Genomic DNA, 60,948 nt, shown 5'->3' on the forward strand with positions numbered 1-60,948 from the left:
AAAAATCAATTTGAGTTTATTCGTTCCACACTCAATATCTTAAAGTCTAAAGAAGTTCAGACTCTAGGATAAAAGTCTAATGATATTCAAACTCAGAAGATGAAGATTAACGACTATAAGTTATTTTCATTTTTAGAAATTTATCTGTCGGATAAAATCTCGAAAAGGTACGATTATCTATTAATTTGTAATTGATTGATCTCGAAAAGGCACGATCATCTCCCAGTTTTCATAATTATTGCAATCATTCCTTTTCAAAAAATGGGTTATTTTTTAAAAGACAGTTATCCATTTTTCAAAAATGCAGTTATTTTTTAAAAGGCATTTTCTATTTTTTTCCTTTTTACGTCATTCTGTATGCCTCTTTTTGACTGCTTTATATACTGATCGTCTTCCTCAAAACCCTAAAAGCACAGACCTTCATTTTTACTTTTACTCTCTAATTTAATCTTTCAAGTTCTCACTTTTTTTGCGAATCGATTTTGGAATCTCTCAAAAACTGTGAGAATGGCATCCTAGAGAAAGTCTTCAAGGATTGTGAACAGGGGACCACAGCAAATGCGTGAGGGTCCTACACATTTTGACCTCACCAAGGAAGAAGAACCTCCGAGACAAGAGCATAGCCCACAACATTCTCAACAGCATCAATCTCCTCAAGCTAGACCTCAAGGTAGTGTTCGTAAATCGGAGGAAGAAATCATTGAAGACGTAGAACCCTTTCTTTGATGCGAATAGATTTTCGTTTAATATTCGAGATCATGACTATGTTGTTGACATGGACACATTGGCAGATGTGATTGGAGTGGAACGAGGGGCTTTCCAATCGATTAGTGTGTCTGTTGGTCGTGCGATAGTAGAACTTGTTCGAGATGGAATGGCTAAAGGAAGAATTTCGTACTTGAGGATGAATGCCTCTAACATTTTGCTTCACACGATTGTAATCAATTGCCTCAAACCCAAGTCAACCTCAAAGACAAATGTCTCCAACTCAGAAGCAAAGTTGATATATGCCATCAACGCTGGAAAGAAATTCTCTCTACCTCACACAATCATGTTTCACATGTACAAAATGATGGCGAAAGACAAAAGGCAACTTCCTTACTCAGGGCTTGTTACAAAGCTTTTCAGACATTTCAACATTCAGCCTCCCAGGATTTTATGTGTTCGATCATGTGATCAAATGGTAGTGGGACTGAAAATGGTTTCCAAAATGCGTTTGAAAGAGCTAGACAAAGCTTTGGAGCGATTGAAAGAGAAAACCCCTGTTAAGTCACACCAAAGTTCTTCAGTGGCAAAGCGGAAAGGAAAGGAGCCCATGACAGCTCTGTCCAAGAAAAGAAGAGCACTCGTTCTGGAGGATGAAGAGGATGAGGACAATGTTACCATTTTTGCTCTTGCACTGAGAAATCTTCAAAGTGTTGTTCCAGAGACCAAAGAGAGAGAGGATCAAGACAGAGATGAAGAAAAGGAAAAGAGTGGAGAGAGAGAATCAATGCAAAAAGAAGCAGAGGAAGAAAGAATTGCAGAAGAAGAAGAAGAAGGCAGAGGTGAACAGGCAAAAACAGAGCATGAAGCGTACTTCTCACCTCCTGAGAGCATTGAAACAAGGGGAGTTGCTGAGAAAAGAGGTCATCTTCAACTGTTGTTACTAATGAAGGTGTTAGTCGCTCATCTACAGATCTAGAAGACATCTATGCTTCTCAATTTCTAGAGGAAGGTCATGAGGTTTCATCGCCAAATCTGAGTGATCACGCTAGCTTGCCATTATCTGCAAATACTCCTACTGATCATGCAGAAGCCAGTACTCAGACTGAAAATTCAGGAGACCTTCGCAGAATTCTTGATGTTCTTATGGAGATGCGAGGACAGATTTATGCCCTAGGATGCGAAGTTCAGAACTTGCAGAATGCAGGTCAAGCCTCTTTAGTTTCCTTGCATGATCAAGTTACGCCCTTGCTCTTCAAGTTCAAGCAAATGCCAAGGGTGAAGATGTGGCTCAACTAAAGGAGGATTTGAATAAGCCGGAAGGAATTGTCCAGTTAATGGGAGATTTCCAGCTCATTCATGTTCCTAGGCAACCATGATTCCATTATCTTTTTATCTAATTATTTTTTAGAGATATCCATGTCTGCTTGAGTTCTGTTTTGCAGGTAAAAAATATTCAAATTTGCAAGAAAGTTTTATCAACATCTTAAAGGGGAAGATTGTTGGAGAAAACTTCCTTGTGTGTTTTGAAGCTAACAAAACGTTTCCATCAGTCTAGTCTGAAGACTTGTAGACTCTTTAGTCAAAGTCTAAAGATCACCAAATCGCCAGACTCAAGATTCAGAGTATATCCTCATTGGCAGTTTCTAGACCGTCGAAGAAGACTTATCCAAAACTGAGTATCTTATTAAAAATTTGATTCTATCGACTGAAGAAGATCTCTTGGCTGGAGATAGTATCTTGGAATCTGTTATTCGTTTTGATTTCAATTCGGGTAATTTAGATCCATTGATTGATGAAGCATACTTGGAAGGTTCTACTTATGGAAACCTAGATCATGATTGTATGGGCAAAGAGGATTGGTGGGCTATCGTCATATTCCTTAAATAACTCGAAATCTTCCTAATTGATTCTGTCCAACGGGTAGATTGGAAAAACTCCTTTGGTAAGTGCCAACGGGTATAAAGACATGGAGGAGTATATAAGGAAGTCGTTCTAGTTATTCGAGTGTGTGCGCGATAAAATAATTCTAAAGTCTGAAGCTATTTGTTCTTTGTCAAATTCAATTGTTGAGCTAAAACTTGTACTCAAAAAAGCGTTTATATTTCTGTGAGACCTTGAGGAAGTGTAGCAGAGTCTCTATACTATGGAATTAAGGAAGAGCTATACTGTAACAACTATTTTGATTTTTAGTGAAATCCAGCCGGTGAGCTGTCAGTGCGGAAGAGTGGACGTAGGCTTGGATCAAGCCGAACCACTATAAATCTTGTGTTTCTATTCTCTTCCCTAAGCTCTTTACTTTGATCGTAACAATATTTGTTTGTTATAGTCTAATTTCCTTTTCATAATCTATTACCAAATAGAGTCGGTTCAAAAGTAAAATTATAATCTTTTTACTCTGCAAAATTTGTTTTCGCCCCTATTCACCCCCTCTAGGTGCTCGTACTAGCTTTCACAATATCAAAACTGGAGCGATCCCTTTCATGAATGTGTATCCAACCTCATCAGTCAAATTTCACATGTCGTGGTCTAAATGTCATGTGCCACTCATAATTAGACTTGTAGGTAAGAAAGGGTGTTGAAACATGAGGGGGTAGCCCTTCCACAGTGTATCACTGAAGAACAATCAAGAGAAGTTGCACTAACTCCTCACATGCTAGCCACTATGAAGAGATTGTTTGAAGAGCTATATCATGAGGCACATGTCGATGTAATCAAGCCGATCATCATCAATGCTATGTGTGATGTTTTCTCAAGGCTAGGATCATCTGATTGGCCACCATTAGCTAATCTAGTTGTAATAGAGTATGTTCATAATCCCTCTTGATTTGTTGGGGCCAATAATATTCATCAAAGTAGCCAACCCTTCATGAGAATTATGCAAAGGTCCGTTCTTCTAATCAAAGTCACAATAATGAGAATAATCAAGGAAATATTAGTCAAAATAATCCAATTGGTGATGATAATTTAACAAATCAAATTGGTCAATAGGTTGTTTAATTGCCAAATGTTGAAGATGTAAGGCCAATTTCCACCCACTGTGAATGTTCCATGTCAATTAATGTTGATAATCTAGCGAGACTAACATCACTACCTAGAAGACAAAATGGCCAACCAAATCCACGTTTGTCGAAAAAGTTCAACAATGATTAAGGTTAGACAAGGGTGTTATCATTACATGTTTGCAAGTAACACAATTAGCAACTCTTATCTTATTCGACCTAATTTGGACCCAACTTGGTTCCAAATTTTACCATAGTAAAAAAACCAATCAATTAAAAGGAAATTAAGAGTGCGTTTGTTTTGCGGAATATGAATGATTTGGACAGCATTTTTCCATAAGTAATTGCTTATATTGCTCGAAATAATTAGTTAACTAAAAATATGTTTATTATCAATAAAAATTTATGTCGAAATTTTTTAATGATAACAATTTTCATTGATTCATTTTTCTAAGCAATACAAGTAACCATTTTTAGGAAAATATTTTCCAAATTATTCATTTTTTGCGAAACAAATGGAGCCAAAATATGAAAATGAATTAGCAAATAAGTAATTACTCAAAAAAGCGATAAGTACGTTAGGAGTGCCATAATTTTCGTATAATACTCACTTGAGTATTATAACTTATTTTTCATTCACTTGAGTCCACAAATTTTTTTTTTAAAAAAATCGATCACTTAAGTGTCATTTGTGATTTGCCTCATCGAAAAAGCTTATGTGACATTAATTTATTATACATCATTTGACGTGACATGTTGTAAAGGTGAAGTTTGCACTTGAGAAGGCAAACGGTGTTGTTGAAGTTCCAATAATTTCATAAATGATCGTTTCGATGTCACAATTTTTTATAAATGAACACTAAGGTTCATCAACTTTTTTAAAAGTGACCACTTAAGTGATAGGAAGATATAGAGTTTGAAAATGACATCATTTGAGGAAGAGAAAGAGTTTGAAAACAGTGTCATCTATTTGGGGAAGATTTTAAAGAAACAACAATAAATGACACCGTTTGTTATATTCTTGCCATGATGGACAAAAATTTCCACGTTTGACTTTAGTATAATTTTAAAAATTTCACGTCGGAATGGAAAATTATAAAAAAAAATTCATGCAAGACGATTTGCCCTTGCCGAAAATGACATTCAAGTAATCGATTTTATATCAATGTGGCATTCAAACTAGTGAAAAAAGTTATAGCACTTCTAGTATACTTATTCCACTAAACAATTGTCAAATTTTCAAGCTATTAGGACAAATCTGCTGTTATTTCCTATAGTATTAGAAATTTTGGTCTGATTTCTCCAAAGCGGCCATACCTAGAAAGATACATCAAAAGGGAAAATGCACGTGGAAAAACAAGCGCACCCTCGAGCATTAGATATATAGAGTCCCATATAGTATCTTTTTAACCCCCTTCAAGTGCTAATATTCCATCAACAAGTTTTAGTGACTTTCCTCGTTTAGCTCTCACATATTTGAAACCGTTATTGTTATCACCCGACTCCTTCTTCTGGTGGTGGTCACTTAAAATACTCACCCTGGAGAAATGATCAACGCAAAATGAATTGTTCGTTATATATATACTAATTGCAAGCATTAAAAAAGGAAAAAAAGAAAAAGAAAAAAGAAGGTGACAATCAATGGATTTATTTTTGAAACTTTTTCCTTGGCCACAGCACCAATTGATTGTCATATACTAGTCTGGTGTTGTGTGCCGGCCATATATGTTACATCCTCTAAAATTCCATCAAGACCCAATCCAATCGAACTTTAATTTCTTAAACTCATTTTCATCTAGCCTTTTTAAATGTTTAAACAACCCATATACAAGTTGATTGTAAGAATATGAGTCAAAGAACGGGTTTCTGACCGGTTCCGACACCTCTAGCTTTGAAGCACGACGTTTGCATTCATCCAAATTAAGCATGGTGTGTTGAGGACAACTGTTTTGAAACCAAATAAAAAAAGAAGAAGAAGATAAATTGGAATGCTCAAAGAATATCGTGAGTAAAAATTTGCATTGAAAGCAACTAAACACTTTTTCCATGACGGTTTCCACAACAACCCCTATATAAAGGATGGTTAGCATACAAAGAGACTTGCAATAAACTTCGCAATGGCTTTTCATGTTCTGTGCCCAAGCTTCCTTCCTTCCCTCCTTTATCCTTTGACACATTCGCTCCTACTCCTCCTCTGCCTCCATCTCCTTTGGCGCTCAATTCATGACATGCGCTTTGAAGATTGAAGATCAAGAGACTGCGAGACGTTCGACGAATTGGCAACTTAGCATTTTGGTGTGACATTCTGAAATTCAGTTCTGATTTTGATTGGATAAGTTGTGCTTTTCATCGACGCGACTATAGTGTTTTTCTTTAAGATGGCCACTCATGAGATAACTGGCTTATCAAGTAAAGCCGTTAAGGAATATAAACGCAATAGACTTGATAATTCGACCAAGAATCGACTGCTCTACCATGCTAGACTACAAGGATCATTACGGTATAGTTAAAAATCAATTAGAGATTAGAGATAGGTTGATTCGACTGAGATATGTGACTAAACGTGGGTGATTCCACTAAATTGTGAAATTCTCGTCGATCGGCACTAGATTGATTTTTCTGTCATTTTGGTACCCAGTGTCCGTATTTGAAACTTCGAGATTTTTACGACCACTGAGAGTCACTAATGTGCCGAAGGGATTCATTGTGGCTCGAAAAAAATCGACCACGGGTCAATTGCACCAAAAATTTCTAAAAGCTATCCGGTAGGTTAGGTCACGTGTGACATCCCGAATTTCAGGTTCTGATTTTAATTAGATAAGTTGGGCATTTCATAGACACGACTATAGTATTTTTCTCTGAGATGGCCACTCAAGAGATAACCGATCTATCGGGTGAAGCCATTAAGAGATTTTAATGCAATAAACTTGAGAATTCTACCAGAAATCAATCACTTGACCGTGCTAGTCTACAAGGGTCATTATAGCATTGTCAAAATTGATCAGAGACCAAAGATAGATTGATTCAACTAAGACGTGTGATCAAAGTGTGGGTGATTTCACCTAATTACAAAATTCTTATCGATCGGCACTAAACCAATTTTCTGTTGTTTTGGGTACCCTGTGTCCATATTTAAAACCTCAAGATTTTCACAATCACCAAGAGTCGGCAATATGTTGAAGAGGTACGTGTGGCTCGAAGAAAATCGACCACGGGTCAATTGCAACAAAAATTTCTAAAAGCTACCCGGTAGGTTAAGTCACGCTAAAACAGCATTTGATTGAAATTAATCACGAATTTGAATTCGATTTCGGAAATTGAAAGTCTTGTCATGTCATGAGTCATTCTAGGAACGTCGACTCATCCTTTGAAGATTTTTTCAGAGATTTCGGGATTTTTATGAAAAATCGATTTGGATGTTGCGGAAAAATAGCAGAAATTCAGACGGGTCAAATTAAAGGAAATTTGGACTTCCAAGCCGAGCCTTTGAGTGTCAAGGACTTGTAGAAATTGTTCGGGATTTTTCTTCACTGAAATTGGACCTCAATTTGGGGAATTTCTTGAAGAAATTGGAGCCAAAATTTAAGGAAATTCGGAGTTGGATTTTGGGGCAGCAAAATTGGCTTCAATTTAGTTAATTGGTGGGAAATTATTGTTAAAAAGTATTAGGGGGACATATAGGATAGTATTGAAGACCTTTGGGAGACAAACATTTAATTAGATGGATGAGTGTCATTGACTTTGGCCCCTCTCTTCCCCCCCCCCCACTGTCCGCCTTGCTTCGTTTGCATTTTCCTTCGAAACTTCATCCCCTCAATTTCTCTCTCTCACCGTTGTTTCTCTCTTTCTCGCCTACCGCTCCATCATCATCCTCCTTCGTCCATCTCGCTACCACATATGTTTGGTCAATCTCCAGCAGCATCCACCGAGGTTAATTTGCTCATCTCCTTCCACCCAATTCAGCCAGCGAGTAAGCCGCGCGTCTCCACCAAACGCCAGCCCTGCTCCACTTTAGTTTGCCCTGCCGAGTCAACAAAACCAATGAGTTCTCTCCCCTTGTTGACTCCATAAACCACATGGCCCACTAGCAGAAGCCCTCGCCCAGCATCGACGATCGAGCAGCTTCCCACAAACCGAAGCCCCACGTTGATGCCAGCTTCTTCGGCCCCTTCACTGCTTCTGTTGTTCGAGCTACCTTTGGCGGCCATGTGTGGGTCAACAACCCACTGAAGCATCCCGAACGTTGACTCATCTAGCTGCCAAGGAAGCCCAAAGCCCAGCGTCCCCTTTTTGCTACTTCTTTCTTCGCTCGCATCAACAGGCTTGCAGTTTCTCTTTTTGTTGCTCGGCCCAACTTCTTCAACGCAAGACCAGCAAGCCTAGTCCAGCAATCTCCAGTCCAACAAGCCCAGGTTTTGGCCCAGTTTAGCAAAGCCCAGTAGCCCGCATTTTGAAGTCGCTTCAACCATCTTCGACCCACAGCCCATCTTCAGCAATTTCGTGGCCCAATTCCACCGAGTGTAGAAGCCCAGCCGTGAGTTTTTAGGACAATAGCCCAAGGATTCAGCGGTTCAGCCCATCTTGGGCCCGCAAAGCAAGCCCAACCCAGCTGCAGCCCAAGCCCAAGATCAAGCCCAACATTTGCTATGGGCTTGCAAGGCTTTTGGGCTCGGTCCAAGTGCCCGTCAATGTCGCCGAAAATCCGGATTTCGGCTGCCGTTGTCGCGGTGAACCAGTCTTCGCTTTAAACCGATGAGTTGAACTCACTAATCCTTGCTTAGTCGGTTAATTACGTTAGGGGTTGATTAGATTAATTAAGCATGGTTTAGGTGGATAAATTAGATTATATTAGTTAATTTAATTATCTGCCAATACATGTTAGGTGGTTAGTTAGTGACATTAGCGAGTAGACTCGTGCTAGTATTTAATTAACGAACTTTGGAACTTTTCCGGATCCGTTTCGGCGTTCAATTAGGCATTACAAGCCTAAGTTAGATTTATTGCATTTATTTAATATTTTTCATAATTATTTAAATAATTATTTATTTTCCAAAAATTAGGTTAGGATAGCCGACAACCAGAATTTCGTGTCGATTGTCGTGGTGCTATCTGTTTATTTAATTGAGTACTCGATGGTGGAATTTTTGTATGATTGATGAATAAGGGGAAATTATCCCAAAAATGGAAATTATGTTGTTATTTGATGGGAAAATAACCATGTGAGATCGTAAGTTGGATCAAGAAAGCCACCGAAGTATGGCTGGGCCAGTTAGGCCATGATTTACCACCGAATTGAAATCAATTGTGCCCTATTCGGGCCGTGATCCACCACTTGTTAGAGGTCATGCCAATGAGGCCATGATTTACCACCTAATAGAAGTTGTGCTCGTTGAGCCATGATTTACCATCTCATGGAAGTTGTGCCCATCGGGCCATGATTAACCTAGTTACACTAGAAAACCGCCGTATCTAGAATAAGATGTGCCCGTGAGTGGCCGGGATTAGTAGTTGGTTTGAGTATTAAATGTGCCAACCAAGAGATGGTTGTGATGACATGTAATTGACTGTGTTGATTGATCGATGTTTTCAATCTGAGTTCTGAATTGACGTGATGACGTGATTAATTGGAATTATGAATTGAACTAACTTGCAGGAAGGAACTGAGGCCAAGGTAAGCCCTCTGACTCGTGGTTGTGCTTAGGCAGCCCTTATAGCATATTTTCTTCCTAATCGAGTCTTAGGGGGTAGAACTCACTGAGACATTGTCTCACTAGTTATTGTATAACTATTTTCAGGTCCTTAGATGGTGTTGGTGAAGGACCGGAAGCCCTAAAGTTAGGGAAGGTGAAGACCGAAGAATCGGCAAACATGTCTGACTAGTGGATCATAGGACAATTCCCTTTTTGTTGTGCCGATGTTTTGTAAACAGCCTGATGTTGTAAATAAACATGTTTGTTTATAAGAGGTTTGTTTTAGTTTGAAAATTTGGAGCCTTGCTTTTCTATCACATATTGTTGTTGTATGGGGATTTTTAATTGCTTCCGCATGTGCATTCAAAAGAAAGGGTTGGCGATGCATCCTGAGACGTCGCTACTTAATCAACCAGAGAGGGATGGGCACGTGCTCGAGAATCGAGGCGTGACATCCCCGTTTAGTGGTATCCAGAGCAAAGTTTGTGTCTGGAGTGATAAGGTGCGATGAGTCATGGGATAGTTAGTAGGAATGACTTTTACTTTATGCCGGTGCATGTCTATGATAGTTGATTGGTAGAATTATTTGGTTGGTGTGGATCACTCAAATTCTAATATGGTATTGGAATTAGAAAACATGTTGCTATAAAGATCTTGTAGTATGAGTGATCGGGAGCTAAGGACTCCTAGTAAGAGGGCAGTAGTCTCTGTGACTCGGGGTAGAACACCGACAATGATCGATGCCCAAGGTTGTTATGGAAAAATGTAGGCTCAAGCCGGTGCAAGTGTAAGAGTACCGCTGTAAGTAGGTACTGAGAGTGTTATAGCACCGAGTGATCCTAGGTTCGATAGGATCATTTAGGTGCTAGTGCTCTTTGGGAACTGGTTGAGCCAGCAAGCTCAGTATCGAGCCGCCGTTGTTGCCACCTTTGCTAGGGTCCAGCTTGGAATTGTGATCAGGCAACAGACTTCAATATTTGAGTCAAGATTCAGTTCATGCGGAAATGGAAATCGGTTAGGAAAAGGACCAACATCGAGAGAAGAGTATTTAATTCTGTCCAATAGGAAGGGTGGGGTAATCAAGTCAGTATCGAGACAAAGTGGGACATGTTGTTCTCATGGAAGATGATATGGGTTAGTCTCGTGTCTTCCGAGGACAAGAATTTGAGGCAAGTGTCGCCAGCACGAACACTGGTTAATGGATTGTCTGCATAGGCCGATGGAACCTCGACAACAATTACTGTTGTCACCGTCAATGGGACAGATAAGAAGAAGTGTGCCATGGAACACACCGTGGAGTTTTTGGAATAGGCCTCCGGTACCTGAAAGAGTGTATGCTATCACCTGACAGAAAATAGAAAACTCACCAAATGGGTGCTAAAAATATAAAATGAACCATGGGTCAATCCAGTATCCCGATGTGGCTAGAATGTGCTGTCATAGTGACCTACACGGCCATCGGGTCAAGGACAGTTAGTGAAAGTCCAGGGGAGAATAAATGTCGTTACTACAATTAGGACGCCACCAGAATGGTAAAAGAGACAGGAATGGAACCAACCCTGCACCAATCAGAGGAGGAATGTTCTTGAAGAAATTTTATCAGAGTAGCACAGTAGAGCTTTGGACTAAGTTTCATTAACCTCCTAAGTAAGGTTTAGTAAGTAAACTCACTGATTTAACGAGCCAATGAGTTCACGGCGACGGTGACACGAAGGCGAGCAAGACTTGAGCCTACAGCGACACCCGAAGAGGTCTAGAAAGGGCTGTAAGTGGTTCACAAAGCTCACAGCCCAACTATGAGTTTTGGTACTACCTTAGGCTTGAAGAAGCTGGTCGAGTAACTAGGACGATACAGAAATGGCACGGTGGGGCCAAGCGGGGTTGCTGGCGGCTCGGGGACACGACGGCGGCTTAGATGGGCAGCGGAGGTGGCTTGACGAGCTGGACGGAGGGTTCTAGATGGTAAGGGATGCGCGAGACTAGAGTCGCACAGGCAAAGGCAAGCCAATGTTTGGGTGGGCGTGCGATTGCTCGAGCGATGCTTGGATGGGTGTGAGGCGATCCAGCGGCGGCTGGCTCAGTTGCTACTGGTCTTGGTTGGTTTTTGGACTCTAAAACAGCAACAATTGAGCACCAAGGGAGCAAGGAATAAGAAGATAGACTGTTGTAGCTGGTAGAGGGAACAAAAGCCACAAAAGTCCACTAAAACATCTTAGGAACTCAAGTGCCATGCCCCACTAGCCTTCAACCCTATCCCACAGTTGTTTCCCCCTCCCAAGCTTCCCCAACAAGCCACCAAAGAGGTCCAAATGTTGTAGTCCCCCAAGGCATACGAATTTCACCAATTTCCAACTTCAATTCCATTCAATTTCATTCCAATTGGCCTCAAATTGATGGCCAAATTGCCAAGGAGAAAGCCCACACCACTTTCCATAATTTTCCTCACCAATTGATCCACCTTGAAGGCCAAAAGTGCACCCAAAAATGGCCATCCAAATTTCCCGATCCAAAATTATCCAATTTTGAGTTTTCACCAAAAATCCGGGCATGCCAAAAATTCTTTGAATGATGAGTCGACGTTCCTAAAATAAATTGTGACATGACAGAACTTTCAATTTCTGAAATCGGGTTCAATTCGTGATTAATTTCAAATGAACGTGATTTTAGCGTGACCAAATCTACTAGGTAACTTTTAGGAATTTTTAGCACATTTGACCCGTGGTCGATTATTTTCGATCCACATTGTGCATCTTCGACTCATAGGCAACTCTCGGTTGCGTGAAAATCTCAAAATTTTAAATACGGGCATAAGGTACAAAAACTACAGAAAAATCAGTTTAGTGTCATTCGACGTGAATTTTGCAATTAAATGGAATCACCCACACTTTAATTATATGTCTCTATCGAATCGACCTATCTCTAGTCTCTAATCGATTTTAACAATGCCATATTAACCCTTGCAGATTAGCACGATCGAGTAGTCATTTTCTGATCGAATTCTCAAGTCTGTTGCGTTTAGATTCCTTAACAGCTTTACCTGATAGATTAGTTATCTTGTGAGTGATCAGCTCATAGAAAAAGACTGTAGGCGCATCAATGAAAAGCCCAATTCATTTCATAGAAAATAGGGTTGAAAATCAAGCTATCACATATCATATCTGCATGTTTGTTAATTTTGCAGGATCTCTAAAGAAGATTCCACCTATTTAAGGTAGATCAATTTCAAAAATGCAAAACTTTCAAAAAGTGACAATCTTCTTTAGAATTTAGAAGTGACCATATCCCTTAGAACGCTGAAAGAGTCAATTAGAACTCTAGAAGTGAACTCATGCTGAACAAAGCCTATTTTATCCACAAATTTTATTCAACCTTGTTTCCAAAAGTCTCCCCAGTAGGATCAAGGGACCATGTCTTTAAAAAAAAAAAATGGTACATTTTCATTCCCTAGGGAGTTGAATTTAACCAAAGTGTGTTTTGGAAAACCCAAAAAGGATTGTTAAATATATCAAGTGATAGTGTCTAAAATGATGAGAGGTAACCTCTTTACCAAACACGTCCCTATACACTATCTGAGAGAATTAAGTCAAATGAATTATGTCCTTGGCATAGAGTTCATTCACAGTTAATACATGATTTGAGAAGATAAATGCATTTTCTTTCTCATCCCCAGACACTACCGATATCCCTTGCAAGCCACTTTGAGCCAAATATGGAGCATTTCTAAAATAACATTGTCAAGAACAATACTATATTGGGGGCAAAATAGGAGGTCTTGGTTAAAAATTATGGAGCAAAAGAACAAGAAAAATTTTATTGCTTTCACTTGCATCAATTTTCTTGTGCTAGTTTCAGGTGATTTCTTATCAAAGCTCAAAGCATCCTGAAGTGACGAAGAGCATTATGTTCACTACCTTAAACACAATTACCCTTTGCTTAGTTAATTTGAGCCTTATGCAATTCCTTCATGATCTCAGGTGGTGATTATCTCCCCACACTAGGGCAAGGCATGTGATTTACCAACAAAATTGAGAATGTTTGTCATGTTTTTAAATACCACTCGAGAGTCATAATACTTAAAGGAGAGTGAAAACTATGGGGCATTAAAAAGCAATGTGACTTGTACAAGTAAAGTCAATGCCCATGGAAAAATGCAAAGAAAAGCAGAATTAATAGTCATGCAAAAGAACATTTGGAAAAACGAAAAAAAAAAAAAAAAAAAAAAGCTTTGCAAGAGTGAAACTCTCGTATCTCAAGACAAATAGTCAAAAAGACTCTCGAGATAGATTAGATTTCAAAAGTCAAACTTCTGAAAAGTTGTGTGATGGTGATGATGCCAAGATAATCACTCACTTTTAACCCCTTGATATTTGAAAATTTTTCAAGCTTTTGTACACCTCACTTGAATCAATATTACAACCCTTATCCAAAATCTCTTTAGATTGGGATGGTTCGAGTTGAAATGAGGATTTCACATATGAGCTACTGTTGGAAAGAGTGGAAGCAATACTATATTATCTTATCTTCAAGGTTCTTGACTTGTAAACTTGATTAAGATATTAATCAAATATTCAGTCCTTGACCTCAAAGTGCGTACCCTTTGTGTAAGCCCATGACCATCATTACGGTCCTTTCAAAAGACTTTTTGATCAATGAATTGTATTCACTGCGAACGTTTTTAAAAGCCTTAGACATAGGTTGAGTGAAACCTCTCTAGTGAGATTTAAGCATTTTTCTTACATCAATGATTGAGAATAAAAACCCTTTTTGAGAACCGGTGTGAAAGACCTCTTTTGATTAGAATATTCCCACTTGGTATATTTGATTTAACCCTTAGGTAGTTAATCCAATCTCATTTTGTTAAAATCCTCTCTGAATGGATTTAACAATCGGTTTTGCTTACCAAGATTACTTAAATTGTTTCGCAAGATTGGGTCTCAAGTAATCTCGAAACCCCTTTTGGAAATGTGCTCTCTAGTGAACCAATTTTTGGTAATCATAAACCATACCCTTGTTTTCGATTTTTAGTCATCCAAAACCATAACCCTTGCTTTTGGTTTTTGGTTACCCTAAACCATACCCCTTGTTTTAGGTTCCTGGTCAACCTTAGATCTTGTCTCTTAAGTTCCTAGTCAACCTTAAATCTCATCCCTTAGGTTCTAGGTTATCCTTAAATCTTGTTTTTTAAGTTCTAGGTTGTCTTTAAACCTTGTCTTTTAGGTTCTAGGTTATCCATAAACATTGTCTTTAAGTTCTAGGTTATCCTTAAACATTGTCTTTAGTTTCTAAATTATCCATAAACCTTTTCTTTAGGTTATAAGTTATTCATTAACCTTGTCTTTAGGTTTTAGATTATCCTCATAAACCTTGACTTAGGGTTCTAGGTGATCCTTAAACCTTGTAATTAGGTTGGTGGTTATCCTTAAACCATTTATTTTTCCTTAATAACCTCATTTCCTTCATTCCATTTTTTGTGAGAGAGACAAAGTGAGAAAACCCCAACAAGAATTTAGATACCCCAAGGAGCAAAGGTAAGTGTCGGGTACATCCCCAACCAAATATTGTATCTTTTGTCATTTTTTATTCCCAAAGTGGAGTGGACTAAAAATTACAGGTATCAATTTTATCTTTGGTTGGCACTTCTTCGAACTTCCACTCAAAGAAGGGTAGATATTGACACCTGATTTTTAGTCGACACGTTATTAAAAGATAAAAATCGAGATTTGGATTTCCAATCACGATGGAGCCCCATTTCTCGCCCAAAAGTGTCGCTTTTTATTTCTTTCTTTTGCATTGATTTTAAGTAATTTCCAATTCATTTTCAAGAAAAATCCGAAAAGTTAAACGGTCGACTTTCGAGTTGACTTTTTAATCAACTCTTTTATCAAAAGTCAACCCGGGGTCAAAATTTGACTTTTTACTCAAAAAGTTCCATTTAGCCTTAATTTCACTTTTGTCGAATCAATTTCTCAGAATTTCAAAGATTTAACTTAAAAATTAACATTTTAAGAAAAGTCAACTAAATGGTTGACTTTTAGTCAAATCTTTAACAAAAAATGGAAAAATAAGATAAAAATGCACAAAAATATTTTTTTTAATGTCAATTTGATTTTTGTGTCGAAAATTTCACGAAATTCGATTAAGAACCTTGAGTTCTGAATTTTTAGTCATAATTAAATGCAGTTCATTCTTTGACATTTGGTTTAAGGATTATCTAAAATCAGTGTGTGCCCAAAATTTCGTGATTTACTGAGTCAAAATGCAAATTTCTATTTTGAGCCCTAATTGGGAGACCAAAATTGATCATTCATGACTTGTGAACGGAATAGTATTTCCCACTCATTTCCTTAAGATAAGTCCAAATTCGAACTTGATTTTGAGAAATTTACACAAGAATTTATTAATTTGAAGAATTTTATCCTCCCAAGTATAAGAAAATCAAGCAATTAAGCTTCAATTGTAAAAATTCGAATTAACCCATTCATGGTTATGGTTTAATTTCATAAATCTAGGTCCAATTTTAATATTATGATTAGTTCATTTTTTATATAAGCTCGAATGTTTCAATTCAAGCTCAATTTGAAGGCGATAAGTGATCTTATATATGAGTGATTCATTTTTGAGTTCAATTTTAGTTAATTTGCAATTCTGTCAATTGGATTGTAAATTTTACCATTTTAGCCATTTATACCCAATTTAAAGCATCCATGGTTTTGCCCCATTATTTTTCATGATAAACATCCAATTAGATCAATATGAGACCTCTAGATCACGTTTATAAGGTTTGATTAGCTTAATTATACCTTAATTGCTAATTTCTTCTTAAATGAGGAAATATTCCCTTTCAATTTGATCATTTATGGACCAAATTGTATAAATTTTGGACCCACAAGGGCTCCAAGTGGGCGAAATGATAAGAACCGGACCAAATTAATCAAGAACTGGTTAGAAACCAGTTGAACCGCGTTGAACTAGTCTGACTGATTTAATTAGCCATCGATGGGGTTGGCCGGTTCATTCTCTTGTCGGTCAGTTCCTAACCTCTGGCGATTGGTTCTAGAATCCTTTCAATGTCAATTTCACTTTTGTACCTTCAATTTCTCGAAATTTTACAGATTGACTCTCGAATTTCTTCAAATTGCAAATTAACCACTAATTGGACACTTCGACGCAATTCTCGATTTTGGCTCAGGTTTTTACAAATCAAACTCACTAGATTAATCACTCGACACCTTGAGATCATGATAAAGCCTTCAAAATTGATTTTTGACCATTGGATTGAAATTTCGATCATCGGATTGAATCGACAGCCAAAATCGCTTAATTTAAGGAGTATATAAGGCAAATTTTCCCTCCATTTTGGGAGGGCTTCATTTTACACAATTTTTTTCTCTCCTCAATCTCTCTCCCTCTCTCTCTCTCTCTTCTCTCTGTTTTGGCATCAAAATCATATCTCTCTTTTATCAGTTCAATGGGATTCTTCTTTGACGAAGCCATTGCCACCGATTCTAGCCTCCACCGGTGGCTTTCCTACTCTAAATCTCACCGATCTATCCCCAAGCTTCTCAATCACCGGATTGTGGTATGGTCCTTGTCGATCGATCACCAAAAGAGCACCAGTAACCCGATCTACTCCGACGGCTTCCAAACCGGTCCAGTTTTGGATCGATTCTGTTTTCCTTTGCTGTAGGTGGTTCAGCCGCCTTTCAAAACTACTCCTTGCTGTCCAAATTTATTCCTTGGTGATATATAAAGGTTTGGTCGAAGTTTTGGGAAAAACTTCGATTGATTTCGATCAAAATCGACTAAATCATGATAAAAGGTAATTTCTCGATCTCGAACCCCGTGAAGCGAGATCGGATTAGCTAACCGGGGCTAGGGTTCAATTTTAAGTAAATAAGTGTTGATTAGATGCTCGATGATGGATTTGGATGATAATTGGCTGCAATTGAGTGTTCTTTGATGATGAACTTGAATGATAGTGGTTGATTTAGGTTAAATCTAAATTTTGTAACCTTAGGACTAATCTACCGTTTTGGCCAAAATGAGGTCCGAGACAACCTTAAGGTCCAAAACGACCTCATTTCAACTCGAATCCTCTTAGATTTAGTTAATATACGTCTCAAGCTTGGAAAACATAGGTCGTACGCCCCCAATCGAGTGTTGTTTGACCCTAAAAAAAAATCTACAAAAATGAGCGATTCTGTAGTAGTTTAGGAGGAATTTCGGTTCTGTGATGATTTTTGGATAATCTTGCCTTCATGAGTTTTGTTTCAGAATTGTCTTGTGCATGTCCAGTAATTTTTTTCGTGATGTTTAGATGTGTTTAACTAGGTCTCATCCACTCAAATCCATGCCTAGGTCAGTCTTTTCTGTGCTGATATCTGATTTTATTATTTTTGTAATGATCTATGTGTTGATTTCTGAAGGAACTTTTCTTCATGAAAGTTGCTCGTACTAGTGCGAAGCATGTTTTGTATTTTTTTCGAAATTTTTAGACATGAGTAACAAGGTCAAAATCACTTAGATCCGAACATAAAATAGTTTTCCCTACATTGATCCGAATTCTATTTTGATAAAATTGAGTCTACAAATGTACTTGTTTGGTCTCAAATCCTTCATGAGAGTTGAAAAACATGATACATATGTTCAATTGATGCAAGCTTTGCAAAGTCTTGACATTGGCAAGTGAGTCAATTGCATGAGTTAAGGTTAAAATGTGCTGCAACAGTACATAATCTAAATGTGCATCTCTATTTTGTCCATTATGCTTCGATTCATGTGATCACATTTAGGTTTCAAACTCTCATCATTACGTGCTTTATGTGTAGGATTTTTCGTAAGATTTGTACATGTCATCAAACGGCTAAAATTGTGCATGTTTTGTGAGGTTAATGCATCTTGCCATGCTTGTTTGAGTCATTTATAGTCCAAATTTTGAGATAATGTTTCTTGACACTGAAACTACATATTACAAGGTTTGAGTACATGTTCATGTCATTGCATTTGAATGTTATTTTACATTATTAATGTGTGCCATAAGAGCGCGTGTGTTCCATAACTTAGATATTCCTTAATTCTAGATATTTTCAAACCTCTTTAAAATTCTATTTGACATTGTGAAAGTCATGGTTTGAATTGTATTCAAAATGTTTGCAATGCTTATGAGTGCATTTATGCAAGTCTTGGGCTAGTCTTGGCAATTAAATACCTTTCATAGTTGAGCTCAAAACATTTCATATATGATTTCAAAAGATGTCTTTAAAACATCACATGTACCCCCAACATGCATGCAATTACGTCAACATTTAGAAGTGCCTATGTATGTGATTGACACATGCTCTTAGTAATAAGTGACCCGCCGATGGTTCACTTCCTTGCTTGATTGGTTGAGAAACAAGGTCCAAAAGGCTTGCACGCATGTTTAATTCTTGCAACGCATGTGACTTTTAGATGTATGATAGTGTCGATGCATGATATTGAGGGAAAACCCTTGGATCAAATAGATTGCTTGGTTAGGAGACTTATAAATGTTATTTATTGGCTATGCAAGAATATAATTGATCGATAATGGTTATAAGTCACAAAAAATGGATTGGGTATGTGTTTTAGTGGGACCCACGCATGAAAGGCAAAAGCTGACCCCGAGGCCCCAAAATCTGATTTTCACATTGAACTTTCTTTAAGTGATTGTTCTTGACATGAAGTTGTGTTTTTGACTATTTTGATAGGTATGCTTGTTTATTTCCATGGTATATACCTAGTTATAGATTTCCTAGATTAGGTTTAGAATATAACCCCAAAGATGGAGAAAGCGCGAAAATGGTAGAGGTCGATGTCCATTCCAACCATTATCTTATACTATTCATTTCCCCGACATATGTCTCGGGTTCCTTTTGTTGTATAAAACCCAACGAGTTGCGGGTCCTCTCTTCCTCTTATCTTTTCTCAATTGTCTTTCTTTTTTTATTTTTTCAAGGATTGCATGATAGATTTACAGCTTTCTTTGATTGTTTACTTACTTCTTCTCAATTCTCAATATAATTGAGTGTTTTCATTCCTTTTTTTTTAGAAATAGAATAGCATAAAAACAACCAACCACGCATGATTGCTTAGTTTAGGACTAACGATCTTGAAAATGAAAGAAGAAATGGATGGACACGTTAGATAAACACAATATACCGTTTAGGTACCAAAAGAACGCTAATAGAAATATTGGCATAATACAAGTCCCCGGATCTAAATATTTGGTTGCATAAAAATCAAGAAAACACTTTCGACCCTCGATTGTGTTTCTAGATAACCCCATAAAAATGAGGTTAGTGGCAACTCACATCTTATTTTTAGATTGTCATAAACAACCATACTGTATAAATGAACCCATCGCGCGGGGTACGAGTTTCGATGAAACTTACTATGGTTTAGCATACTCGATGTGGTAGTATCCCAAAGGATGAAGTGAAGCCATCCTTATGGGCGAAATGTACTATTGAGAGAGCTACCATGGTAAAGGTACCATAAAATCCGATATTCACACCCGACCTCCTCTCCCAAGGTGTATCACCCTTGTGGGTATTGGTCATGACACTTCGCTGTCATGCGGGGTATGAGCTTGGGAGAGCTCGTAATCTTGTGAAGGGAGCGCACAAGGGGCTTGACCCGAAAAGCGAGGTAATGACGTCTTTCGAAACACAAGTCGTGAATGAACTCTCATGATCAAGTACCCATAAATCCGACATTTCCCCCATTCTTCTCCTCGTGATGAGGGATCGAAGGTGAGATCGAGTCACACATCACTAAAGCGGTAATCTGCAATCTAAGGAGTATTGATATCTATATTATAAGAAAAAGTTAACCAACTATCATGTAAGTTGGTAACCCTTTATAAATTACACTAAATGTATTTGAAATTAAACTTACTTTGTGACTAGGGGTACAAGGTAAGAAAGCTTGAAACTTGAAGGGAGATGGGGATTACAAGGAGTAAGAAGGAAGAAGATAGAATTCTGAGATTTAGATCAAGCCATTTTCTTATGTGCTGAGGAAGTGTATTTGTAGAGTGTGTTACAGTGAAAGTGTTACAATGTTGAACAGTGTAAAATAAACAGTATTGAGCGAACAGTATAAATGAACAATACTAAGTAAACAATATTTGCTATAGTGTGTCTGCCATTTGCAACAGTGTATTATTTTTCCGCCACTGCAATAGTATTGGCATGTGATAGTTTGCCTTATCTTTGGGCAAGATTGATCCCATAGTAGTCATCTTCATTGGTGTTTCCACTGTAATGTGATTGTGAGGATCCGTCTCGGCTGTCTTATGATTTGGAATATCACATTGTGATTATTCCGCTTCTAAAAGTATTTGTCTGAAGATATTGAAGTATTCCTTTCTATTCTATACTAAAGCAAGTGTTGTACTTGCAATGGATTTCTCCTGCAAAAATGTTGTATCGGATGGTGTTGTAGCTATTTGAGTATTTTGGCTATTTAGCCAACTCCTAACCGTAGATTCATATTCTTGTTCGTGGTATTTCAATCCGTCCCACCATTTTATTTTGTATTTTTGAACAAGTATAGGTACACCAAGTTTGGTAGAAGATGTATTATAATCAAATTCTCATGTCATTACCCATGAGATTCTGAATATTATGAAGAAGTGCATAAGACATGAGAACCTTGTATCATGTTGAGTTGGTGCAAAGCATTCACAAAATATTTGGTATCTTTGTTAACTATGGGGTGTAGTATTATATCTAAAGGACCAAAGAAATCCCACTAAGAATCAAACTAATTTGGTAGGCTCTCTCTTGGAAAATAATCTTTGAAGAATACTAGCCAAATGTGTTAGAAATTTGTATTTTGATGGAAGAAAACATTCCACCAGACTTGTTGGTAGTCCTAATATGTGTATGAAGTGGAGTATGATATATTTTGGATAACTCTTGCTTGGAATTTTCTAGATGTATGAGGTGAGGCTCCCCATTGTGAGGGGTGTATGACCTTGCTCATAGAAATAGTGGAGTATATGATATTATCTATATAAAACTTGTCAACAAAATGGATGAACTTTGTTGATACTGTTTCCACTAAAATTTGCTCATAAAAAGCAGCAGTTTTATTTGTATTATGTAATTTGAAAAACCAATCTGAAACTATATTTTTTGCAAATTTGATTGGATTTTTGTCAAAAAAAAATTCATCTTCTACTGTTAGTATTTTTTTTAAATGAGGTTTTTAGAAAGAATTTTGATTTTTTAGAATAAGGGGTTGCCTTGTGGCCTAATGACCACCTCAATCGAAATTTTTGTATTCCGTTTGTCTTTATACAGCAAGCGGTGAGGGATTATTGCTTACTTTAATGGCACTAAATGACTATTTCTTTACTGTTTTATGTAAAGATTGAGCAAGTATTTATAGTGTTTCTTTAAGCAATATTGCAGCTAGTTGGGTTAGAGCTGGTATGGGTTATTCTTTTGGAGGGGTATTTATTATTGGATGTTATTGGTTTTCTATTATTTGAAACCATCACTTGATTGGTGTCAAGTTTTTTGGCTTTGGTGGTGTATTGGAGACTTCGACAATGGTTTTTCCCTTTGTCTTTGTCTTTTTTAAGTCTTTGCATAATTATATCCCTACAAAAATTCTCTTGTGAGAAAATCAAGTAATGAATTTAAAGAACTATTTATAAATTCAATATCAAAATCGAATGTTGAAAGTATGGCTTGCCATCTGGCAAAAATCTATTTTGATGCAATATTCAAGATGTCTTTTTGTAAAACATATTTGGTTGATTTGCAATCAATTCTTAAGATAAATTTTTTTTGTTTAATAAATCTCCTTGGAATTTTGATATAGACAAAACTACAGTAAGTATTTTTTTTATTATTGTTGAGTAATTTTGCTAGGTAAAGTTCCAATGTTTTGAAATAAATTTCACAACCTATTCTTTACTTTCTTGACCTATTTAAGAATACCACCATATTCTATTTCTGAAGCATTTGTTTCAACTATTTTTAAAGTAGATTGATCAGCTAAGTGTAAGCGTGGTATTTCCTTAACATGGGTTTTTATTTGTTTGACAATGTTTGTATGGACCAAAGTCCATGGTGGAGGATCTTTTTGTAACCTTTGATGTAAAGGTTTACAAAGAATATTTATATTAGGAAAGAAATCTATAATATAATGGAGACTACCTAAAAATCTTTGTAACTGGGTTTGGTCTTTAATCTCACACAGAAATTTATTAGTAAATGAGATTGATCTTTCTATGGAAATTATGGTGTCTAAATGGATATAATGACCTAGGAATCTAATTTTGGTCTAGAAGAGTGCAATTTTAGTAGGAGATATTACTAAACTATTTTGTATAATTATTTTTATAAAAGTATATATATGTTTGCAATGTTGTTCTAAATTGGGGGAGAAAACCAGTATATCATCTATATAAACTAGGATATAATCTAAATAAGGATTGAAAATTTTATTCATGATTCTCTAAAATTCTGAAGGGGCATTCTTGAGATCAAATGGCATAACATTCCATTCGTATTGGCCAAAAGGGATAATAAAAAATGTTTAACATTTATCATTTTCACTTATTTGTATTTACCAAAATCCTGATTTCATATCAAATTTTAAAAATATTTTTATTCTACATAATCTGTTTAACAAGTCCTTTTTGTTGGGTACTAGATACCTTATCCATCTAAGGGTTGTATTTAAGATTTATAATTAATAACTAACCTGGGAACTCTTCTTTCTAATTCAGCATTTCTGTTGACATAGAAAGCTGAACAACTCCATGATAATTGACTTTTCTTAATGAATTTTTTGTTCAAAAGATCTTGTATTTCTGTTTGGCAAAATTTTAGTACTCCTTAATTCATTTGTGCAGGATGAGTTTTTTATAGGTATTTTGTTTTCAAAAAAATCTTGTTCATAAAGTAAATCTATAATATGCTTATTTCTTTCCCAAAAAACATTAGGTAAGGTGGAATATATAGCTTTTTATATGTGTTTTTGTATGGATGCTATTTTATCTTTGATGTTTGGTTTTAAGAGATTTTCTTCTATTCTTTTGTATTCTAAGTTTTCTTTTAAAATTTTAAGCTGGTTTTATTTATCTTTTATAAAACAATTTATTTCTGAAATTGAATGTTTTTGTAAGATATTTAGGCTTCTCTTTTGTGCTTTTGTTATAAAGTCAAATGTGATTTTTCTATTTAAGGTATGAGTTTCAATTCCTTCATTTGTTACTATAAAGGGTTGAATTAATTGTATAAAATGCGTTCCTAGAATTATTTCCTATCTCATATTTTTAATTAAAAGAAAGGAAGTCTTGTAAGACATTTGATTTTTTATTATTAAGGCTCTTGGCAACTTGTATTTGATATTTAACTTGTCTCCTGAATCTGATTTTAATAATTCAGATGTTTTATCGAAGTATTTTATTGGAACAATGCCTTTTTTTATGTAACTGAGATCTGCTCTTGTGTCAAAGTATGTTATTGTTTCAATAATAAATTCATTATTGATTTTTATTGTTATGTTTATTGTCCATTTCTTAGAGGTCATTTCTGTTAATAACATTAAAAAGTTTGGATCAGAGATATTGGGAGTATTAGTGATCTTATTTTGTTCTTCTAATTTTGCTTTTCCCTTTGTGACAAAATTATATCAACGATTTCTTGTTTCATTTCTATTTGTGCTGCCTTCAAAGCTTTTATTTCTAATTTCTGTTGTTTTATTTCACTTTGGAGACCATTAATGTTTATTGGTCCAAACGTTTTTTTTTTTTTTTTTTAATTTCTATTAAGAATATCTTTTAGATTGTAAGAAGTATTGGGTTTAGAAGTAATATTCATTGAAGAGTGAAATCTATCTAAGTATTCTTTTTTGGCTTTTGGGTTAGTTATTTTATTAGCACTGCTAAGAAGGAATTCTTCTTCTTTTGTCAACATATTTATTTCGGGAGTAGGTTTATCGAGAGAGATATCTTTATATTCTGATTCTGAAGAAGTTTCTATTTCATTTATTTGAAAACCTTCTTCTTCAAGAAATTCATCAAAAGATGTATGATCAGTTTCTATAATGATGTTATTTAATTGGTATAAAATATTATCATCTAAGGAGAGTTCATTTAATCTTTTATTAATTCTACAATATTTTGAAATATGTCATTTTCTACTACATGAGTGACATTTAAGATCTTTAATTTTTTTTATTAGTTTGTGGTCTATTTTGGTGTCTTCGTTCATTTTTGTGAGGTCATGATTTTTTATGGTATTTCTTTTTTTTCTTTTTCAGAAGGGTCGTATTAGGTATAGAAATCTCCCAAACTTCTGTTGGTAAGAGATTATTCTTCTTTGAGTTGTCTTCATAATTTGATTGCACTACACATTTATATTCCTTGTCTATAAACGTAAGAAACTATTTCTCCGTATGAAAGTAGATCTCAAGGTATTTAGCCACTATATTCTTCTCTAATCCTATCTCTAACTTAGTCACCTATTATTTGAGGTAAATATGCTAAGAATTTTTCTTTCTAAAAGGGTTGGTTACAATCTGGTCTAATAAGAACCCTTTGAAGAAAAATTTCTTTGTATTCTCTAATCTTTCTAAGGATTTGCATCTCATATTGGACAAGAGGTCTTAATTCCTATCTCTAATATGTGACGAATCTCCTATGAAGTGTTGTGAAATAGAGTATATGAGTGTATTCACCACATCCTAGATGAGATGTCCTTGTTCATCATCCATGCATTGTCCAAAGTCATCTATTTTATAAGCAATTAAAATTTTTATTCTCTGTCCATCTGTTAAATAGTTATTCCACCAATATTTTAGTTGTCTAGTGAATCCAGCTACTAAAAGATTAGCAATAGCATGGACTGAAATATCTTGCTATATTTTGTAGGTATTCACAAACATTACCATATTATTTAAAATATTCATAATATTGCTTTCAATTACACCATCTGTATTCCACTTATAAATGGCATCTAAAGAGTATTTATTTTGTATTTTTTGCGATGATTCGCTCTACTATGATATAATTTTTGGGGTTATCTCCAATTGAGTCTATTCATCTTAGTGATGAATTCATTATCAGAGTCACTAGAAGTTTTTGTTAAAACACTAATAGTGGGTTGGTCTTGAGTATCTTTTATAATTAATCCTTGAAGTTTAGGGGTGTCTAATATAGGAGTGGGTTCTAGTTTTGATTTCCCTAAAAGTCTTTTCCTTTGTTCTATGGCTTTGGTGAATTCTAGGCTATTTGTTAGGAATTCAAATGTCTTAAAAATTGGTTTTTTTTTTTTTAATATTTCTACTTGTGGTATAATTTGTTGGGTAGGATTCTAGATTGTTGATTCTATCATATTCAACTATTTTCCTATGATTACTAAATGTTGATTTGCATAGTTGTTTTGCTCAATTACCTCATGAGTATAAAGCGAATTTGTTTCGGCTGGTATTCTAAAAGGAGTAGCTATTACCTCACTTTCTCCATACTATATTTTTATTCTCTTAAGTGGTGGATGATTGGATTATATGGTTTCACCATTATTGAGTTTTTACTTGTAATGATGATTTAATACTGCTATTTCTTTTGATTCAAGAAATTGTTTTTCTAATAAATCAAAGAAAAATATATGGACTTCATATTTATATATATAGTCATAATATTTTTTCTTGATATATTTTGCTTTATCAGTAAAGGTTTCAAAGAATCGTTCTCTATTTGTCTGTTGTCTTCCGAATTAAAATTTTTATTAAGGAATGCTTTATTTGGTTCAAATTGTTTTTCCAAAATATTTAGTTCTGCATCTATCATTTGTAAATATGTTGGAGAGTGATGAGAGGAGTTTGTATTTTCTAAGACTAGTTCAGGTTGGTATGTTGATAAATTGGCTTAGAAATCCATGATCTACTGTCTAAACCACTAATTTTTGGTTCAAGTGGTATTGTAAGATTATTTTTATGGATATTAGGAGGTAAATGTGTTGTATCTTATATGAAAGTATTCCTATGAGTACTTGGTGGAATGGTGATTATAGGTGGAAGATGAGAATTAAGGTCCACAGATCTTCAAGATGAGGTATGAAATAACGAGCTACATCTTAAATCAAAAGATCTTCTAGGAACCTAATAGTTACCATTCCCTTTGAATGTTGAATAACATTGGTCGAATTTGTATTTTGGACAACTTGTTAGGAAATTTGGTTTTCTAATTCCTATTATTCTGATAAAGTGACTTGAGTGCCACTCCGGTCAAAATCGGAGTAAAATAGATCACTTAAGTGCCACTCCGAGCCAAATTGCTAACGTGGCAATTTTCCGGTGAGGTGAGTACAAAACGACATCATTTTACACGCCGACGTGACAAGAAAATGCAAAACGACATCATTTTTGTCTCGATATGTAAATAAGTAATATAAAAAATAATTAAATTTAATTTAAAACTAAATTTATTTAAAATATTCTAAAAATAAAAACTTAAAATTAAAAAAAAAAAAAAGGGGGCAAAGGGAGGCGGCACCGCCAAGAAGGGCCGGCGACGAGGGGGGAGGGTCGGCCGGGGTCGCTGGCCCCTGGCCGACCAGTGGCGAGGGCCATGAGCCTCGTTGGATCCGGGGCAGGCCGTGACCCTCGCCCCAAATCTAGGCGAGGGCTCGTAGGCCCTTGCCACCTCCCTCGTCGTCGCTAGGAAGGGCCGGTGACAGTGGGGGAGCATCGGCCGGGTCGCTAAGCCCGGCCAAGAGCCGCAACGTCGACCGACCGGCGGTGAGGGCCCGCGAGCCCTTGCCCAAATCCGGGGTGAGGGTCGCAGCCCTCGCCGCCAATCTACCAGGGCCGGCAAGAGCTTGCGTGCCCTCGCCGACGGTCGGCTAGTGTCACCGGCCCCCGGCTAGGGCTCGACAACCCCGCCGATGCTCCCACCACCATTGCCGACCCTTCCCAACGACGCGGGGAGGCAACGAGGGCCCACAAGCCCTCGCCTGATCCGACGAGGGCTCACGATCCTCATCGCCGGTCGGCCAAGGGCCGACGACCCCACCGACCCTCCCCCCTCCGTCGCCAACCCTCCCTCTTCCGTCGCCGACCCTTCCCGGCGTCGGTGGGGAGGCGACGACAGCAAAGGCTCAGCCCTTAGTCGCCTTTCGGCCTCCCCTTTTTTTTTTAATTTTAAGTTTTTAAATTTTAAGTTTTGTTATTTTTTAGAATATTTTAAATAAATTTAGTTTAAAATTTAATTTAATTAATTTTATATTAATTATTTACACATCAGAGACAAAACAACATCTTTTTACATTTTCTCGTCACATCGGCCGTGCAAAACGACGCCGTTTTGCACTCACCTCACCGGAAAATTGACACGTTAGCAATTTGGCCGGATTTTGGCCGGAGTAGCACTTAAGTGATCCATTTTACCACTTAAGTGTACATTTCCAAAGTTTTGGCACTTAAGTGTCCCTCCATGCCAAGTTTTGGCATTTCAGGTGTACGTACCTCTACTTCATTCACCTAAGTTTTTGTGCTTTTTGAGCATAAGTATAGCTTAATATTATGATGAGCTCAGATTTGGGCTCTTTCTTGATGATTTCTACATATGAAAGTATTGGTTGTACAATGCAATGATTGATCATTAGCTTACTCAGAAAATGTATTGACTACAATGGTTATCTCTTAAGAAAGGAATTCAAATTTGACCTTTTAATCTCATGGCTACTGGAGAGATAGTTGTCCATACATTAATAAGGGATGTATGAATTCTCGAGAAGAGAGATGACTACAGTGGTTATCTCTTAAGAAAGGAATTCAAATTTGACTCTTTAGTCGCGTGGCTGCTCAAGAGATAATTGTCCATACATTGATAAGGGATGTAAGGATTCTTGAGAAGAGAGAAGAGTCCTGGTCCTCATTCGAGAATTTCCTCATTTCTTCCACTCCATCCGGAGAGTAACTAGGATTAATTCAATTATGTTTTTATGTTCCAATTGAAATCTAAAATCTTTGTGGACCTAGCCAATCAAGCCCATTTACGGGGAGTGGAAACGGGTGGAGCAAGTTTGAGTGATTAGATTCTTTGAGATAGAACAAGAAAAGTTGAATCTAATTAAGTCAACTTATAAAACCTTGGAACAATTAGAAAATTATAAAATAAAACTATTCCTTTTGAGTAGTAAAGAACAATTAACCAAGTCCAACAACGGGTTTTCCTATACCTCTTACGTGGAGCTCTTCTCCTTTCTTTTGTCAAAGGAAAGAGGCTAAGCGATCTACCAAAGCTCCAGGATGTAAAAATAGATTGGTAGGGGAGTCAAGATGCTCTTAATAATCAACTAATGGTAAATGTTTTTCCTTAATGTGGATCATATTTCAATGGGAACTTGATGAGTTGATCAGCCAACAAGTCTTGCTTTTACACTAAGTCTATAGTGGAATCATTGTTACGCCTTTCATGCGGGTAAAAACTTATTTGACAAGGAATTTCGCTACCTTTGGATATATGGCTCAAATCTTTAGTATTCTCTGATTTATTACTTGTGTTTACTATTTAAGCAGAATACCATCACCCATTATTACTAAAAAATTTTAAAGTCTTTAATAATCGAAACCCAAAGATCTATGAACTAGTCAATGATTTTTTTTTTTTTTTTGGCCAGTCTACTCTATACCTACTCTATACTCACTCTCGGACTTTTGCCCCGCTTCTTTGCAGGGCGTGGGAGTCGAAAACCCACTTGAAACTTACGCGTCCTCACCCCATCCTCCCGAGAATGTGGGGATTTGAACCCCTCACCTCCCCCTTCCAAGTTGGAAGGGTGGCCACTGGGGCGAATCCCAGTAGTTACTAGTCAGGTGTTCTTGGAATTCTTGTTTGGGTTCATCATATGTTTACAATGGGCTTAGATGTTGATACCCGTGCCTACTTCACTACAGCTACCATGATCACAATTGTCCCTCCTGGAATAAAAATCTTTAGTCGCTATTGACGTAAGTAAAGCTAAAGCAATAGTAATATTTATATCATTCGTAGTTGCGGTTAAACTCCCCATGAGGTAACTATATGATTTTCCATGATAAAAGAGCCTCTAACCATTTTGAAACAAAAATAAATAGGAATATATTTCCAGCAAAAGGAGCTCCTTACTTTGATTAGAGGAAGATATCTAAACAACATCCATTGACTTCCTTCCCTGATTTGGATAAGGCCGCCATTCTCTTTCTTCGATTGTTTTGATCAAGATAAGTGGATTGGGTTCTTTCCTCCTCCTATATATGCAATTCCATGGACAACGGGCCTTGGTCCCTGAATATTGAACCCTAAACCCTAATGGCCATTCTTGAGCCCCTAACATATAGACTCTAGACCCTCGAGGCCAAGCTTTGAACCTTGACAGTCGAGCTTGGTTCTTCAACACCCAAGCTCAAGCTCACTGGCAATTGAGTCGAGGACCAAGGCTTCTAGGCCAAAATTCCCAAGGCTAGTCATCGGAGCCTCAACCACTCGGGTGTGAGGCCCAATGGTCTAATTCAAAACTTAAGATAGTGTGTGAAATTTTTTTTTCTGAAAGATAAGTTATCACCGAAGAGAAGTTCTCTTTTAAAATACTTTTCAGTGAAGAAATTAATTTTTCGCAAAACAAGAGTACCCTTTTATATTTTCAATTTTCATTCAAACGGGGATAATATATATATATATGAACTGTAACTGATGAAATAGGAAAAAGGAGAACAAATAAGCAACCGAAATCACAAGCCACAAAGCCGGCGCCAATTTCAATCGAGATAGATAAGGTCCCTCAACAACTCCTCCGCTTCCCAACGCCTTCCCCCCTGCAATCCTGTGTGGCTCTCTCTCTCTCTCTCTCTCTCTCTTCCTCCGTCGTCGGGACGAAGAAGGCGGAAGAGCAGCCACTCCGCCGCCGCCGCAGTCCCCCGCCCCAACCCGCCGGAGCAAGCAGCCTGCGACCGGCAGCGGTGGAACATGACTCTGCTCCAAGCTTCCCTCCTCTGCAAGGCCTCTCTCCCCAGTCTCTCCCCTCCTTGCTCTTCCTCTTCTCCTTCTTCTTCTTCTCCTTCCTCCCGGCAGCGCCGCCACTGCCACTCCCGTTGCCCCCCGCACCAAGTGGCCTTCAATCCTCTCCTCGCTTCGCCTCGATTGGAACCCGCGCCCCGGAATCCTCGTCTCCGCGCCGCCCGCCCCCTGATTCGCTGCGCATTACGGCCCGACGGCGTGGAGACGGGCTCCGAGCCGGCTTCTTCCGGCGAGGCGAGGGTCGACGAATTCGACGGGGGGAGCTCGGGTGCCGCGGCGGACGGTTCGGGAGCGGAGGGATTCGGCGGCGGGAGCTCGGTGATTGAGGAGCAGGCGAGGGGGGAGTTCCGGGGAGTGAGCTTGGAGGATGGCGAGGCGGTCGGCGAGCGCGGTTCGGAGGGGAGCGAGGGGGGAAAAGATGGGTACTTGATGGAAAAGGACGGAGGGAAGAGTAAAGTCCCGGTGATGGTGTTCCTGATGGGGGTGTGGGCGATGCTGAAGAGCGGGTACGAGAGGGTTTTGGCGGGGGATTGGCTGAGCTGGTTGCCCTTCTGGAGGCAAGAGAAGAAATTGGAGCGTCTGATTGCGGATGCCGATGCCAACCCCTTGGACGCGGCCAAGCAGGGCGCCCTTCTGGCTGAGCTCAACAAGCACAGGTATTGGAACTAGTAAGCTTTGTTTTGCTTCGTACCCAACTTGTCCGAAGCAGTGAAATGGAGTTCTGGTGAGACTTTTTAGTGTCGTGTGCAATGTCTGTTTCTGTTGTTGGTTTTCGACTTGCGTTTTAAGCATCGCCTTATTGTTAATTGGTGTGTGAATCTTGGTTTACCTACTTACCGGGTTGGAGTTATAGTGGTTCTCAGTTTAGTGTGAACTTGCACTTGAACCAATACTTCTCTCACTTTGGATGGCGCTTGTTGGGTGGCCATCAATCGACTCATCTGTTGTTCATTTCAATAATGAAAGATACTCTTATAATCTTACTGATTCATTAAGCCCAATTGATCAAATTTCTAGCATCAATTTTTGGAAGCTATACCTAGTGCTAGGTCATTGATCCTTCTCTAACTATTCTGTTAATAAGTACAATGATTTTTGCCGTAATTTTCCTTCTTTTCAAGGGACAAAAGGTTCCATTTTGCTGGCAAACGCTGTACGGGTTTATAGTAAAGTTCAGGTGACGGAAGAATGCATCTGTGGGTGTTGCTGTATCTTTTTTGTTTGATAACGTCATTGTTCTTTTTATAAAAGTTGTTATGTATGACTTGGCTCCTTTTCTGTTTGTTGCCACAGTCCCGAAACTGTCATCAAGCGTTTTGAACAAAGAGACCATGCTGTTGACAGTAGAGGAGTTGCAGAATATCTTCGAGCTCTTGTCGTCACTAATGCAATTGCTGAGTATCTTCCAGACGAGCAAACTGGAAAGCCTTCTAGCCTTCCGACACTGGTAACTGGGTCTCCTGCACTGTTTTTGTCATTGTCATGTAGTTACGTGTATTTCTGCTCTGGAGAATTCAGCAGACTAAAGTGAAAATTTTTAAGTCAATCGTATGAGAAAGTTTTTCCTTCACTAGTCCATTCTTTTATTTGAAAACTATGAGCTTATTCAATCAGTAAATCTCATTTGTAGTTGCAAGAATTGAAGCAGCGTGCATCAGGAAACATGGATGAGCCTTTTCTAAGTCCGGGGGTTTCTGAGAAGCAGCCATTGCATGTTGTTATGGTGAGGATTAACCATTTTGTGATACCTTTGAATGTTGGCCGTTCTTATTCTTTGTTGCTTACAGTTTAAATGCCATATGATGTTATCTCTTGTTAGGTTGACCCCAAAGTTTCAAACAAATCACGTTTTGCTCAAGAGCTTATCTCAACTATCTTATTTACTGTTGCTGTTGGGTTAGTATGGTATGTGCTTTTGGTCAGCTATTATTCTCTTCTTTTTTTCAATTTTTTTTCCTAGTCGAAACATTATGATTTTGTGCTTCGATTGACTAAGCTGGTTACAGGCTGATGGGTGCTGCTGCACTTCAAAAGTATATAGGAAGCTTGGGTGGTATCGGTGCTTCAGGTGTGGGCTCAAGCTCTTCCTATGCCCCTAAGGAGTTAAATAAGGAAGTCACACCTGAGAAGGTATCTGTGAGCAGTTCTTGTGCGATTGCTGATTTATGTTTCATCCCATCAAACTCTGTCTTATGTGCACATTTACATATCCTCTGAACTCATATGTATGTCAAGTAAACATCTTCATACATTAAAAAAGTATGCCTGCACTAAAAATTGTTTTTCCTGTAGAATGTGAAGACATTTAAGGATGTCAAAGGCTGTGATGATGCAAAACAAGAGCTAGAGGAAGTGGTGGAGTATCTCAAGAACCCAACTAAATTTACTCGCCTCGGAGGAAAGTTGCCTAAGGTTTGTTTATGTCTTTGTCCGTACATCTTTCTTTTGTTGATTATCAATGGCTGCAAGTGCTAAAGACAATTTATTCAACTCTATTCTTCTAATGCAGGACACCTATATGTGTGTTTCCTTCATGAATTTTTTATGATAACCAGATTAAATCCATCTTAAAAAGCTGAATTTTTCACTTCTTCTCTAATTATATGATATTATAATGCCTAAATGCACAGATACATTGCTCAAACATCAGTTTAGCATGATATGAGTTATTTTATTGCTAATGCTCTTGCTCTCAAGGTTAGCTTCAATTGCTGCTTGCCATTAGATAGGGAGATGTCATATTGATTGGCATTTCTTCATTTGCATATTACAATGCAATGGCAATGCCATAAGTACCCTGATCTGTGTACTTATATGAGCTTCTTATTTGCCTTCTGCAGGGAATTCTTTTGACAGGAGCTCCTGGAACAGGGAAAACTCTTCTTGCAAAGGTATATGCTCCTTGTCTGCTGCTCAATAGTTGAAACGGAATGCATTGCCATTCACTAATTGTACATCCGTCCTTGACTTTTTTCTGAAATGAGAACATTTGAGATTGCTTGTCTGCTGATAGCAGTTATTTCAGTTTTTGATCATGGATCTTGGTGGTTTGAGATTTCTGTAGTGTGTCCTACTGAACTTTGACCTCCCCTTTTTTCTCTCTAAAAGCCTTAGTCGATAGCATTATAAACATCAGATAATGGATAGGATTAGGTTTTAACAACTCTAAACAAGCTCCATGGGTTTCTATTATGGCCAGACATATCAATATTAATAGGCTTTTTGTGGATAAAGATGCAACACTCATAAAAGGTGATTTGTTGTTGGGTTACTAGCATTTCCTCGTGGTCAGTGATATCTGGATTTCAGTGGTTTTCTGCAGCAAAGAAGATGTTATACATCCTGAACTTTAGCTATTACTAGTTGATAAGAGGAATGCACTTAACGATTATCGCTTTTCTTCTAAGTTTGTCTGATATATTGTACTTGATGATTTGTTTAAAGTTTGTTAGCTATTGAAGTTACTAAGTGTATATCAATTAATTTGCACCTTGAAGGCTATTGCTGGAGAAGCTGGGGTGCCTTTTTTCTACAGAGCGGGGTCTGAATTTGAGGAAATGTAAGCCATTTTTCCTCACTATGCTATAGATTTCGACATTAGCTCATGTCTCTTTTCTTCATCTAGTGTTGAAATTATAACATGCTTGTTTCCCAATTGCTCATAACAATAATGTCTTCCGGTAAGCTCAGTTAATTATTTAATGATGAAGTAGGTCAAATGACTATTCAGTTTATTGGCCAATTGCTTGTACGAATAATGTCACACTTAGTATCTTAGTCTATACAGATGGAAAGATGCAAAGAACTATTTCTGTTTATTGAACAAAAGTGTATGCATCAAAGTGACTTGCTGTTGAAGCAATGGTGGATCCAGGGCAAATGCGGCATAGTTTCTAGCAAAATTATTGTACTATTGTGTAGTTGTTGATTCATCAACTATTGTACTATTGTGTAGTTGTTGATTCATCTCTTGAAAGCTTGTGATTGTGATTGAGTGTGTTGCTGTTACAAGCACAAGATACCCATCAATTGCCGCTTAGGTGCTAGACAGCTACTCTCAGCTTGAGAAAATTGAGGTTCTAGGTGAAAAGAGCATATGTTTCAAGCGTTGCCTGTACTTAGATACTGCAATCATACACTATTTCACCTAAAATGCATTCACCCAAAAGTGTTCAGTGCAACAAAAGTTGCCTTTTTGCCTATCTTTGGCCTTTATAACTTGGCATTGTAAATTGTTCTCTTAGTGCTGCATGGGCAGCTCTTCTGTGACGGTATCTGAGCGGAACCCGTTGAAGGCCCATAGTTTTTACACCTTGCAATGGTGCTGAGCTAATGGCTCAAGAGTGTCTTAGCTCTGCAGCTACACGGACTTTTGTTTCTGTAATTCATTAACATTATGCTTTTCTCTCGTTAGCATATGACTATAATAGTCTATCCTCTTTCATGCAGATTGATCTAAGTTATGACTCTCTTGGTTCTATGGATTATTCAGATTCCTGTGTTGGCTTGTAGTCTTGAACCATAAAAATCTTTGAATTTGAACCTTGCAACTATTTTTTTTTTTTTTATTTACTCAAAACTTAAAAATTAGTTGCTTCCAACTTGAATGACAGGTTTGTTGGGGTTGGTGCTCGGCGTGTGAGATCCTTATTTCAAGCAGCCAAGAAGAAGGTAAGCTGTCTTCAGGCAGTCTCACTGGCCCATGGATGGCCTCTGTGTCTCTGTTTTTCATTCTTGTTATATTGATAGTTTTCGCATGGCTGCACAAGTTCTGTACTTGTTTGTATCTATGTCTTATTTTCTTTGCGTCACATTTGATAGGCTCCCTGCATCATATTCATTGATGAAATAGATGCGGTTGGTTCCACAAGAAAACAGTGGGAGGGCCATACAAAGAAGACATTGCATCAGCTGCTTGTTGAAATGGATGGTTTTGAGCAGAATGAGGTATAAATGGAGTAACTTTACCCCTGATGGGCTTTCCTGTATCCTAAACCCATGAATTTTATCTGCAGGGAATCATATTGATGGCTGCAACAAACTTCCCTGACATTCTTGACCCTGCCTTGACGAGGCCTGGTAGATTCGACAGGCATGTAAGTTCATTGATCCTCTGTAAGCATCTGGTATAATTTTTATTCATGTCTAGTTATACTTTCTTTGCTATTATCTTGGGTTCAGATATCAGATGTCTTCCAAGTTCAATAGTCTAATTATATGCTAAAGGAAAACCCAAAATGGAATAATAGTTGAAATTTCTTGAAAAAAGTAATAATCAATCTGGCAGCTGTATAATAGATTGTCTTAACTCTCTTTTCCATGTTCTTTTAGAGGTCCAATTTCATATCATCTGGTCATTAACCTTGAAAATATTGTTCTCCGTTTGTAATGTCCTCAATATGTCAGCTATATGAAAATAGAAACTCTTAAGGGTCCTTTCTGCTGCACGTGACTTTATATTTGAGCTCTCTCTTTCTTTCCCCCTTTTCATGTTATGTGTGCTTGCTTTTGTAGACCCCAATAAGAAGTTTCCCGAATTACTGGTCATAGATGGAAACTTTGTCAATTTGAAGATGTGTAATGAGCTGTTTATGGAATTGATGGGACCTTAAAACTCTTGAACTTTCATTTTAGATTGTTGTGCCAAATCCGGATGTCAAGGGTCGACAGGAGATATTAGAGCTATATTTACAGGATAAACCTTTGGCGGATGACATAGATGTTAAAGCAATTGCTCGTGGCACTCCTGGCTTTAATGGGGCAGGTGACATCTCTTTCTTGCTATTTCAATGGTGTCTCTTACATCAGAAAGATGTTTTATTGTAACTCTTGACTGTTCTGATCACTGCCAATTTTGATAGATCTCTCAAATTTGGTGAATATTGCTGCCATCAAAGCTGCTGTTGAAGGGGCAGACAAGTTAACTTCTGCACAGTTGGAATTTGCTAAAGATCGGATAATAATGGGCACTGAACGGAAAACAATGTTCCTATCTGAAGAGTCAAAGAAGGTATTCTGGAACATTTTTTACTCCTAGTATGTTGACAGATTAAAATATATAGGCAAAGTTTGATGTTACATTCGTAAGAGGTCAATTGGACCCTGCCATCTCTTAAATCAAGTCAAATATCATCTTTGCCATAATATGTTTCGTATTTCTGACTTCGTCGTCCATTTTCTCAGCTCACTGCATATCATGAGAGCGGTCATGCAATAGTTGCCTACAACACTGATGGAGCACATCCAATTCATAAGGCAACAATCATGCCTCGTGGATCTGCTCTGGGAATGGTGACTCAGCTCCCATCAAGTGACGAGACATCTGTTAGCAAGAAGCAGTTGTTAGCCCGTCTTGATGTTTGTATGGGAGGAAGAGTTGCCGAAGAGCTCATTTTTGGCCAAGATCAGATCACAACTGGTGCAAGCAGTGATCTTCAAACGGCTACTGAACTAGCACACTATATGGTAATTCCCAACTGCCATGGCATCTTGTATATGTAAGGAGCTGCAGGTGCTTGTTAATCTTTTATGCTTAGAAGAGGATTGACACTTAGTCAACAAATATCGTCATTATGAAATTATTCTTTTGAGCAGCTGTCAAATTTCAGTTTGGCTGTATTTGTTTACCTTTTCTTTTCCAGTAATTTGTCAGCATCAGGATCTGTACAATGTGCTTCTACTTTATAACATTTCATCATTTTTATTGATTGCTTGATCTGGGAATTCTTTGGTTTAAGGTGTCAAACTGTGGAATGAGCAACGCAGTTGGTCCGATTCATATTAAAGAGCGACCAAGCCCAGAGATGCAATCTCGCATAGATGCAGAAGTATGGTTCTTTGCATAGTCATGCATGCAAGTATTTATGTGAGCTATTTGTGCTAAGTTTTCTATCGATGGTCATGCAGGTGCTTAAGCTACTGAGAGATGCATATGATCGAGTGAAGGCCCTGCTGAGCAAGGTTTGTCCAAGAGATTTATTTTATGTCATAGTGGTCTTCTTGCACAAGAACCTTGGTTTAGTTTAGCTATGTGGTCTTCTGCTCAGTACATATAAAAATATGGTTAGTGTACAATAGGTATCATGTGTGTGCATTGAATTGCATGTTATATCACTGATCTCTGATTGTTTTAGCATTGACAAAAGTTTAATGTCTTGTTATCACTATACTCTTGATTATGGTGGTCAGCCATTACTGCTGACTTGCCGGATTGTGGTATTACACAACACAGATGTGAAGCTCCTTAGCTGACAGAAAGCCTCTGCCTTAATAAATGTTTAGGTGCTTGTCTTCCTGTGGTTACCTTGCATATTGTGTCAACTGCTTTGGGGCTATTAGTCCATAATCAGCATTGGGTGCATTGTGGATTTCCATGAACATCTACCTAATGGAAAATGTGTAGAACTTCTTCATATTGCAAATTACAGATCTCATTTTTTTGACATTATTTCAGCATGAGAAGGCTCTGCATGCATTAGCAAATGCGCTTCTGGAGTATGAAACCCTTAATGCAGAAGATGTAAAGCGTATACTACTTCCTTATCGGGAAGGAAGTCTGCCTGAGGAGCAAGAACAAGTAGAAGAGGGTGAACTTGTATTGGCATGATTGGAGTCTCATTTAGTAAAAGCCTGAAGAACAGTATCCCAGCAACAGAGAAACATGGGAAAATGGAGCAAATGTGTTGAGTTCTCTTGCTCCAGTGTAACAAACTGTAGGGGTGGGTTGCACAGCTCATTCGAAAGCGTAAAGAGGTAATTGTTTATAATGTAGTCTCCATTTTTTTCCCCTACATGATCCTGTTGACAGGAAAAGGAAAAAGAGCAGGTAAAGATTATATTGCCTTACATGTAGCATCTCCAAAGAAACAGTGCTCTTAGAAACCATGCGGAGACGGTTGTCATAAATCATCAGAAAAATGGTGTAAAACTGTCAAGACCCACTCATTCTGGGTGAAATTTTGGATAGCATTTGACAAAATGTATTCTGTCTTGTTATTTATGAAGTATTCATAAAAAAGAAAGAAGGAAGAGAAGAAGGATAAGAGATAGCATTTGTTACGTGTCTTTTCTCCTTGTCTAATTGCCAACTGGAAATGCAAATGCAGTTCCCTGGAGGAAATACTTGAAAATTCATCAGGGATCTACTGCAAACTACAATACTGGATAGCAGAAGTTACGACCATTACATAATTGAGTTTAATGGATGTTTCTTTTCTATGAGGTTGCTCTTTTTAGTTAGTATGTGTATTATTAAGTTGGACTTGAGACACCATTCCAAGAGAGAGAATCTCCTAAGGTTAGAAGCGCAAGATCAAACTTTTCTTTTTTTTTTTTTCTCAAAATCTCCTTTTGAATGAGGTTGGGGAGTGCAGTCCTTGCTGAGCACCCTATCCTCATCAGATTACAGTAACTCATCCGACTTATTACTCAAGAGAGCTCTTAGCGGGTTCATTACAGTGGTCATGCCCTCTTTAGCCTCCTGCAATAAACTGTTGAGCATCCCAGGCACCATTCGCCAGATCATTTGGAGGTAACCTGATTAATTTCGCAAAGTGGTCCCATGCTCCATTTGAGGTACTAACAAGGACTGCTGTGTCGTCTTGTTTGCCAAGTCAAGTCTGGAGGGAGTGGTTGAAAGACGAGAGATCGGTTGACTGGGGCAATGAAAAGAGCCATTGTTCTTTAGAGGTTTGGTTTCAATAATAGGTTGCACTAGAGCGCGCATGATTCCTGCCATCATTTGGGCTTTTGAACGCACTGCAAGTAAGAGGAATGCGACATCAAAATATCAAATCGCCTTTTTCATGGAGAATGGTGGGAGTGTGGAACGACTTCGATGCGTGCCCATCTTCAAACAACCTGTCCACATCGCCGACAGTGAAAATGCGAGGGAACACAGCAAGACCAATCAATCCCACAAAGGGTGATAGGACGAAAGCAGCCGAGGATATCCTAAAAGCAGGGGGCTTCCGCGGACAAATCAAAGAGCCCGACTCACGGGGTTGGCAAAGGTTACGAAACAACAGTAGAACATCACCACGCCGCTTATGGTGATAACTAAAGACGAGACAGACTTGACACGAAAGGCAAGACAGAATAGAAACCCGTGAAGTAGTACTGGTAGTCCTCATACTGAATACAACTTTCACTACCAAATGAAAGCAAATGTACACGACTTTATCCAGCACATATACAAAGGCCCGAAACAAACTCCTATCGGAGAATCATGACCCTTTTCTTCTCAACCTTTAATATCACAAAAGGAGCTCAGTAAATCTCTAATTCTTGCGCCACTAAACACGAAATTGAGCAAATAATTTCGAAGTGGAGATGAACACCGGGAAAAGTGCCCAAAAGAAAAGGAGAGAGAGTGACGGTATGGGAAGATTCAAGAAAAGAGCTAGCGCCAGTCTGTCTCCAAAGCCTCTTCAAGTGGGATGCTTCAGAAGCTTCATCCTTGGCAACCTACAATGCCAACACATCTCGGCCCTATTTTCACATCATGTGGATGGGCTCAGTCCGGTCCTGCACTGCTAGCCGCTCTGAGACATCAGCAAGAGATTTAAGGTTGCACTTGATCAGGGCTTCCACGAAGTAGCAAGTCTCATCCTTGGTATTCCCCTCGGGAACATCCACCACAAACGATTCAATCACCAAAGTCCCTGGCCTCCCTTCAATGATTTCTGGATGAACAGAAATGATTGAAGAGTAGTTCTGAAACACAGAATGAAAAACCAGAAGTTATAGAAATTTGACCCGGAACAAGAGACTCAATATGGAACTAAGGATATGCACAGCAATAAGCATCATCTCTGCCAGATTCAGTACATTGTAAATATGATGTTAGAATTTTCATCCAACCATGGAAAAGGTAAAGCAGAATCAGATGATAGGATGCCTTGTGCAAAACAAATTCAGACACCAAAGGCCTCTTCCCAGAGTATTATTAAGAACCTAAACTCTCAAATCAACACTGCATTGAGCGTAGGCTTTAATGCAGCATGAAAACTCTTTCCCGCATCATCCCATTTCGAGGACTCAAAGAAACCCCTCAGATCGTTTCACAGTCTGTTCTGCATACAACAATTTGTTTTATTACTTCAACAAGCCTGCGCATAAAAATATCTAGCATCTAATGTTCGTACAACAGTATCCACGACTCCTTTGCGGGCTCCGTAGTAACAAATTCTATATTCGGTTAAAAGACAGTTCTTCGCATAAACTCCTTTGAAAGGGAAAACAAATTATTTGTCCTTGAGGATCTGACATTAATTCTCTCATACCTACTAATTAGTGTACTTGAGATGCATTTCCTCTTGCTCCCGCAAAAGATATTAGATGGATTGGATTAAAGAGATTTGTCGTCCTAAAATTTGGTTCATTTAACAAGATATAGCTAAAGAACTCAAGGCTTAAGATTATTTTAGCTTTTTTTGTCAAGTTTGGTATCAAGATGCTGTGTACAAATATCAATACGTTCAAAAAGTTAAAACGTTGAATGTGGAAAATGATTGAGCACCTCCACTGAACAAACACATAGTAACAAGCATAGATCCTGCAGCGAAATTGTGGTTTCTCCATCAACTTTTGAAACAATGAGTGCTCTTACGCTGTCTTCAAAGAGAAAACTACTGTTTTTAGGAGAATTCTGGGAAAAATGATCACATTGGATGCTAAAGGAAAGAGATACACAGTAAGAGGAAAGGAGACCAAGAGATCAAACATTCAGCAGACAAACATACCCTAAGCCTGTGATCCCCACCGATGATCCTGATGCTCAAGATATGCTCATCATCATCAAGAAGCTCTAACCTCTCCGTACTTGTAGTGGCAGGAAGTCCGGACTTGACATCAACTTCCCTCAGACTACCAATTTCGAGATTTCCACGCACAACGCATCTGCTGACAAAAGGTTTATACTTCTGGGGCTGATCAAACCTTCTCACCAAAGACCAGACCTGGACACATGAAGGATCAAGCATTATGTCAGGAAAATCCCAAAGTAATCAACCTTTGTTATCATAACTATATGAACAAAAGTCATTGACATTTTCAGACGACAGTGGAGACATTTAAAGGAATTGATATAGCAAGGCTCAAATAGTCCAGTGAAACAATACATATCGATTAGACTGCGAAATGGAAAATCATCAGCAGCACGAATTTCGCCATGTGGACTCCATGCCAAGAAGAGGAAACTTTCCATTTGCCATTTATAACGTCACCTGCCCCAATTAATTAGTCCGAGATCTCCCATCTAGTTAATTCAATCATTGAACTGATAGAAGCGTGGATTCCTGTTTCCCCTGACTCCTAAGTAAATACCCAGAAAGGAAAACTGAGTCAACTCCCAAAGAGAGAACACCCCAACGTTATCAAAAACCAAAACAGCAACCCCAGATCACGACCAAGATCAATCTTTTCCGAAAACAGATTCTGGTCAAACGTCGTTCTTTGGCCACTTTCGTTGTATTTCCTTAAATGAACAGGGGAAAAAAGAGTACGAAGCTCGACGCCGATCACATGCAGTCACACCAAACCAACTCCTCAACCCAAAAGAACACATCCCCGAACCACAATCGGACGCTAGCGAATCTAGCGAGAGACGCGGACACTTCGCTAAGCAATACAGCTCGAGAAAAAAGCATCGCCCGCCCGCCTCCCGCATCAGTCCCACCAATCAACGCGAAACAGATCGAGCCACGAATCTTATCCGAAAAAAAAAAAAAAATCCCTCGTACTCATGCAAGCATTCGCAGAGCGACGCACACGTATCCACAATCCGCACGCACAGATTTGACCCCCCCCCCAATCCACATCCCGCACAGAGCCCGCAAGAAGAGACGTCCACACCGTGCGTGGTCGAGAGAGAGAGAGAGGAAAATTTACGAGGGGAACGGGGGCCCTGATGTGCTTCACCAGCGCGGAGCTGCACTGGTTCTCCGCGACCTCGTGCCTGTGGTGCCTCCTCATGTACTCCCGCTCCATGCTCCCGATTTCGCACCCGTTCGCGGCCGCCGCGGCGTTCGCATTCATCCTTCTTCTTCCCCTCCCTCGGCGAAGCTACGGGCTCGGCTCGGCTCGGCTCAGCTCGCCTCCCGCCCTTGCTCGCTCTCGGAGCGCCCGAACATCGGAGCCGGAAGGAACGACGACGACGACGACGACGAGGCTGAGGAGTCGTAGCGAGCGAGCACGGCCGGAGGCGACGGCGCTCGCCGGAGAACGGAGAATCTCCGGCCGACGGATCGCCTTCGAGAGGGATTTCTCTTTAGGGTTTATGCTGCGGGCGCGCAGAGCGGATGTCGCACACCGCCATTGCTGAAAGCTAAAGCTCTTATCGCTTCCCCATCTTCGTTCCACCGGAAAAATATATTTTAAAAAAAAAAAGAAAAAAAAAAAAAAAAAGAAACTCCCGAAAATTTCCCACCTTTTTTAATTTACTTTTTCGTCCTCGGAATTCGCGATTCTATTCCAATTCGCCCCCGAGAGCACTTTCACGTGCAGCTTCCGCCCTCACCTTCACGCCTCGTGCGGTAGGAAACCGCCCCCCGGTTCGGGGGATAATTACGATCGTGCCACTCGCCTTGTCCGGTTCCCCGTCTTGGCGTCTTGCGGAGCGTCTCGTTTGACGAAAAAGGACACGGTGGCGGTTTGTTATTTCCCTTTCGCGATAGTGAGAACAAAATGAGGAATTTTTAATTTCATATATATTCGGAAAAAAAAAAAAAGGAAAAGGGGGAGGGGGCCCTCTTTTTGTTTTTTAATTGCCGAATTAAACTGCTAGGGGCTTCGGTAAAAGCGACATTTCATTGTCAACGTGAAAAAATAAAAAAAATAAAAGAGGAGCTGGGAATATTATCTGTCGGCTGCATAAATTATGTCGGCCATGTAGCTGGACATTTCATTAATTATTTAATGGCGAGTTAGATCAGGAGAGAAAAAAATAATCGGAAGATAGAAGTTGGTGTTTGGTTAACATTAATCGGTCTCACGTCGCCATATAAATCATCTAATTTCATTTTCCGTAGATTAGGGTTTAGAGTTAGAACTTCCTCCTTGTAGGCTTTTCGGAAAAGTATCCAGAAAAATATGAAGGGAAATAATCTTTTTAGAAATTGCTTTATCGAGTTGATTTTGTCAATTTCAAAGACCTTTTTGGAAAAAAGAAGAAAAACACCCAATGCCTAGGCCGTCGGAGAGTCGAGTTTGTTATTTATCAAAGAATGACAACCTCACATAATAGATCGAAATTTATCAAAATTTAAAGCTCCTATTACAACACCTTCCTTCCCCACATTACATTCGGTCATTATGATCTATAATTCGAGTTTGCAAAGTAAATGATAATTTGGGGATAAATACGAAAAAAGAATACAATCATTTGATGATAAATACACTTGGAATTTCGGGTTTGTTTTCTTTTTCTTTCTCTCCCCTTTTTTGGTTTGTTTGTCATATTCTAATTGTCAACTCACTCTCAAATTTTGTTATGTCTCTTAGTAAAGCGTAAAAATCAAATTCCATATTTGAAACTAAACGTTCTCACTCAAGCTTTTGGAGAAAGTGAGAACTCGAACTCCCCATCTCTTTTCATTTTCATGTGAAAAAGGTGGCTATTGACGTAACCGCGGTGATTCTTTCTCCCCTTGACGGGCGACTAAACACGCGCTTTGCTTTTCAGCCGACCGCATCTCAATAGCCGCCATAGCTTTAAAAATCAAAGTCTATAGTTCTCCGTCCTCGGTCAACCTTGAGCTTTTCTCCATCCAATCAAATTAAAAATCATAGCCAAAAGCATTTTAAAGGAGAAGACAATATACAATGTCATCATCTTCCTTTTCAAGGCAAGGAGGAATCGATCAACGGCTTTCGTCCTCCGGTCGACATCATGAATGGAATTCTCTCCCTCTCTCTTCACACTGAGCGATGCACAGAGCTCTGCAGTTTCATACGTACAATGGCTCCACAGGATGGTTCGGAGGGAGGTGGTGCATGTTTAGAATAGGCATTTGAAGTCTAAGAAAGGCACCGAGATGGTTCACGAAAGATGATGCATGGGTTTCAAGATTTAAGGTGTATTTGGTTTAGCTTTTCGACCATCAAAGCCTCTTGAGAAAATGCTGGAGTATTTGACAAGTCTGTCCAAAGGACTTTCGGTCAAATACTGACCTTAAGAAAGTTTAACACTCAATATTAATAGGGACCAACTTTGGGCTTTCAGTATTTGTAATTTTTTTTACTTTTTCAATTTTACCTCTCATTTGTTCCAAAAGTACCATCACATTCACTACAGTTAGCAAATAGTTTAATATTTTTTTATAAAAAAAAGAAAAGAAATCCAAAATCCCTTTATAAAAAAAGATTTGCCAAACACTATTTACCCTAAAATAGCTTTATAAAGAATTTTTTACTAAACGCAATTTGCATTTCCCCAAAGCTCTTTAAGTCAAAGATATTTACATTTTCTCAAAGTTCATTTTTGAATCTAAACCAAACGCAGCCGAGGAAACACCGAAAGACGTGTCTGAACTCCATTTTGTCATGTCCTCAAATCCTGTCGAAAGGATTTGCTGAATCAATTATAGTCACATCATATGTATCATGTGCAGTTTTCTATGTGTTTCATCACTCTCCAAAGATAAATCATGCACTCATTGTCCTCTTCCTACATAAGCTCTACTTAATACAAGAAATGGTTTAGGACGCACATGATAATTATTTTATTTTTTTTATTATCAAGAACAGGTTTGAAATAGAAAATCCGTTTGGTAACGTAATTTTATTTTTCTATTTTCGGGACAAATTTTTAGTTTAGAAATAAGTTTAGAACACAAATGAGAAGTGGAAATTTTCTATTATTCTATTTTCAAAATGAAAACAAAAATAAAAACCCTTCTAATTGATGAAGAAAATTTTTCTCTTCTCACCCTCTACCGCATCCTCCTCCGCTCTTTTTGCCACTACTCCTCTCCCTCCTCCCCTCCTCCTCCTCCTCCTCCTCCTCCTCCTCCTCCTTCCCTCTTTAGCTCCCACTGCTTAACATCGCTCCTTCACCTTCAGCTTTGTTGCGGAGGTTGCCACCAAATGCAGCCTTGGCATCGAGCCCCCTCTTTATGCCCTTCGCTGCGACAACTAGCCCCCCTCCTCCCGGCAATCCCAACGCCCTCATTGGCCCTCGCCTCACCCTCCACAATCTCATCTAGTCCCTTATCCGTGCTGGATAGGGGTGAGTTGTTCCAAATTTCACCTAAAATCTGAAACCTATACATTGGAATAGACATCTCATTTTCTATAATCTAAACTTACCATGCATATCCTAGAATCCGGAATCTACCCAATAACAAATTCCGGGTTTCACCGAGAATCTGAAACTTACACATTAATTGAATAATTGTAGTGAATATCACATTTAATAACCACTACTTATTGTTGCAATTCACTAACCATAATTTATATTTAGATACACAAATATATGAAATATTAACAAAGTAAAAGTTTTAGTAATAAAATGGAAACTCAAATTAGTAGTTCTATATTATATACTCATCATCGAATGCAATGAAATACTACAATATTGCGTGAACACATAAACCAAGAAAAAACAAAAACATACTCCAAATTCTATGATATAGGTTCCAATACCACTAACCTAGAACCTATTTGTAAACAAATTCCCCAACTTTTGAAATTTGGAACCTATTCAATCTGAAACATAATAGGTTCCCACATGTTCGATTCTTAAATTCTGAGTTCTACCTTGAACCCATGCTCATCTCTAGTGCTGCAGATCTTGATGCTCATCCTCCCCCCCCAACCAAACCAAAAAGAAAAAAAAAAACGGATCCTCATTTGCAACGCCATCGTCAATTCTATGCACCACTACAAGAGGTAAAATGACGCTATTGCCCTCTTCCACTTCTTCTTCAACTAGTCCAACATCGTCCCCAACATTGTCTCTTACAATAATTTGACCAACACCCATTGTAATATGGGAAACGTCGACACTGCTCTCAACGTCTACCGCCACATCCTAGCCCATGCCCCTTTTAATCCCTCTTTCGTCACTTATAAGCATCCTAAGGGTCTCATTATCGCCGGGAGGATAGAGGAAGGCATCGATCTTTTGCATTAGTTGTTGAATAACGGTCGTGGAGCTGATTCTTTGGTTTACAACAATTTGATTTCCAGTTTTCTCAACCCGGGAAATTCTGGACAGGGTGCAAGTTGTTCAATGAGCCTAAAGAGAGGGGTCTAGTCAATGATGGAGTTGGGAACGCTACATTCATGGATTGGTTCTTCAATTACGGCAAAGAGAAGGAAGCTGTGGAGTTGTATAAGTCTTTGCTCGAAAGAAATAGAAATTTGAAGTTGTTATTAAACGAATTTTTGTTCCTGAATGGAATCTTTGTGTCGTTATCAAACACATTTTCTATTTAAAAATATTTTATAAAATAGAAAAAAAAAAATCTATTTTTAATCAAAAATTGTTTCTAAAACAAAATGATTATCATTCACACCTTTAGTCAATGAAACCTCTGGGGTGATCATTTTAACGTGGCAGATTACTCCATTTTCATTCACAACGATGAGTTCTTGTCACAAGCTCCAGGACTTTCTCGATGCATGATCCTAGGACCGTCCTCATTTATTGTACCTTTTTTCTCACGCTGAAAGTGAAACAAAGGATCATATACTAATAATCATCAAAGGTCCTCACATCACGCATCGCATTAGGGCAAATCACATGCCCAAAGACAGATAAGGTTTCAAGATAGGGTTTCAGCTTCCTGCCCATATCAAAGCGCCAATGTCAACTCAAGCCATCATCTAGAACCTCTCTTTTCCGTCAGACTCCCTCGACCCACGATATGCGCGAGCTGCCGAGCTGCCTTTCCCCCCACCTGCAAGCGATAACGATGCAACGGGAGCTATTAAAAAAGGGTGTGACACAGGGCTGGGAATGATACGCAGAGAGTGTTGACTTCGGGCATCCAATCCAAACCCTCCACATAAAACCGCAATTCTGTAACAATCCAGTCTGGTGAAGGCGAGGAGTGGTCGTTGGGGCTAGCGGTATGGACAAAGAGCTGCTCTTGGTAGGCGTTTAGAATGGTGAATGGGGTAGAAATGAACCAAAATTTGTGAGATATATGAGGGAACTGGATTGATTCATGGAGGCACTTTTTAACACAACAGCAAGTTTTGCTTTGAAACTCCAAAATTAAGTAAGTCCAGACTAGAACACTACTAGGATGAATGACCTCCTAGTAAAGTGCCTGCCTATATGTCAAACTACAAAACCATAAGGCTCGGCATGAGACGGGCCATAGCGAACGATACCTTAAGTGGGTTAATTTAGGGATGTCACGATATTGTGTCAAAGTGGGATCCCCTCTAGTAGGTGTGCGGTTCAAGAACGAACCAAGTAGAAGCTGGTGGGTTTGTAATGAACTAATTCAATGAGGGCAAGGAGTATCGTCAAGGCCAAAGGGCCTAGATAAGAAGTGGCTTCTAGCAAGCTTCTAGAATGGCGAAGGGAGCAGGAACAAACCAAAATATACATCGAACAAGGCAAGAGCATATATATATAAATTAGAATTAACTCATGGAGGTGCCTTTTAACATAATAGCAAGTTTTCTTTGGAATTTTAAAGTTAAGTGAGCCCACATTACCCGGATAGGCGATCTCTTGAAAAAATGCATGCTTATGGGTGACCTCCCAAGAAAATGCATGCTTATATGCCAAAGGATAAAATTGTGAGACTTGGTATGGGACAAATCAAGGCAGATAATATTTTAAGTGAGTCAATTCAGGGATGTCACAAATTCGAATAGTTTGGCCCATGAAAAGTGGATATGCCAGAAGCATTGATTAGGTTGGCAGTTGGCAAGTGTTTGAGAGCCGGACCAGCAAGAACGAGAAGCTGCCTTTAGGGCAAGGCTGTATCTTTCTAGATAAAGCTGTGGCTTTTGGCTCATTTGACTAGTGTTATGTTGTTCTTTTAGGGCCTTCTGGAGGGAGAGATCTTGATGCCATCGTTGTCATTATTCAATCATTCACCTACTTATCTTAGTACTAATCGCTTCCGTAATCATGCCATTCGGGTGAGCTTGGGACCAATGGACATCCATCAATATTTAATGACAAAAGGGTAATGTTCGTGCACATTTAGATTGTTGTGTAAAAACTAGTGTGCTAGATAACGTGGCGGATGATCGTATGTGGTTTTCCAAACAAGCAACTCATGCTAATACCAACAAGATTCCTCAACCACCATGGGTTATGTTGGTTTTGAAATTCCACTTTATCAATTTTGATGAGAGTGGCATCAATTATGATGAGTGGTAGCGAATTTCGCTGTAAAAATGATGGGACGAAAAGATTAGAGAGGAATGACAACCTCTATGCCAAGATGCCAAGTAATGGCGAATCCCAAAATATCTTGACTAGGATTAGGGATGGTACGGAGATGTATAGTCTTATTTCTAGGGAGGTATGAAAATTCTTCATATGTCTATTTTCATAGAACATGGGTATATTTTAGTTGGTAGATTACACTAAGTGACCATAGTGACAGAGGCCCCGCTGATGACATGCACTGTTTAGCTTGTATAGAAAAAATCATCAATTGAGACAAACTATATCGACAACGAAACCGAACGATCGAACTCAAATGCAATCGCATCAAAGTTATAGAACCCCACCGCGCTGTGCAGACCTAGACAAGGCCGGCGAGACTAAAAAGAGCGAAAATGTGACTCCGTCGATGATACAAACCTCCCCAAAAAAGCAACCCATCATCAACCAACACAAGAACCCATCGCCAGCAGGAGAAACCTGGTCAACCTGTCCCAAAACAGTTTTGGCTTCTTGTATCGACCCCTCCCGCCAGAAACGACAGCAAGTCCTTTGCTGCTGCAACCGAGGTCAGACCAGACATCATGGTGGGCTTCTCCAAAAAGGGAGAAAGAAGAGAACAAAGAGTGACCCGAATGCATCTTTTTTCCTGATGTGTCTTTGAAACATGCAAAAGCAAGCGTGGACATCCATGCGATGGTGGGAAAAGCGCGACGCGTGTCCGTCCTAGATTCCGTGGAACGAGAAGCCCCAAAGGAAGTGCCGCAAAAAGGGACGGAAAGGAAAGCGAAGACTAAACGAGAGCATGCACGCTACTGGGGCACAGAGTCTGTAGCAGAGTGAAGTGAGCAGAGCATGTCTGGTGACTCCACGACACGTGTTGTGCCGTCAATTTGTCGTTTTGACTTCGAGATTGGTTTTTTGCCTTCCATTATTTGGGGCACTTCTTTTCGTGGCTGCGTACCCCCTTCGTACCGTTAGTGCTGTCTCCCTGAATCTATGTATAGGTCGTATCTAAAATGATAATCAAGAAAAAGAAAATAGTATCCCCCCCTGTTGTCCCTCGTGTGTATAATAGGACCCTATGCTAAAATAGTGACAAATATAAACATAATCTCATTGACGAAATGCCCAGAATTATTGAACCACTGTAGGATTCCAACTTCGATGTCATGTTGAACAATCATTTTTAGAGAAGATAATCAAATCAGTCCTAAATTTATCATACGGAAATCAATCCAATTATAAACATTTATGCAAAATTCAAATATAATCCTCCCAATTAATTTCTGTAAGAAATTACTTGCGCGGTGGACTAATTTTTGCTAGCCATGCCACGTGGCAGACTGTCGTGGGAAAAAGTGTTGGAAAAGTTCTAATTCTATTGCACTTATACCAATTTAGTTCTAAAATTTTTGATTTAGTGTCAATTCATTCATTCGGGCTAATTTTGGCTAAAAATTGTTAATAAGGACGTCGACCGGCTTACGTGGCACTGCCGATACTAACATGAATAATTTTTAATAAAAATTTTAATATAGATTTTTCTTCTTTTTTTCCCTTTTCTTCTTCCTTTTGCCAATGATCGCCCACGGGTGATGGCTAAGTGGGGTGGCCTTGCCTAGGCGAGGTTGCCATCACCCACCATCAAAGAGGCCTAGCAAGGCGAGGGCCAGCCTCGCCAAATCTAGCAAGGGGAGCCCTCACCCAACCAGGCCTCACAAATGGCGAGCAATAGCAACCTCGCCCAAGTGAGGCCAACCCCCTCGAGCATCACCTATGGCTAGTGGCTAATCCCCGACAAAAGGTGAAGAAAATGGGAAATTATCTAAAAATATTTAAAATTATTTAAAATTATCTAATCAGTGCTGGAGGTGCCACATAGGTTGACTAATATCTATTTCAACAATATCTAGCCAAAATTAGTCGGAAAGACTAAATTAGCACTAAGGTTTAGGACTTTCTAAGACTTTTCCCCACCATTGCGTCAGCCATTTTCTAGTGAAATTTGATTGAAATAATTACATTAGAATTATACATAAAGGTTTAGAGCTAAATTGGGGATTATAAAAAGTTTAGGAATGAATTACCATTTGCACAATAAGTCCAAGACTAATTGTATAATTACCCCATCATTCAAAAATGAAGCATAAGAGCCCATGATATAGTTGAATTCGAAGATCATGAAGCATTTTCCTTCTACAAGAAAAAAATATCAGTTATTGAATATATAAAATGGAGAAAATCCAATGAGTGCGGGTCCTCGAAGTGGCTTAGATCCCAACCCTAAGGGAGGCTATTTGTCGGTGAGTGGGTCTTTAACTGGAAAGCTTGTGGATGCGACCCTTTTGAATTTGGCATCAATAATAAGCATCCACTGTTAAGTAAAAAAATTCAAAAAAAAAAAAAAGGTATAAAATAAAGTGTGCTATTATTATCAGAAAAAAGCTAATAATATAAATATAAGATTTAGTACACGACATGTGGCAAGATAATGACAGCACTTGACAGAAACTATACTTTTCCGCCACTGATTATACGGCATCCTTTATGCTGCTTCAGTAAATTAGAGATCTCGATTCTTCTATAGAAGCGGAACGGCATGATAGAGCAGTGGAAGTAATTAGAAGCGAAAGTTCGATGTCGCGACATGCACACAACTCACCAAACAAACATCAAGGATTGACGGGACACCTCGAACTGAAATGATATGAACATATGGTTGAAAATTAGGAGTGTTGTTGATGCGCTAGTTGTCGTGGAAACCTACTCGAATGTTTTCAATGTGGCCATCATCTGCGTCATCGAGCATTTGTGCACTTGGAAAAAAGGAGGCCAAGTGAACACGACCGCAGCCTTTGTTTCTTCCGGTGCGTTCAGTTTGCCAGAAGAACAAGAAGCTTCTGTTTTCCTATGTTTTTGTGTGCTTACGATTTAAGGTCCGGTCTCGTCGCATCCTTCATCCTAGGAACGAAGCCATAGATTGTCGAAACCCGTGGCAACCCGATCTGATGAGGACGGTGAGTAATTGTTCCGATCAAGAAACTTCGGACAATCTTTCAAGAATGGTAAAAGAAATGAGGTGTATACTCCATATTAGACCTTAGACCGCTGATTAATGAGCGGGTGGCCCACTGAGTACAAGGGCAAATTGAATGGGTCCGCACAAGCAATTTTCTTTTTTCGGGTCCGAAGTACCCATCTCATCTATTCCAATCCAAATAATCTTATGTAAATGATTCGGCAAATCTTTAGACATGGATTGGTCTGGCTGAGGAAACACTTAGGCCTGCACTAGGTTCGACTAGCCCATTGGTCAAGAATATTCGACATCGTAACGCACTAACCAAGTTAAGTTGTGGGGATTGACGTGTGAATCTCGCTCAACCCCATGATGCGTGGTGCGTGGCACATCTGAATCCTTGATGCGCATTAGTTATGTTTCTCCGAGCTAAATATCAAAAGAATCATTCAGACTCAAATTGACAAGGTCAAGCCTCACGAAACGATAGTGCTGTCGAACAACTTGCATCAATGATCCAAGGTTTTTAAATGGTGCAAGAGCTGTCCGATACTGTATAACAATTTAACATTAAAAAAAAAAACTTGTGAACTGTACAGTATGGGCTTCACATGCAATTCATGGAGTACACCCAGATCCGCGACACTCGATGACCTTTAAATTAGTAGTTCTTGGACCACCACAATGCGATCTTATTGAAGAGCAAGAACCCTTCCAGAATCTTGAGAGATTAATTAAATCGCTAATTAAAGATTAGTGCTTGGTAATTAAACAAGATCTTTAGCTCTTAAAAAGACGAAAAGCTTAAAAGAAGCCAAAAGGATTCCTCTCACTTAATACCGAAGAAAAAAAAACCAACTCGGTGTGGCTCTTGAGAAATGCTTTGCCACATGTTCTAAAGGTTAAATTATTAAACAAAAATGCGATTTAGTATTTCATGAATGGATTTCAATATAAGATATTGTGAGGCCACGTCGATGGTTCTAAAACTATAAATTATTCGATGAATGTGCGATTTTTTCATATTAAAATGTTCTAATTGCATTAATTACTTTAATCCATTTGATAATTTTCTTTATTCCGAAGAAAGAGTGTGGAATCCCTCTCTAATTAATTAAGAGCATAAAGGGTTGGGGCCTTTTTAGGGTTTCGCACTCTCCCTTAGATCTTTTATTGCTTTAGAGGAAGCTTAAATTACTCGAAAGATTCTGTGAAGTTGCAAATCCGATTCTTGTGTCCACTTTCATTATAAGAAATGAAAAAGAGAGGAAAAAAGAAAGGATAAATTAAGATGGACTAGTAACAGTTGTTCCACAATGTGCGCACGCGAATTTCGCACGGACAATGGCAAAATGATTATATAATATTTATGGATACGTTGGTTTTAGTGCACTCAGCTTTTTCAAGAAAGTAGTCGATAGCGACCCGGATTTTCCTAGGGTTTCATAATACAAAAAAAACGTATCAACTTTTATTTATATTTGATTGGGTTGATATCATCAAAGACATTGAATTGATATATTTATGATAAATTTTTCTCAATTAGTTTCCGTTAAATTAGATTAATATGACGAAAAATTATAGCCTGATTATCTGTAAAAAAACAAAGAGTGATATCTAAATTGGTACATTCGTCAATTGTCATATTTCATTTAACACAATAATTTGACGGAAACGTTCGAAAATTAATAGATGATAAATTTATTATAAATATATTTATTTGTGAAATAAATTTGTCATAAATATACCAATTTAGGATTTTTCATGATATTAACCTAAAAAAATTAACTTTTTTTACTTTTTTTATATTTGGTTCACCCTAATTCCTCGTATATGAAGGATTTATACTTTGCCTATTGCCATGTGTTACGAACCTCCTTCGGATGTCCAATATGACAACCATGTCGAATTATTTTCCACCTACTAATCAAGATACATGTCCTTAAAACCTTTAGAGTACTAATTTTGAAAAAAATATTTGGTTGAATTATGCCAGCAATCCTGGAAAATCGGACATGATATTAAAATCTATCGATTTGACATTTAAATAATCGATTTGAAAATTATAGCATTCAACTAATCAATTTATGGCATTGAGACAAGCGTGATAACACACTTATGATGTCTTTTTCTCGTGTTCTTTTCTTTAAGGACCAGATACTTTTAATCCTCGACCTAATAAAAAAAAAAAAACCAAGATGGAGGGAGATGACCTTGGTACCTACCTGACATCCAAAGTGGGTTCAGCTCTGCACTGGGTGAAAAATATCTCCCATTAAAATATAGGAGAAAAGCATTTGAGAGGGAATATGCTTTTTGGCTCAACTCTCTCTTTCTCTCTCTCTCTGATTAAGACATTTATTGAACTGTTTCGTCGTTAAAGCTTTTCAGGCCCATGGCCCGTGAGTAATAAGGAGGCCTTATCTCACTCTGCAAGAATTGCTGGTTTGATGCTCTGTGTTTTACCCTTTTGTCTAAAGCTCAAAAGGGTCTGAACTATGGACATAAGCAAGTCCTTAAAAGACTTCATCATGTTTCAATATGGAGCTCGAAACTTTCAATATTTAAAGCAATTAGAGGGTATTTCCTCCTGGGAAGAAAAATATACAGAAGGAAAAATATATAGAAGGGACTTAAGAGGGTGCTTGGCATATGGGGACCGGTATATTAAAATAAAAAACACAGCCCTGTCAACCCATTAAGGTTATTTGGCAGGCAAAGCGGCCCCAATATAAAGGTGAAAACCTTCATACCAGACACCAAGGATCCTGGTAGTACCCAGTTCCAAGTAACTCTTTCATCTCATCCAATTTGAAGATTACCCATTAGCTTCCTTTTCTCTTTTTCTTCTTACAACACCCATTAAGTAGATCATCCACTAGTTAAATTAGTAATAACAAAAAGAGATGACCATAGGCTATCTTTTTCTCTCTTTTCAACTAATCATTTTGTTTTCATTTTCATTTTCCCCCCTGTTTGCTGAATTCTCTTTGACTATCCCCATGTTTTCAGGGGTCCAGGCCTTAGGACCATCATCTTTCGCTCCCCATGGGTTGGCATCGAGCTGATTGACACAATAGTGTAAACCACATGCTATCTTCCTAATGGTGTTTCTCCTGGGCTTGCCCTCTTACAAGAATGCCTAATTTCGCCCTGAAGTAAAGAGGGACCCAATTCTACTACCAAAACAAGCTTGCCTGCATAAATGTATGCATGTTGTCCAAGCCATTTCTGCACATTCAATGTACCCACGGATATGGCGAGTGGGTAAATGTGTATCTAGATTGTCTGATTTGTTTGGTTGTAGTCACTCGTAAAAGAATAGTTTATCATTCACACTGGCTGCAAAATAAATGCCTGCAGAACTATCAAAACATCACCCCTCATGTGGGACGCGGAACTTTGTCAGGCATAAGTTGATATATAAGCGGTCACTTCAGCTTCTGTCTTTTCGACTCGTTCTCTCACTTCCCGGCGAAGTGGCAGAAAGCTTGGAGAGCGAAAAGAATAAAAGCTCAAACGTACGTAGACTGTTACCGCATCAATACTAAATTCAAAAGTGCGTCTAATCAGTTTACATCAGCTTCGACAGGCTCCAACGAAACTCGTGTATCATGTCAAAAAGTATGTATGGCCAACAATATATGGAGGCATTCACTGAGAATCGACCTAATATGGTTTCTCCAGTTCTGCCCCTAGAACACCGAATGCAGAGCCAGTGCCCAAACCTCTGCCATTCGCGTGTCATGTTCACCATGTCATACAACAAGAAACCACAAAAAAAATCATTTGGGCTAGGACAGCTCTAGAATTGCTATGGCCTCCAAAAAACGAAAAAAACTGTCCTTCATATTTCATGTTAGACTTACAAAATCAAAACCTTTCTAACCTTGGTGTATAGCTTTCTTGATGTTCCGATTGAGAGAGCCTCCAGCAATTTCTACATCAGCTTCCTACGCTTCTTGATCAAAAGCACTACCTCTCATCCTCAGCTTTTTCATTAGTCTCCACCACCCTGCGCTCCTCATCTTCTGGAACATTCTCATTCTCCCTAACTTCTCTTCACCATTGCTTTCATCAGCCTTAGCATGTAACCTTCTCAGGTTCTGTTATCACTTGAAGGAGTTCTATAGGTATAGCAGCAGGGTCCAGCTCCCGGCACCCATTGGGAGCATTCGCAGCTTCTTGGCCAGTGAGCATATGATGAGGAACTTGATGAGAGAAGCTGTACATCTCTTCTTTCGGGACCCACTTCGTTTCCTTTGGATCCATGTGCCGACGAAACACTGTCCTGAAACCAGCAACCTTTATTAGAGGAGCAACACACACACCTTGTTCCTCATTATAGTCCTCAAGAACTTCCACCACATCGTACTTGTGCCTAATTTCATCTGGCGTATCCTCATTCCAGTCAGAGGACCAGTTCCTGTAAAGAGCCCAGATTTCCCCTTTCGTAGGAACTATGCGTATGACCCCCCGTAAACCTTTCGTCCAGACTACCCTATGTGAAAATGCATTTAAGGCTGTACTAATTTCAGGCCTGCCAACCCGAAAATCACCGCAAGTTTTTGTGAAACCAGACCCCATCCAGTCAAGGGGGCCAAACTCGTCACTGTTTTTCGAGTTGAGCCAACTGATCTGTATCTTAAATGGCTTCCGAGAGATAACTTTCTGGATTCTAGCATAGAATCGAGGCATCCCGTCATCATCATCATATGAGGCCCATACATGGTCAACTTCAAAGGAACTTTCACTACGGTCCAAATCAAAATTGTGAAAATCAGAATCTGGAACATTGATTGACAAGGGAGCAAAAGCCTCACCATTCCTTGTATCTACATGAGTGCCGTCCTGTTTTCCTTTGACCTCAGGCATCCCTTTCCTCTCTTTTGCGTGTTCAACCCTTTTATCTGGTTTATTTGCTTTAATTGCAGGGGACCACTCTTTCAGTTTCTTCCGGATCTCAGCCCGGGCCTTCTCCATCAACATATGTCGCGTTTCTGGATTCGACAACTCTCTCTCAGAGTGCATCTTGTTTTTTCCAGAAAAATAGTACATTCTATCCATCTCGTTCGCTACAGAACCCCCAAAGCCATGGGACTGATGGTCATCCATTCTTCTTTTCTTCGATGGATTTTCTCCTTTATGGATAAATTCCTCCCTCCTAAAAAAGTTACTTCTCTCACTTTCAGAAGCTACCTGATGGTGAACCCTACTCGTACCTTGAGTGGCAGTAGAAGCCGATACTCCAGAAGCAGATTTGTTACTCCCACCAGCACGATACTTGGAGTTCTGTTGTGTCTGGTCATGAGGCAAGTTTGATGACTTAAAAACGTGTGCAGGCGGTGCCTTCTCCACTGCAAAAAAAGCCTGATGACAATTTGGGCAAAGGAGATTGTGGTTGAGATATATCCTGAGATATTCGTAGTGGGTCTTGCATCTACTGCAAATAGTCCAAAATGTATCAGCTTTCCGATTAGAAGGTACAGAAGTCGCGTTCCCCCGAGTACTCGTATGTTGCGTCTTCGCATTCGAACCAATGTTATCAAAATAGGTCCCATTTCGATGGGATGCCGCTGATGGATAAGTGCTGGTACCGGGAGTTTTCTGGTCGGAAACTCGTGAATTCCTCCTTTGGTTGTAGGCCTGTCTTTTAGATTTATCTGATAATAGACTCCATGCTTCCGAAACCAGCTTAAATGCACCATCGGCACCTAAAGACTTGTTTTTGTCGGGGTGCAGCATAAGTGCAAGTTTCCGATACTGCTTCCTGATCAGTTCATCATTATCCCAAGGGTTCACACCCAGAATGCCATACCAGTCTGCCTCACCACTTATCTTATTTTCTGCACATAAATGAACATCGAAAATAGTCAACATCTGAGTAAGGCCTTCAAGTCCAGGATATAAACTCTGAGCCTTCAGAGCAAATCTTTTTGCACCAGCATAATCCCTTTCCATGAACTTTCTATCAGCAATGTCTTTAGCCCTGACTGCATCATCTTTATTACACTCCATCAGTCTGCTCAGAGTCTTGATAATTGCTCTCTCTTGCTGCACTATTCTCTCTGATTTTACCTACACAAGAAGTTACTACGTACTACAATGGAAGAATGATCTTCTTTGAACCATGTCTCTTTTTTACTCCAAGAACAAAGGCAGTAACATCCTCAATTCAAGACCTGACCAAGAGGAAAAAAAGCTATCAACATGAGCACGTCTTTAATTGAGGGAGAGAGAACATTCACATGGATTACAGCCTTTACATGCAGTCAACACCTGTCCAAGGCCTGTTCACAAAAAATGGAGCTGGTCTTCAACCACTTGGATGTGCATGTCTTTTAGTGATATGTTCTATGTTTCTAAACGACATGCCCGTCACTTCACATGAATGAGGAAATGCAAACAACAAACACCAAGGAAAGGAGAAAAGCACAAGTGCATATCTAATCATTTAGTGAGGTTTATGTGAGAAGCATATTCGATCCAAGCAACAAGCAATCTCCACATGCTTTATTTTCAATTCTTGAGATTACAGAATGAAGACGCAAATTTTCACGAACCCCACTTGGAAGACCTTTCCAATTCATGAACTAGTATTTGGGCTGAGCGATTTTCGTTACAGGGAAAAAGAAAAATCTCCCATGGACGGGCGGGATTTCCTACTGAGCAGATGCCATAACCATGAAAAACAGGGGAGATCTAACTTCAAGAGGAAAGAAAAATGAATCAAAATTGACGAATCGAGACTACAACAAGGGGAAGACATGCGCAAAGAGCACGTATCGCTCGATAATTTCACCGATGAAAGAATGGTCCAGATACAAATGAACAGAACATCCACAGCAACAGCAACAACAACACGGACATCGACAGCAACGAAAATTGACTTGAAGAAGAGCCAGTCTCATGTGGGCAAAGATAATTCATGGCGAGTCAAACCCACGTCAGCAATTTCCCCAGCGAGAAAGGTGCATGAACTTTCGCGAACGAAATCTAACGCCCCGCGACCCGTCCCAGATCCAACCCAACAACGAACTCAAGACGGACCAAAACCTCGCCGCAAACATAAAGCAACATCGCAATCTCCGTAACCAAGAACTTCAAGACGCTACACGAGCACTCGATTCCCCGGGATTCCGCAGAATCCGACTCCCGGCCGACAGCGAACCCAACATTTCTCTCTCTTTCTCTCTCTCCCTCCCCGCCGAAACCCAGTAAAGCGCGGAAGCTCCGGGCGCAAATCACGACTCGGAGACGAGTAAAGATGGAAGCTTTGGAGGTTGCAGCAGTTACCCATTATCGCGGAGGTCGCTGTGCACGAGGGGAATTTGAATCTGAGGCCACCAGCATCAGCGCCTGCAGTGATCCATACAATGCCTGCTGGTCAGACCAAGCGCAAGCACATGGAAAAGAAAAGTGGTGTACTCAATGGCATATGAAAAAGGGAGAGAGAGAGAGAGGAGGAGGAGGGTGGGGGGGTGGTACGAGTATGGTTAGTATTTTACTCAATCTCTTGGTTAAGCTGGCCATCACTGTTCATGTGTGAGGCCATGGGATGCTTAACCATGGTTAATTTTTAACCTTTGATGAGTATTACAGATTTGGAGGTTTTTTTTTTTTTTTTTTTAGTCCGATTTCAAAACCGCATATCTTTAAATGCATTCATCACTTGGAATTTTATATGCGAAATTTTATCGATACAGATCAGTAACGAAAGATTGCTCACAAAATATATCGACACGATCAAATTCTGCGTCAAAAAGCTTACTACGAAATGTACTGTATTGAGCTCAAATTAGTTTTTTTGGCTTAAGTCTTACTAATTTCATAATCTTATGAATTCTTGAAATGTGACTTTAAATCTTACCTATATATAATTAATGGAAATTTATAATCAATTATAGTGATATAATATCTTGGGTGTAAGATTCAAGGCAAATTGTCATATGATATTCATGAAAAGTTCAAAGGAATGTAAATTGAATTGGATTGTTCAACATCTTGTCATATAAATTTTCAAGTCTAAGTCAAACGCTAATCAACTTCATAGAATGATCCAAACTTTATATTCTCATATGGTCTTTAACTTTGAGTGTGATTGATTACTTGAGTATCAAAGCTATATCAATACCCGACAAATTCTAAAAGGTTGCAAAGGTCTCACGAGCATGGACTAGTCCTAGACTGAATCTGAACTCCCACGATCATGAAGTGGCTCTTGAGTAGAACTGAACTTGAAGCTCATCCATTGTACAGCGACAAAGGTTGTGCATGTGAACCCAATCCTAGACCAAATCAAAACTCCCACAATCAAGAGATGTTTCTTTAGACTTGAACAGGTATTTAAATTGCTCCGTTTATCGGAATCAACCCCAAATGTAAAATAGGGTAATAATAAACCTCCGGGGGTCCTAACAGGGTTTCTTGCCCTTTCCCCGAGCCTAATTCGGGCTCTACTTCCCCACCGTTGGGGTGGGCGTGCATCCTGGAAATGAAGGCAGCCGGTTAGGGGTTCTTGAGTAGAATCGAACCCGAAGCTCATCCCATTATAGTGATGTCAACTGGCTAGTATATTAGCGGTAGCTTTTGCCATCAATCGTGTTTCAACAAGATTTCTGGGACATGCCACACCCTCAAAAGTCATTTTCTTTGTCTCAACTCTCCCTAGATGTCAAAATCGGTTTGATCCATAAAAAATCAAGCCACTAAAGTACGGCGAGTTGTTTAAAAAGAAAAAAAAAAGGTACGATGAGTTGGCTTTCATCTTTTTCTAATCCAAATATTCTTTGGCAGAGTAATGATAATATCATGTTAGGAATTATAGAATTAAACCATGAATCATGAAGATAGTGACAATCCAACAACCCTGGGTAATATTGCAAAGTCCAGGTAGAATAGATAATCGAATAACTTCTAGGGTTCATGGACACCGAAAATTTCGAGTTTTCTCATCGGGAATAGGTCATCGCAAGTGCAATGATTGTTACTTGACATGATTTGTGTTTTTCTTGAGATTTTTCGGCGATTGGGATAGACCATGAAAAACTTGTTTTTTAAGTTTTAAGTGACTAAGGCACTGACATTGACAATTAGATTGTGAATGTATTTGATTATGCAGGACTTTG

At 38.9% G+C, this 60,948-nt stretch overlaps 3 protein-coding genes across 5 annotated transcripts; 1 reads left to right on the top strand and 2 right to left on the bottom strand.

Moving 5' to 3' along the window:
- Positions 1–30,171: 30,171 nt before the first annotated feature.
- Positions 30,172–38,756, top strand: LOC104438027 (ATP-dependent zinc metalloprotease FTSH 11, chloroplastic/mitochondrial). Of its 2 annotated transcripts, XR_724547.3 has the most exons (18): positions 30,172–31,096; positions 31,734–31,887; positions 32,071–32,163; positions 32,260–32,345; positions 32,447–32,570; positions 32,733–32,852; positions 33,281–33,331; positions 33,938–33,999; positions 35,054–35,111; positions 35,262–35,387; positions 35,456–35,536; positions 36,075–36,204; positions 36,302–36,450; positions 36,624–36,905; positions 37,178–37,267; positions 37,347–37,400; positions 37,894–38,192; positions 38,546–38,756. XR_724547.3 is itself a non-coding variant. In XM_010051103.3 (17 exons), the coding sequence occupies exons 1-17, from the start codon at positions 30,390–30,392 to the stop codon at positions 38,044–38,046; spliced, it is 2,520 nt and encodes an 839-aa protein (XP_010049405.1). In that variant the 5' UTR covers positions 30,172–30,389; the 3' UTR covers positions 38,047–38,500. The 2 variants fall into 2 exon arrangements, 1 of the variants encoding a protein (XP_010049405.1); XM_010051103.3 differs by lacking the exon at positions 38,546–38,756 and having other exon boundaries at positions 37,894–38,500.
- Positions 38,757–39,534: 778 nt separating this feature from the next.
- On the bottom strand, positions 39,535–42,788 carry LOC104438018 (abscisic acid receptor PYL8). Its single transcript, XM_010051090.3, has 3 exons — positions 42,330–42,788; positions 41,183–41,398; positions 39,535–40,154 (listed from the first exon to the last, which is right to left on the bottom strand). Exons 1-3 carry the CDS (start codon positions 42,474–42,476, stop codon positions 39,936–39,938), a joined length of 582 nt encoding a protein of 193 aa, XP_010049392.1. The 5' UTR covers positions 42,477–42,788; the 3' UTR covers positions 39,535–39,935.
- A 12,554-nt stretch (positions 42,789–55,342) lies between these two features.
- Positions 55,343–59,286, bottom strand: LOC104437996. Of its 2 annotated transcripts, none has more exons than XM_010051054.3 (2): positions 59,117–59,286; positions 55,343–58,002 (listed from the first exon to the last, which is right to left on the bottom strand). In XM_010051054.3, the coding sequence occupies exon 2, from the start codon at positions 57,836–57,838 to the stop codon at positions 55,904–55,906; it is 1,935 nt and encodes a 644-aa protein (XP_010049356.2). In that variant the 5' UTR covers positions 57,839–58,002; positions 59,117–59,286; the 3' UTR covers positions 55,343–55,903. The 2 variants fall into 2 exon arrangements, with proteins under 2 accessions (XP_010049356.2, XP_039168949.1); XM_039313015.1 differs by having other exon boundaries at positions 55,343–58,110.
- Between the last annotated feature and the right edge of the window lie 1,662 nt (positions 59,287–60,948).

The sequence above is a fragment of the Eucalyptus grandis genome, chromosome 1 (genome assembly GCF_016545825.1).
Source record: "Eucalyptus grandis isolate ANBG69807.140 chromosome 1, ASM1654582v1, whole genome shotgun sequence".
NCBI lineage: Eukaryota > Viridiplantae > Streptophyta > Magnoliopsida > Myrtales > Myrtaceae > Eucalyptus > Eucalyptus grandis.

Coding starts and splice junctions, on each gene's coding strand:
- LOC104438027 (XM_010051103.3), top strand. CDS start 30,390: ATGACTCTGCTCCAAGCTTCCCTCCTCTGCAAGGCCTCTCTCCCCAGT. Junction 32,164..32,259: donor AGCCATTGCATGTTGTTATG/GTGAGGATTAAC, acceptor ATCTCTTGTTAG/GTTGACCCCAAAGTTTCAAA. Junction 36,906..37,177: donor CTGAACTAGCACACTATATG/GTAATTCCCAAC, acceptor CTTTGGTTTAAG/GTGTCAAACTGTGGAATGAG.
- LOC104438018 (XM_010051090.3), bottom strand. CDS start 42,476: ATGAATGCGAACGCCGCGGCGGCCGCGAACGGGTGCGAAATCGGGAGC. Junction 41,399..42,329: donor TCAGGGCCCCCGTTCCCCTC/GTAAATTTTCCT, acceptor TCATGTGTCCAG/GTCTGGTCTTTGGTGAGAAG. Junction 40,155..41,182: donor GTGGGGATCACAGGCTTAGG/GTATGTTTGTCT, acceptor TCTGTGTTTCAG/AACTACTCTTCAATCATTTC.
- LOC104437996 (XM_010051054.3), bottom strand. CDS start 57,838: ATGGAGTGTAATAAAGATGATGCAGTCAGGGCTAAAGACATTGCTGAT.